General features: G+C 47.1%; 1 pseudogene; it reads right to left on the bottom strand.

Annotated features, from left to right (window-relative positions):
- Positions 1-34,950: 34,950 nt before the first annotated feature.
- Positions 34,951-42,480, bottom strand: LOC124962768 (meiosis-specific coiled-coil domain-containing protein MEIOC-like; annotated as a pseudogene).
- Positions 42,481-72,089: the final 29,609 nt, after the last annotated feature.

Genomic DNA, 72,089 nt, shown 5'->3' with positions numbered 1-72,089 from the left:
GGATAGAGGGCCATGGTAGAGAACCATATGTGTAGTATGGGTAGTAAAACTGCAGCTGGAAGTCCATCTGTGGAGTTGGGATGAAGAAATGTGGCTCGAGGATATTGTGTGGAGGACCATGTGTGGAATAAGGTGGGAGGAACCTGACTGTAGAACCATGTGTCAAGTGGGGCTTGAGGACAGTGACTGAAAGACTGTGTGTGGAATGGGGCTGGAGGACTGTGGTTGGAGGACTATGTGTGGAGTAAGGTTGGAGGACGTTGACTGGAGAACCATGTGTGGTGTGAGGTTGGAGGACAGTAGCTGGAGGTCCAAGTATGGAGTGGGCCTGGAGGACCATGACTGGAAGATCTTGTGTGGAGTGAGGCTGGAGGATCATGCCTGGAGGACCAGGTGTGGTGTAGGGCAGTAGGACTGTAACTGAAGGACCATGTGAAGGGTAGGGCAGAAGGGCCATGGTTGGAGGATAGTGTGTGCAGTGGGGCTTGAGGACTGTGGCTTGAAGACTCTGTGTGGAGTGGGGCTAGAGGATCGTGACTGGAGAACCTTGTGTGGAGTGTGGCTGAAGGATTGTGGCTGGAAGACTGTATGAATTGGGTCTGGATAACCATGGCTGGAGGTCCATGTGTGGAGTGGGTCAGAAAGGCCATGGTTGAACTGATGGTGTTGAGTGGGGCAGTAGGAGCATGGCTAGAGGATAGTGGCTAGTGGACCATGTGTGGAGTGGAGCTGGAGGACAGGGGCTAAAGGGCACTGTATGAAATGGGACTGAAAGGCCATGATTGAAGGACAGTGTGTGGAGTGGGCCTAGAGGACTGAGTGAATGACCATGAGAGGAGTAAGGCATAAGGACCTTGGCTAGAGTACCATGTGTGGTGTGGAGCTGGAGGACTGTTGTTAGAGGACTGCAGCTATTGTATTGTGAGTGGATTGGGACTGGATTATGTGGCTGGAGGACCAAGAGTGTTGTGGGCCAGAAGGACCATGGTAGAGAAGAGGTTGTGGAATGGGGCATGAGGACACTCCCTCTCCACGTACATTCTTCCTGCCTCAATGCACACCTGGTCATTCAACCCAAGTCCAACCATGGAGAAGAGGGTGTGGAATGGCTAGAGGACTGTGACTGGAGAACTGTGGGAAGTGGGACTGGAGGACTGTTGGTGGAGTGAAGCTGGAGGACCATGTGTGAATTGGGGTTTAGAAAACTTTGCTGGATAACCATGTGTGCAGTGGAGCTGGAGGACTGTGGCTGGAGGACCATGTGTGAAGTGGGACTGGAGGATCATAGCTGGAGGACAGTGTGTAGAGTGGGGCTGGAGGACCATGTGTGGTTTGGGGTTGGTGGGTCATGACTGGAGGACTGTGTGTGGAGTGGGGTTGGAGGATCATGCATAGAACTTCATGTGTTGAGTGGTGCTGGAGGATCCTGTTTGGAAGACCTCGTTTGGAGTGGGACTGGAGGACCATGCCTGGAGGACCATGACTGTAGTTAGTGTGGAGGACCATAAATGAAAGTTAGTGTGTGCAGTGGGGCTGGAGGATTCTGAATGGATTGGGGTTGGAGGATCATGACTGGAAGACCATGTGTTGACTGGGGCTGGAGGATTGTAGTTGGAATACTGTGTGAGGTGTGGAGCTGGGGGATCCTGGTTGGAGTTAAGCTGGAGGACTGATGCTGGAATAATGTGGTTGGGGAATGCTTTTGAAGTGAGGTTGGATGACTTTTGCTGGAGGACTGTGACTGGAAGAGCATGTGTGGAGTGGGACTGGATTCCTGTGCCTGCAGGATCATGTGTGGAGTGGGGCTGGGAGATTGTGGTTTGAGAACCATCGCTGGAGGACTGTGTGTGTATTTGGGCTGGAGGGCCGTGTTTGGAGGACTGTGTTGAGAGTGGGACTAGAGAATTCTGGCTGGAGGACTATGAGTGGAGTGTTGTTCTTGGGCTTTGATTGGAAGAAAGTGTGTGCAGTGAGGATGAGGACCATGGCTAGAAAATCATGTGAGTGTGCCTAGAGGACCAAGTTTGAAGTACCATGTTTGGAGTGGGACTGGAAGACCATTTCTGGAGGACCATATGTGAAGGACCATGTGTGGAGTTTGTGTGGAGAACTGTTGATGGAGGACAGGGTTTGGAGTGGTCCTGGAGGACTGTGTATGGATTGAGGCTGAAGGACTGTCAGGAGCAATGTGTGTAGAGTGTGTCTAGAGCACTGAGTTTTGCAAACTGTGTGTGGATAGGTCTGGAATATGATTCCTGGGGGATCATGTGTGAAATGGGGCTGGAAAACTCTTGCTAAAGGACTGTGGAGTGGAGATGGTGGAATGTGGGTGGGGGGTCATCTGTGAATTTGGATTGGTGGACTGTGTCTGGAAAACTGATTGTGGAGAGGAGCTGGGGGATTGTGGTGAAGGACCATGAGTGGAGTTAGGATGGAAGAGAGTAGATGGAGGGCATTGTGTTGAGTGGGTATGGAGGAATATGTGTGGAGTATGGTTGTTGGGCCATGGCTGTAGGACTGTGTGTGGATAGAAAATTATCTGTTGAGTTGTACTGGAAGACTCAGTCTGTAGGACTGTGTTTGAAGTGGGGCAGGAAGAACATGCCTGGAGGACCATGTGTGGAGTTTGTGTGGAGGACCATAAATGGTGGACAGTGTGTGAAATGGGCCTGTGGGCCTGTGCATAAATTGGGGTTGGAGGACCATGACTAGAGGACCATGGCTGGAATATCATGTATGGAGTGGAACTGGATGACCATGGCTGACAGACTGTGTGGAATGGGGCTGGAGGACATAGACTGTAGTACCTTGCCTGGAGTGTGGCTGGAAGTTCCTTTCTGGAGGAATGTGGGGTGTGTTACTAGAGGACTGAGCATGGAGCTCTATCATGGAGTGAGATTGGAGGACCGTGGCTGGAGGACTGTGTGTTCAATGGAGATGGTTGACTATACCTGGAGGACCATGTATGAAGTGTAGCTGGAGGACTATGTCTGGCATGGGGATGAAGCTGGGCTGGAGGACTCTGTCTAGAGAAAAACATGTGGAGTGTGGCTGGTGAACTGAGCCTGGAGGATAGTGTGTGGAGTAGGGTTGGAGGTCTATTGCCTGGACAACCTTGTGTGGAGTGGTCCTGGAAAACTGTCTAAAGGAGCATATGTGTAATGGGGTTGGAGGGCCATGTATGGAGTAGGGCTGGTTGACCATGGGTTCAGTACTGAGTGTGAATTTGAACTTATTGTGCCTGGAGGACTGTGTGTGGAGTATGGCTGGAGGATCTTGGTGGAGGACCATGTGTAGAGTTGGGTTGGAGGAACATGACCGGAGGGCATTGTGATTATTGGGGCTGGATGCCCATGTATGGATTGGGTCTGGAGGATTGTGTGTTGAGTGAGGCTGGAGGATCATGTGTGGATTTGGAGCTGGAGGACAGTAGCTGGAGGACCATGGCTGAAGTGTCATGTGTTGAGTGGGGGTGGATTACTTTGGAGGACAGTGTGTAAAGTAGGACTGGAAGTACATGGATGGAAGACCATGTAGAGTGCAACGGGAGGACCTTGGCTTGAGGAACTTGTATGGAGTGGGGCTGGAGGACTGATGCTGGAGTAACATTGCTGGGGAACATCTTTGGAGTGAGGCTGGATGACCATTGCTGGAGCACTGATGGGAGTGGTGTTGGAGGACTGACTGGAGGAGCATGTGTGGAGTGGAGCTGGAGGACCAAACCTGAAGGAATGTTTGTGGAGAAGAGCTAGATGATGATGCCTGGTAGACAGTGATTGGAGTTGGGCTGCAGGACTGGGACTTGAGGACTATGTGTGAGGTGGTGCTGGAGAACCATGACTAGAGGACAGTGTGTGGAGTGTTGGTGGAGGACTGTTACTGGACACTGTGTGTGGAATGGGGCTGGAAAAACATATGTGGAGTGGGGATGGAAAACTTGCTGCAGATCTGGTGTAATGTTGGGCTGGAGGACTGTGGCTGGAGGACTGTGTGTGGAGTGGATCTGGAGAAATGTGCTTAGAAAACTGTGTGTGGAATGGGGTTGGAGAAACATGGCTGGAGGTCTGTGGGTAGTGTGGGTCTTGAGGACCATACCTGAAGTATGGGGTGAGGAGGGGGACTGGAGGTCCATGGCTTCAGGATAGTGTTTGGAGTGGGGCTAGAGGACTTTGACTATATGACCATATGTGGAGTGGGGCTGGAGAGCCAATACTGGACTGATGTTGCTGGGAAAAGTTTTTGCAGTGAGGCTGGATGACCGTTGCTGGAGGACTGATGGAAATGGGGTTGAAGGACAGTGACTGAAGAGCCTGTGCCAAGCATGACCAGAGAATCATGCCTGGAGGATTGTGTTGAGTGGGGCTGGAGAGTCATGGCATGTAGACCCCGTAGGTTTGAAGTTTGAAGTTGAAGTCTTGTCTGTTAAACCTTGTGTGGAGAGGGGCCAGAGGATCATGCCTGGAGAATCATGTGTGAATTGGGGCTGGAGGATTGTGACTGGAGATCGTGTGTGGAGTTGGGCTGGAGGACCATCGCTGGAGGAATGTCTGTGGATTTGGGCTAGAGGAATGTGATTGGGGGATCAGGTTTAGAGTGGGACTAGGACAAGAGGACCATGGCCGGAGAACAATAAGTGGAGTGTGGTTGCTGGATTGTGGCTGGAGGCCTCTGTGTGCAGTGGGTTTGGTGGATCATGTCTGTAGAACTGTGTGTGGGGTGGAGGACCTTGGCTGGAGGACTGTGTGTGGAGTGGGTCTTGAGGACCATGACTGGTGTACGGTGTGAGGAGTGGGGCTAGAGAACCATGGCTTGAGGACAGTGTTTGGAATGGGGCTGGAGAATCAATTCTGGAGTAATGTGGATGGGGACATCTTTGGAGTGAGATTGGATGACCATTGCTGGAGGACTTATGGGCATGGTGTTGGAGGACAGTAGCTGGAGGACTGTGTGGAGCAGGACCTGAGGACCATGCCTCAAGTTGGGTGTGTGAAGTGGGGCTGGAGGATTGTGACTGGTGGAGGACTGTGTCTGTAGTGTGACTGAATGACAATGGCTGGAGTTTGTGTGTGGAGTTGGGCTGGAGGATTATTGCTGGAAGACTGTGTGAATTTAGGATGAAGGAACATGGCTAGAGGACCATGTTTAGAGTGGGACTAGAGGACCATGCCTGGAGAACCATAAGTGGAGTGTGGTTTGTGACCCATGGCTGAAGGAAAGTGTATGGAGTGGGGTTGGAGGACAATGTTTGGAAAATCATGTTTTGAGTGTGGCTGGAGCACCCAGTTTGGAGGTCTGTGTTTGTAGTGGGGAAGATCATGCCTGGAGGACCATCTGTGGAGCTTGTGTGGAGGACTTAAAAGGAGGACAATATGTGAAGTGGGGCTGGAGGACCTTGTATGAACTGGGGCTGGAGGATTGTGGGTATGGATTGGGGCTGGAGGACTGTGGCTGGAGGACCATGGCTAGAGTATCATGTGTGAAGTGGGACTGGATGACATTGACTGGGAGACTGTGTGTGGAGTGGGCCTGGAGGGCCTAGACTACAGTATCTTGTTTGGAGTGGGGCTGGAGGTCTGTTTCTGGAGAAATGTGTGTGGTGTGTGGCTGGTGAACTGATACTGTAGGACTGTCATGGAGTGGGACTGGAGGATTATGACTAGATGACCATGTGTAGAATAGGATTGGAGGACTGTGACTGAAGGAGCTTTTTTGGAGTGGATCTGGAGGTCCATGTGTGGAGTGGAACTGGAAAACCGAGTGCGGAGTGATGCTGGAGGACTGTGTGTGGAATGGGGCTAGAGAACCATGTGGAGTGAGGCATGATGACCGTGCATTGAGTGGGACTGAAGGACTGTGTGTGGAGTGGAACTGGATGATAGATTTTGGAGTGAAGCAGGAAGACCATGTGTGGGGTAGGATTGGAGGATTGTGTGTGGAAAGAGAAGATGGATCATGTTTGAAATGGAGCTTGAAAACTGTGTGGAGTAGGATTGTAGGAAGGGGTGTTGAATGGGACTGGAGGACTGTGGCTGGAGGACTGTGTGTTGAGTGTAGCTGGAGGACTATGTCTGGCATGGGTAAGAGGACCATGCCTGGAGAACTGTGTTTGGAGTTGGACTGGAGGACTCTGTCCAGAGGAATGTGTGTGTAGCAGGGCTGGAGGACTAAGCCTGTGGAACCATGTGTGGAGTGTGGCTGGATGACAAAGCCTGGAGTTCATGTGTGGAGTTGGGTTTGAGGACCATCAGTGGAGGACTGAGTGTTGATAGGCCTGTAGGAACGTGGTTGGAGGAACATGTTTAGAGTGGGACTAGAAAACCATGGCTGGAGGACCATGTTTAGAGTGGGAGTAGAAGACTATGGCTGGAGGACCATAAATGGAGTGTGGTTGGTGGACTGTGGCTGGAGGAAATTGTGTGGAGTTGGTCTTTCTGGAGGACCATGGCTAGAAAATCATGTGTTGAGTGGGGTGGAGGACTCAGGTTGGAGGACAGTGTTTGGAGTGAGGCAAGAGGTATGTTTCTGGAGGAAGGTGTGTGGTGTGTGGCTGGAGGACTGAGCATGGAGTACTGTCATGGAGTGGTTCTGGAGTCCATGGTTGGTGGACCATGTGTTTAATGGAGCTCAAGGACTGTGGTAGGAGGATCATATGTGTAGAGGAGCTGGAGGACCATGTATGACATGGGTAGGAGGACCATGATTGGGGAACTGTGTTTGAAGTTAGGGTGGAGCACTGTGTCCAGAGGAACATGTGTAGAGTGTGGTTGGAGATCTCAACCTGGAGGACTATGTGTGGAGTAGGACTGAAGGACTACGCCTGGAGGACCTTGTGTGGAGTAGCCCTGGAAAACTCTTTCTAAAGGAGTGTGCATGTAATCAGGCTGGAAGGTCATGTTTGGAGTAGGGCTGTTGGACCATTGGTAGAGTACCAAGTGTGTATTTGGGCTGTTGGGCTGTGCCTGCCTGAAGGACCATGTGTGGAGTGGGACTGGAGGATCATGGTGGAGGACGTAGGCAGATTTAGGCTAGAGAAGTGTGGCTGAAGGGCATTGTGATGAGTAGGGCTGGACCATGTGTGGATTGGGTGGTGGACCATGACTGGAGGACTGTGTGTGGGATGAGGCTGGAGGATGGTGTATGGATTGGGACTGGAAGACAGTGGTAGAAGGACCATGACTAGAGTATCATATGTGGAGAAGGACTGGATAACCTTGACTGGAGGACCATGTGTGGAGTGGGCATGAAGGACTGAGACTGCAGTACCTTGGTTGGAGTGGGGCTGGAAGTCAGTTTTGGGAGGAGTGTGTATTGTGTGGGCTGGAGGACTGAGTCTGGAAGACTGTTGAGTGGGGATAGAGGACAGTTGCTGGAGGAAGGTGTGTGGAGTGGGACTGCAGGACTCAGCCTGGAGGGCTGTGTGTGGACTGGAGCAGGAGTTCCAAGCCTGGAGGATTTTGTTTGCAGTTGAGCTGGATGACTGAGACTTGAGGACTATGTGTGTAGTGATGCTCGAGAACCATGACTGGAGGACTGTGTGTGGAGTGGTGATGGAGGAACATGAGTGGAGTGGGGCTGGAAGACCATTGCTGGAGAATCATATCTGGAATTAAGCTGGAGGACTATTGGCTGGAATACCATATGTTGAGTGGGAATGGAGAAGGGTGGCTGAAGGAATGTGTGTTGAATGGGGCTCGGAGACCATGGTTGGAGGACTGTATATGGAGTGGTTCTGGAGGACCATGACTGTAGTATGGTGTAAAGAGTAGGACTGCAGGATCCTGGCTGGAGTTCCATGTGAGGAGTGAGGTTGGAGGTTTGGGACTGGAAGACCATGCATGGAGTGGGGCTGGAGTACAATGTGTGAAGATAGGTGGGAGGACTGTGTGTGTATTGGGATTGGAGGATTGTGTATGGAGTGAGCAGAAGGACCATGTGTGGATTGGGTTGGAAGACCATGTGCGGAGTGGAACTGGAGGACCGTGTGCACAGTGGAGCTGGAGAACCAAGTGTGGAGTTGGTCTGGAGGACCATGAGTGGAGGGGTGTTGGAGGACTGTGTGGAGTGAGGCATGATGACCATGCATGGAATGGGTCTGAAGGACTGTCTACTGCACACTGTTTTGGAATATGACTGAAGGACTATGTGTGGAGTAGGACTGAAGGACAGTGTGAGAAGTGAGGCAGGAGGACAGTGTGTTGTGTCAGAGGACTGTGCGTGAAGTGAAAAGATGGACTGTGTTTGGAATGGAGCTGGAAAACTGTGTTTGGAGAGAGGCTGGAGCACCATGTGTGGTATGGGCAGGTGAATAATTTATGGAGTGGGGCTAGAAGATTTTGTGTAGAGAGGGCCTGGAAATCAAAGAGTGGAGTTGACAGGAGTATAGTGTGTGGTGTGGGGATGGAGTACCATATGTAGAGGGGAGAAGGACCATGTTTGAAGTTGACCTGGAGGACAATGATTGGAGTGAGGCAGGCAAACCATGTGTGGAATGGTTCTGGAAGACTGAATGAGAGTCAGTAATACAGTGTGTGGAATGAGGCTGGAGGATGGTGTGGATTGGGCAGGATGACCATGTTGGAGTGGAGCAAGAGGACTGTGGCTGGAGAATTGTCTGCGGGTTATGACTGCAAAGAGTGACTGGAGGAGAGGGTGACGAGTGAGGTAGAGAACTGTTGCTGGAGAATTGTATTTGAAGTGGGGTTGGAGGACTGTGACTGAAGTTCTGTGTGTGGAGTTAGGCTAGAGGACCATGTGTGTTTGAGGACTGTGACTGGAGGACCATGTGTGGAATGGTGTTTGAGGACTACAGCTGGACAGTGTGTGGAGTGGGCCTGGAGGACTATAGTGGAGGACTGTGGGTTGAGTAGGGCTGGAAGATGGTAGCTACAGGACTGTTTGTGGAGTGGGACAAGACAACCTGTGTATAGTGGGGCTAGAGGACTTTGGCTGGTGGACCATGGTGGGAGGACTCTGTGTGGAGTTGGACTGGAGTACTATAGCTGGAATATTATGTCTCGAGGGGGGTTGGAGGACTGTGGTTAATAAGCTGTGTTTAGAGGGGGATTAGGGAACTATGGCTGGAGGACTATGTGTGGAGTGGTACTGAAGGTCCATGACTGGAAAAGCATGTCTAGAGTTTGGGTATACTGGGGTTGCATAAATGTGTCTGGAGGACAATGTGTATAATGGGGTTGGAGGACCGAACCTGGAGTATCTTGTGCAGAGTGGGGCTGCAGGACTGTAGTTGGATGACTGCATTTGGATTCAGGTTAGAAAACTGTGTCTGGAGGAACATGTATGGAGTGTGCCTGGAGGACTGAATCTTGAAATCTGTGTGTGGATAGAGCTGGAGGACCATGTCTGGAGGACCATGTGTATAGTGTGGCTGGTTGGCTGTGTGTGAAGGACCTTGAATAAATTGGCCCTGGAGGATCATGGTGGAGGAACATGAGTGGATTTGGGTTTGAGGACCATGATTAGAAAGCATTGTGTTGAGTGGGGCTGAAGAATCATGTGTGGAGTGGGCCTGGTGGACACTGGCTAGAGGACTGAGTGTGGAGTGATGCTGGTGAACCATGCCTACAAATCATTTGTGAAGTCAGTCTGGAGGATTCAGTTTGGAGGATGATGTTTGGAGTGGATTTGGAGACCGAGACTGAGGGTCATGTGTGGAGTTGGTGTGGAGGACAGTAAATGGAGGGCATTGTGTTAAGTGAGGCTGGAGAACCATGTGTGGAGTGAGGCTAGAGGATTGAGACTGCGGTACTGTTTGGAGTGGGGCTGGGAGTCCGTGTCTGGAGGAAAGTGTGTGGTGTGGAGTTGGAGGACCGAGACAGGAGGACTTTCATGAAGTGAGGCTGGAGAACCATGGCTAGATGGCCATGTGTGGAGTGGGGCTGGTGGGCCATGGCTGAAGGACTGTGATTGGAGAACCTTGTGTGGAGTGTAGCTAAAGAACCAGGGCTGGAGTCCCATGTATGGAGTGGGACTGATAGACTGTGCCTGAAGTAACATTTGTTGATTGGGCCTGGAGGACCTTGGTTGGATGACAATGTTTGGAGTGATCCTTGATGGAAGCATGTGTGAAGTAGGGCTGGAGGACTGTGACTGAAGGACAGTGTATTGAGTGGTGCTGGAAGACCCCTGTAGTGGGGTTGGAAAATCCTTGCTGTATAACCATGTGTGGAGTGGGGCTGGAGGACTGTGACTTTAGAACTGTGTGTGGAGTGGGGTTGGAGGCCCATGGTTGGAGGACTGAGTGTGGAGTGAGGCTGGAGGACATATGTGAGGAGTGAGTTTGAGGACCATGGCTGGAGAACTGGTGGATCATGTGCGGAGTTTGACTGGAGGACCATAGATGAAGTATCATGTGTCGAGGGGGGAAGGAGGTCCATGATTGGAGGACTGTGTTTAGAGTTGGGCTAGAGGACTGCTGTTGGAGGACCATGTGTGGAGTGGGACTGCAGGTCTGCATGTCTGGACTATCATGAGTGCACTGAGTCAGCATGGATATGGCTTTTGAGGGATGTGTGCAGTGGGATTGTAGGACCTTACTTTGAGAAAAGTGTGTAAAGCACGACTGTAGGAATGTGGTTAAAGGGACATGTGTGGAGTGGGGCTGGAGAACCAAGGCTGAAAGACTGTGTGTGAACTCGATCTAGGTGATCATGATGGGAGGTCCATGAGTGGAGTGGGAATGGAGGATGGTGGCTAGAGGAATGTGTGTGGAGTGGGGTAGGAGGTCTGTGTTTGGATGACCATGTGTAGAGTTGTTGTGGAGGACCATAAATGGACAGTGTGTACAGTGGAGTTGGAGGACTATGTATGTATTGGGACTGGAGGACCATGACTGGAGGACAATCACTGGAGTACTATGTGTGGAATGGTCCTTGATGACCTTTGCTGGAGGAATGTGTGTGGAGTGGGGCTAAAGGACTGAGATTGAATAACTTGTTTTGAGTGGGACTGGACATCCTTTCCTGAATGAATGTGTGTTTTGTGTGACTGGAGGACTGAACCTGGAGGATTTTTGTGGAGTAGGCCAGGAGGACCATGCCTGGAGGACCTTATGTGGAATGGGACTGGAAAACCCTGGCTAAAGGACCATATGTGGAGTGGGGCTCTTGGACCATTGTAGGAGAACCATGTGTGTAATGGGCTTTACTGTATGTGGAGTGGGCCAGAGGACCATGTCTGGAGGAATGTGTGTGGAGTGGGAATGGAAATCCATGTAAGGAGTACCTTGTTTGGAGTGGGCTGGAGGACTGCAGTTGGAGGACTGTTTGGAGTGAGGCTGGAGGACTGTGCTGGATGTTCATGTGTGGAGTGGTAATGGAAGATCATGGCTGCAAGACCATGTGTGGAGGGTGGCTGGAGGAACATGGTTGGAGGATTGTGTGTGGAATGGGGCTGCTGGAGTGTGGCTAGCAGACCCTGTGTGGAGTGTGACTGAAAGACCATGTGTGAAGGAATATGTGTGGAATGAGTCTGAAGGACCAAACCTGTAGGGCTGTGTGAAGTGGGGCAGATAGACCATGTCTGGAGGACCTTGAATGAAGTTGGGCTACAAGTCTGGGACTTGAGGACCATATGTAGTATGTATCATAGGGCTTGATAACTGTGGTTGGAGGACTGTTGCTGCAGAGTGCATTGAGTGATGCTGGAGGACCATGTGTTGAGTGGGGCTAGAAAACTGTTGCTGGAGAACTGTGTGTGAAGTTGGGCTGGAGGTCTGTGTCTAAAGTAATGTGTGTGAAGTTGGGCTGAAGAACTGTTGCTGGATGACCCTGAGTGGAGTGGTACATGAGGATCATGACTGGAGGACAGTGTATAGAATGGGGCTGGAGGACTGTGGCTGAAGGACTGTGGCTGGTGTCTGGTGGATTGTGTGCAGTGTGGGTCTGGAGTACAGTGGTTGAAAGACAATGTGTTGAGTGAGGTGGAAGACTGTGACTTGAGAAGAGGGTGTGGAGTGGGCATGGAGGACCATTGCTCGAGAACTCTGTGTGAAGTAAGGTTGGAGGTCCATGGCTGGAGAATGGTGTGTGGAGTGGGTCTGGAGAACCATGACTGGAGTACTGTGTGAGGAGTGGGCCTGCAGGATCATGGTTGGAGGTCCATGTAAGGGATAGAGTTGGAGGTTTTTGACTGCAATACAAGGAGTGGGGAGGGACTGGATGACCATACCTGGAAGACTGTGTGTGGAGTGATTCTGTATGATAGTGGCTGTAGGACCATAAGTGGAGTTGGGCCGGGGGCTGGAGGCTGGAGGACTGTGTGTGGAGTGGGTTTGGAGGGCCTTGACTGGAGGTTCATGTGTGGAGTGGGACTAGTGGACCATGTCTGAAGGAATATGTGTGGAATGTGACTGGAAGACTGGCTGGTGTACCATGGTTGGAAAATCAAGTGTGGATTGGGGCTGCATCACACTCTCTGGAGGACTGTGTGTGGAATGTGCCTGGAGGACCATTTTTGGAGGACCATGGGTTAAGTGGGGCAGGAGGACTATGGCTGCAGGTCCATGTATTGAATGAGACTGGAGGATCATGATTGGTAGAACCTGTGTGAAGTGGGGCTGGATAATCTTGGATAGAGTACCGTGAGTGGAGTGGGGTTGGAGGACCCTGGCTGGAGAACAGTGTGTAGAGGAAGACTGGAGGACTGTGACTGGAGGATTGTGAGTGAGGTGCAGCAAGAGGTCCATGGCTGGAGCACCATTCAAGGACTGGGGGTGGGTGAAGGACCATGTCTGAACTACTGCGTGTGGAATGGGGCTGGAGGACTGTGGTTGGAAGACCATGTGTGGAGTAAGGCTGGAGGATGCTGACTAGAGGTTCATGTATGGATAGGGGCTAGAAGACAGTAGTTTGAGAAATGAGTGTGGAGTGGAATTGGAAGACGGTTACTGGAAGACCTTGTCTGGTGAGGGCCTAGAGGACCATGGCTGGAGGTCCATATGTGGAGTGGGGCTATAGGACAGTTGATGGGGGACTGTGTGTGAAGTGGGGCTGGAGGACAATTTGTGGAGTGGGGCTGGAGGACTGTGGCTTGTAGATCCTGTATTAAATGGGACTGGAGGGTCTTTGCTGGAGGACTGTGTGTGGATTGGTGTTGGTGAACCACATCTGAAGACACATGTGTAGAAAGTGACTTGAAGACTTTGACTGGAGTACCATGGCTATCATGTGTGGATTGGGACTTTAAGTCCATGGCTGGAGAACCATGCATGAAGTGGGTCTTCATGACCAAGACTGGAGGACAGAGTGTGGAATGGGGCTGGAGGCAAGTGGCTGGAAGACCATGCATGGAGTATTGTGGTTAGAGTTGGGCTGCAGGAATGTAACTTGAGAACTTTGCATGGAGTGGAACTGGAGGACTGTGGATGTAGGAGGACTATATGTGGAATGGGACTGGAGGACCATATCTAGAGGAATGTATGTGATGTGGGTCTGGAAAAGACTTGCTGGAGAACAGTGAGGGCAGTAGGGCTGGAGGACTGTGGGTGAAGAACTATGTGTGAAGTAGGGCTGAGGTCTGTGTGTGGAGTGGAACTGGAGGACCATGCCTTGAAGAACCTGATAGTATTTGGGCTGGAGGACAGGGACTTGAGGACCATGTGTGGAGTGGGCCTGGAAAACCATGACTGGAGGATTGTGTGTGGAGTTTGGGTGGAGGAGAGTTGCTGAGGACCGTGTAGGGAATGTGACTGGAGAATGGTGACAGAGGACTTTATGTGGAGTGGGACTGGTGAACTGTATCTGGAGAAACTTGTTAGGAGTGGGAATGGAGGACTATGAAAGGAGTACCTTGTACAGAGTGGAACTGGAGGATAGTGGCTGGAAGACTGTGTGTGGAGTGGGGCTGAATGACAGTTCTGAAGGACATGTGTGGAGTGGGACTGGAAGATCATGGCTGGAGGCTCATGTGTGGAATGGGACTGGAGAACAGTGACTTGAGTCTGTGTGTGGAGCATGGCTAGTGTATCATGGTTGGGGGACTATGTGTTGTGTCATGTTGGAGGGCCATGTCTGAAGGAAAGTGTGTGGAGTGGAGCTGGAGGACTATGACTGTAGGGGGGTGTGAAGAGAGGGGCTGCAGGACCACTTCTTGAGGTTCATGTGAGAAGTGGGGCTGGAGGTTCATGCCTGGAGAGCCATGTGTGGAGTGTGGCTAAAGGATCATGTCTGAAGTAACACGTGGAATGGGGTAGGAGGAAGAAACCTGGAGTACTGTATGGAGTGGAACTGGAGAAGCTTGTCTGGAGGATCCTGAGTTTGGTTGTTCTGGAGGATTGTGAATTGAGGACCATGTGTAAAGTGGGCCTGGAAAACTGTGACTGGAAACCAGTGTGTGGAGTGTAGCTGGAGGACTGTTGCTGGAGGAACTAGTGAGAAGTGGGGGTGGAGGACCTTGCAAGTAGTACCTTGTATCGAGTGTGGCTGGTGTAAGGCTGGAGAACTGTTTGCGGAATGAGCTTGGATAACTGTGCTGGAGGACTGTGTGTGAAATGGGACTGATGGATCATAGCTGGAGAACTGTTTGTAAAGTAGGGACTGGAGGAGCATTGATGGAGAATCGTGTGAGGAATGGGGCTGAAGGTCCATGATTGGTGTTCCATGTGAGGAGTGGGGCTGGAAGTTTGTGCCTGCATAACCATGTTTGGAGTGGGACTGGGTGACCTTGACTAGAGGACAGTGTATGTAGAGGAACTGGTGGTCCATTTGTGGATTGGGCCTGGAGGACCATGAATTGAGGTACATGTGGAGTGGGCCTGAAAGATCATGGCTGGAGGACATGTGATGTTCAACTGGAGTACCATGTATGAAGGAATGTGTGTGGAGTAGGTCTGGAGGACCTTGACTCTGGAACTGGGTGTGGAGTGTGACTGAACCTCCATGGCTGGAGTACCATGTGAGGAGTGGGACTGGAGGAATATGGCTTGAGGTCCATATGAGGACTGAGGCTGGGATTTTATGTATAGAGGACCAGGGTAGAGTGGGGTTGGAGGAAAGTGGTTGGAGGTCTGTGTGTGGAGTAGGACTAGAGGATTGTGAGGATTGTGACTGGTGGATTGTGTGTGGAGTGGGACAGAAAGTCCGTGTTTGGAGGACCATGTTTTGAGCAGAGCAGGAGGATCATGACTGGAGGTTTGTGACTGGAGGGCCACATGTGTAGTGGGCTAGAGGACCATGGCTAGAGGGCCATATGTGAAATGAAACTGGAGGACCATGCTGGTAGACTCTGTGTGGAATGGGGCTGGAGGATATTGCCTGAGGACCATGTGTGGAGGGGGTTTGAGAAAAACTGTGTCTGAGGAATGCGTGTGGAAAAAGGTGGAGTATTGTGCCTGGTGGAATGGTTGTGGAGTGGAACTGGAGGAACATGCCTTGAATTGCCTGAATGCAGTTGAGCTGGAGGACTGAGTCTTGAGAACCATTTGTAGAGTGTGACTGAAGAACCATTACTATAGGTTGCTGGAGGACTGTGTTTTTGGTTGGGCTGGAGGAACACATGTGGAGTAGAGCTGGATAACTGCTTTGGAGAACCATGTGTGGAGTTGGACTGAAGGATTGTGTGTAGATTGGGACTGGAGGACTGTTGCTAGATGACCATAAGATGAGTGGAGCATGAGGACTGTGACTGGAGGATCATGTGTGGAGTGGGGCTGCAGGACAGTGTAGAACTATGGCTGATGGATTGTTTGTAGAGTGGGGCTGTACTACAATAGCTAGAGGACCATTTGTGAAGTGGGGCAGGAGGACCATACCTTCAGGTCTGTAGGTGGAGTAAGGATGGGGGACTGTTGCTGGAGAACTGTATGTAAAGTGTTGCTGGAGGACCATGTCTAGAAGACCTTGTGTGTACTGAGGCTTTAGGATGAACCTGGAGGACAGCGTGTAGATTGCATATTGATGACAGTGACTGGAGGACTGTGAGTGGAATGGGGCTGGTGGGTGGTGCATGGGGGACTGTGTGCAGGGTGGGCCAGCAAGACCATGGCTGGAGGACCACATGTGGTGTCTGGATGGAGGACAATGTCTGAGGGCATGTGTATGGAATGGGGCTGGATGACCTTGGCTTGAGGAATGGGTGTGCAGTGGGTCAGGATTAACAAAGATGGAAGACTGTGTGTGGGGTAGGTCTGTATGACCATGGCTGGATGTCCATGTGTGGAGTGGAACTGGAGGATAGTAGCAGGTGGACTGTGTGTGGAGTAGGGTAGGAGGATCATGTTTGGAGGATTGTGTGTGGAGTGGGGGCTTGAGGACAGTGTGTAGAATGGGGTTGGAGGACCATATCTGAGGAATATGTGTGGAGTACAGCTGGAGAGTGACCCTTGTGGACTGTGTGTGGTTTGGAGCTGAAGGACCACGCCTAAAATTCCCTGAATGCATCTGGGCTAGAGGAGTAGGACTTGAGGACCATGTGTAGAGTGGGACTGGAGAACTGTGGCTGGAACACTGTGTTGGAATGTGACTGGAGGACTGTTGCTGGAGGACCATGTGTTGTGTAGGGATGGAAGAACATGTGTGGAGTGGGACTGGATAATTGTTGCTGGAGAACCATGTGTGGAGTTAAGCTGGAGGATGGTGTGTGGAGTGAAGCTGGAGGACTGTTGCTAGATGACTGTGAACAGTGACTTGAGGACAGTGGCTGGTGGATCTTTTGTGGAGTGGGGCTGTAATACAATAGCTGGAGGACCCTTTGTGAAGTGGGGCAGGAGGACCATGACTTCAGGTCCATATGTGAAGTAAGGAAGAAGTAAGGAGGACCATTTTTGGAGAACTGTGTAGAGTGTTGCTGGAGGACCCTTCCTGGAGGATCTCATTTGGAGTGGGGCTTTAGGATGTACCTGGAGGACTCTGTGCTGATTGGGTATCAATGACAGTGACTGCAGGACCATGAGTGGAGTGGGGTTGGAGGTTGGTGCATGGAGGACTGTGTGCAGAGTGGACCAGTAAGATCATGGATGGAGGACCATGTGTGGTGTCTGGATGGAGGAAAAAGACTAAAGGACCATGTATGGAATGGGATTGGATGCCTTGGCTGGAGGACAATGTGTGGAGTGGGGCTGGAGAAGTATTGCTGGAGGACCATATGTGGAGTGGGGCTAAAGGACTCTGACAGGAGGACTCTGTGTGGAGTGCGTCTGGAGGACCTTGGCTGTGTATGAAGTGGAGCTGGAGGACTGAGACTACAGTACCTTTTTTGGAGTGTGACTGGAGGTTCATATCTGAAGGAATGTGTGTGGTGTGGGGCTGGAACATTGAACCTGCAGGACCATTCGAGAAGTGGGGCAGAATGAGCATGGCCGGAGAACAGTGTGTATAATGGGCCTAGAGGAATGTCTGGTGGACCATGTGTGGAGTGGCATTGGAGGATCGTGGCTGAAGGACTGTGACTGGTGGATAGTAGGTGGAGTGGGGCTGAAATACAGTAGTTGAAGAATTGTGTGTGGAGTGGGAAAGGAGGACCATGCCTTCAGGTAATTGTGTGGATTTAGGGTGGAGGACTGTTGATGGAGAACCATGTGTAGATTGTTGCTGGAGACCCATTCCTGAAGGACCTTGTTTGGAGTGGGGCTTGAGGATGTGCTTGGACAACTTTGTGCAGATTGTGTCTCAATGACAGTGGTTGGAGAACTGTGAGTGGAGTGGGGCTGGAGGATGGTGCATGGAGGATTATGTGTGCAGTGGGCCTGGAGGACAATGGCTGGAGGACCACATGTAGTGTTCAGCTGGAGGACCATGTCTGAATGAACATGTTTGGAGTGGGGCTGGAGGACAGTGGCTACTGGTCTGTGTGAGTAGTGGGGCTGAAGAACTGATGCTGGAGGTCTCTGTGTGTGCTGGGTGTGGAGGACCATGGCTAGAGAAATGTGTGAGTAGTGGGGCATCAGGGCCATGGCCTGAGGTACATATATGGATTGGAGCTGGAATTTTGTGTCTGGAGGACAAGGTGTGGAGTGGGACAGAAGGAATATGGTGGAAGATTATGCATGGAGTGGATCTGGATGACTGTGCCTTGAGGTTCAAATGTGGAGTGGGTCTGGAGGATGGTGAGTGGAGGATCATTATGGATTGGGCAGGAGCACTATGTTTGGAGGACTGGGTGTTCTTTGAGGCAGGAGGACCATGGCTAGAGAACTATGTGTGGTTTGGGGTTAGAGGACTGTGACTTAAATATCCTGTGTGGCTTGTGGCTGAAGGATTGTGTCTGAATGAAGATGTGTGGAATGGGGCTGGAGGGCTTAGCCTGGAAGACTGTTAGTGGAGTGAAGCAGGAGGACCATTCTTGGAGAACCCTGATTGGAGTTGGGCTGGAGAACTGGGATTTGAAGACCATGTTTGGAGTGGGACTGAAGAACCGTGACTGGAAGACTGTGTGGAGTTTGACTGGAGTACTCTTTCTGGAGACTGTGTGTAGAGTGGGGCTGTAAAACCATTGCTGGAGAACCCTATGTAGAGTTGTGTGAGAGGACTTTGGCTGTAATACCATATATGAAGGGGACTGGAGAACTTTTGCTGCATGACTATGATTGGAGAGGGGCATGAGGACCATGGCTGGAGGACCATGTGTGGAGTGGTGCTGGAGGACTGCATTGAAGGACTGTGGCTGGTGGATAATGTGTAATGTGGGGCTGGAGTGTGGTGGTGGCTGATGGTCCTTGTTTGAAGTGGGTTTGGAAGACCATGGCTGGAGGAGAGGGTATGAAGTGGGGCTAGAGGACCATGGCTGGAGAATTGTGTATGAAGTAAGGTTGGTGGGCAATACCTGGGTCTGGAGGACCATGGCTGGAGTAATGTATGAGTGAGGCTGCAGGTCCATGACTGAAGGTCCATGTGAGGAGTGGGGCTGGAGGTTTTTGACTGGAATACCAGGTGTGGAGAGGGGCTGGAGGACCATGGCTAAAAGAATGTAGTTGGAGTGGGTCTGGATGACCATGACTGTAGGTTCATAAAGACAGTGACTGGAAGACCATGTGTAAAGGATGGTGGCCAGAGTGGGGCAGAAGGACTATGTTTGTAGGACAGTGTGTAGAGTGGTGCAACTGGGCCATGGCTGGAGTGCTGTGACTGAAAATCAGTGTGTGGATAGTGCTGGAGGACTGTAGCTGGAGGACTGTGAGTGGAGTGGGGCTGGAGGAACTTAGCTGGTAGACCGTGTGTGGATTGGAGCTGGAGGGCCTTGACTGGAGGACAGTGTTTGGAGTAGGTCTGGTGGACTGTGTCTGAAAGAACATGTGTGGAATGGAGCTAGAGGACTGTGACTCTAGTACTGTGGCTGGACATTCATGTGTGGATTGGGGTGGCAAGACCATGGCTGAAGAACTGGGTGTGGACAGGAGCTGGAGGATTATGGCTGGAGGAGGGTGGGACTGGGTAACCATGACTGGAGGACTGTGTGTGGAATTTGACTAGAGGAGAGTTGTTGAGGACTGAGTGTTGAATATGACTGGAGGAGAGTAGCTGGAGAATAGTATGTGGAGTGTGGCTGAGGGACACTATCCTGAGAAACTTGTGAGGAGTGGAATTAGAGGACGATACAAGGAGTACCTTTTGTGGAGTGCAACTGAAGGACTGTGGCTGGAGGACACTGGGTAGAGTGGGGTTGGAGAACTGTGGCTTGCAGACCCTGTGTGGAGTGGGTCTGCAGGACCATGTCTGAAGGAATGTGTGAGGAGTGGGGCTGGAGGTTTTTGTATGGATTACCAGGTTTGGAGAAGGGCTAAAGGGCTGTGGCTGAAGACCATGTGTGGAATGTGTCTATATGACCATGGCTGTGAGTCCATGAGTGGAATGGGGTTTGAGGATGTTGGTTAGAGGACCATATGTGGAGTGGGGCACAAGAACCCTGTTTGGAGGACCATGTGTTGAGTGGGGTAAGAGAACCTTGGCTGGAGGACCATTGCTGGAATACTGTTTGTGGAGTGGGACTGGAGGACCATGCCTGGAGGTCTGCTTGTGGAGTGGGGTTGAAGGACTGTGACTGGTAGACCCTGTGTGGATCGGGGCTGGAGGGTCTTGGCTGGATGACCATGTGTGAAGTGGGGCTGGTGGTCTGTGTTTGAAGAAACTTGTGTGGAATGGAACTGGAGGACTATGTGTGTATAGAATCATGGTTGGATGATTATGTGTGTATTGGGGCTGCACAACCATGACTGGAGGATCATGTGTGGAATGGAACTGGAGGACCATGTTTGGAGACCATGTGGTAAGTGGGGCTGAAGGACCATATTTGGGGAATGGGGCTTGAGGAATGAACTTGGTGGACCATGTGTGTGTGAGGCAGGAGGACTGATGCTGGAAGACTCCTCAAGGAGTGGGGCAGGATGACCATGGCTGAAGGATAGTGCATGTAGTGGGGCTGGAGGAACATTGCTGGAGGATCATGTGTTGAATGTGACTGGAGGAGCATGACAGGAGGACCTTGTGTGGAGTGGTGCTGTAGGACTATGGCTAGTGGACCTGGTGTAGAGTGAGGTGGAGGACCATGACTGGAGGACCATGTGTGGAGTAGGGCTGATGGACCATGGTTAGAGGTCTCTATGAATGGTGGGGCTGGGAGTTCATCCTGGAGGACGGGGTTTGGAGTGGTGCTGGTGGACCATGTGTGGAGTGGGGCTGGTGGTCCATGTGTAGAGTGGGACCAGAGGATCATGACTCAAGGAATGTGTGTGGTGTTGGGCTGGAGGACCATGTCTGAAGAAACATGCAAGTAGTGGGGCTGGAGGACCTTGGTTGGAGGACCAAGTGTGGAGTGGGGTGGAAGTCTGTGGCTGGAGAACTGTGTGAAAAGTGGGACTGGAGGACCTTGACTGGAGGACCAAGTGTGGAGTGGGGATGGAGGTCTGTGACTGCATGAAAAGTGGGGCTGGAGGACCATAACTCGAAGACTGTGTGTGGAGTGGGTCTGGAGGACCATGACTGGAGGACCATGTTAAGAGTTGGTCTGCAGGACCAGGGTCTGAGGTCCATATGAGGAGTGGGGCTGAAATTTCATGTCTGGTGGACAAGGTATTGAGTGGGGCTGGATTAATGTGCCTGGAAGACTGTGTATGGAGTGTGTCAGTATGACCATGACTGGAGGACCATGTGAGTGGGACTGGAGGACCATTTCAGAAGGGATTTGTTTGGAATGGGGCTGGAGGACCATGCCTTGAGGAATCTAATTGTAGTTGGGTTAGCAGTCTGGGACTTGAGGACCATGTGTGGAATGGAGCTGGGGAATCATGGAAGCAGAACCATGTGTAAAGTTTGGGTGGAGAAGTGTTGCTGAGGACTGTGTGTGGAATGTGGTTGGTCAACTGTGGATGTAGGATTGTATGTGGAGTGCGGCTGGTGGACTGTATCTGGAGGAACTTGCATGGAGTGGGGATAGAGGACCATGCAAGGGGTACCTTCTGTGGAGTGGGGCTGGTGGACACTGGAGTACCTTGTGTGGAGTGGGACTGTATGACCATAATGGAGGACCATGTGTTCAATGGAGCTGGTGGTCCATGGGTGGAATTGGCCTGGAAGACCATGACTGGAGGACCATGTGTGGAGTGGGGCTGGAGGATTGTGACTGGAGAACTGTGTGTGGAGTGTGGCAGGATGACCATCACTGGAAGACTGTGTGTAGTGGGACTGGAGGAACATGTCTGGAGGATTGTTTTTGGATTGTGCTGGATGACATTGTGTGGATTGGGGCTCAAGGACCATTACAGGAGAACCTGTGGACTGCAGGACTGTGGCTAGAAGAGCCTGGGTGGAGTGGGGCTGGATGACTGTCAGGGGAGGACCATGTGTGGGGTGAGCCTGGAGGAACATGGGGGATTACCATGTGTAGAGTGGGGCTGGAGCAACATGGATGGAGAAATGTGTGGAGTGGAGCTGTAAGATCCTGGTTGGAGGATTATGTTAGGAGTGAGGATGAGAACTGTGGATGGAATAGAGTGCGATGGGTGGGCATGGAGGACATTGTGTAGTGTTGCTGGAGGAATGTGGTGAAAGGATCATGTGTGGAAGGAGTCTGGAGATTCATGGGTGGAGGACTGTGTGTGGAGTGATGCTGCATAACATGAATGGAGGACCATGTGAGGAGTGGGAATAGAGAATGGTGACTGGAGGTCCATGTGTGAGGCAAGGTGTAGGACCATGGCTGGAAAGCCCAGGTGCAGAGAGGGGATAGAGGACTGTGGCTGGAGTACTGTGGCTGGAAAATCATGTGGTATGGGGCTGCAGTATTGGGCTGAAGGACCATGTGTCAAGTGGGGCTATAGGTTCATAGCTGGAGTACCAATATGTGGTGTGGAGCTGGAGGGCTATGACTGGATTTGAGTGTGTGGAGAGGGGTTCTAGGTCTGTGTGTGGAATGGGGTTGAAGGTACATGGCAGAAAGACCTCAAGTGGGGTGGGACTGGAGGACCGTGACTGGAAGACTGTGTGTGGAGTGGGGTTGGAAGACCCTGGCTGGATTTGTGTGTGTGGAGTGGGACTACATTAGAGTAGTAATGTTGGACAGTGGCTGGAGGACCCTGACTTGGAAATAGTTTGTGTAGTAGGGCTGGAAGACCATAGCTGGAGCACTGTGTGTGAACTGGAGCTGGAATGCCTTGGAACGAGGACCTTGTGTGGAGTGGGGCTGCAGAAACATAGCTGGAGGACTGTGTGTGGAGTGTGTGGAGTGGGGCTGGTAGACAGTGGTTGTATTTGGGTGTGTGGAGTGGAGATGAAGGACCTCATGTGCATTGGGTCTGCAGGTCCATGACTGGAGGACCATGTGAGTATTTGGGTATGAGGACTGTGGCTAAAAGTCCATGTGTGGTGAGGGGCAGGAGGTCAGTGACTGGAGGAATGTTTCTGGGGCGGGACTAGGTTCGTGGCTTGAGGACCATGGGTGGAATTAGGCTGAAGGAACATGGTTGAAGACCATGTTTGGGGCGGGGCAGAGGACTTTGGTTGGAGGGCTGTGTAAAGGGGCTGCAGGACCATGGATGGGGAACATTGTGTTGAGTGTGGAGGAATGACCATATGTGGAGTGTGGCTGGAAGAAAATGACTGGAGGACTGTGTGTGAAGTGGGCTGCTCAACAGGGCTGGAGGACTTTGGTTGTTGATTTGTGTGTTGTGTGTGGTTGGTTGACTGTAGCTGCAGAACTGTGACTGGCTAAATGAGTGTGGAGCTCTTTTGGAGGACTGAGGCATCAGGACTGTGTGTGCAGTGGGTATGGAGGACTGTGGTAGAGGGTCATGGATACAGTGTGACTGGATTACTGTGTATGGAGTGGGACTGGTGAACCTGGCCTTGAGGACAGTGTGTGAAGAGGGATTGGAGGACCATGGGTGGAATTCAGTATCTGGAGTAGGGCTGGAGGACCATGTGTGTAATGTGACTGGAGAATTATGCCTGGAGTACGATGTGTGGAGTGGGGCAGGGGGACCATGCCTGGAAGATGATTTGTAGAGTGGTGCAGGAGATTAGTGTCTGGCAAAACATGTGTGTGGTGGGGTTAGAAGTCCATGGTGTGGGACTGTTTGTGGAGTCTGGTTGGAGAAAAATTTCTAGAATATTGTTTTTGGAGTTGGACTGGAGAACCATGGTAGAGGACCATGTTTGGAGTGAAGCAGGTAGACATGACTGGAGGACATTGTGCAAGGTAGGGCTGGAGGACTGTGACTGGACGGTGGTGTTTGGATTGTGGATTGATGACCATGTGTGGTGTGGGACCAGATAACAGTGACTGGAGGACCATGTGCAGAATGGGTCTGGAGGACAGTGGCAGGAAATCCATGTCTGTAATTGGACTGGAGGACCATGTCTGGAGAGTCATTTTTGTAGTAAGGTTGGAGGACCATGGCTGGGGGACTGAGTGTGGATTGGGACTATAGTACCATGGCTGGAGTACCAAATGTGGTGTGGGGCTGGTGGACCATGTCTGGATTTGAGTTTGTGGATTGGGGCTGTAGGATCACGTGTGGAGTGGGGCTGGAGGTAAGTGGCTGTAGAACCATGTTAGTTTGGGCTGAATGATCATGGCTTGGGAACTGTGGTTGGTGGATTGGGTGTGGACTCTAGTGATTGTCCTTGACTGGAGGACCAGGTGGGAGTGGACTGTAGAACCATGGCCTGTGAAATGGGCATGATGTAGGCCTGGAGGACTGGGACAGGAGGAGTCTGTGTATAGTTAGGATGGAGGACTGAGGTAAGAACCTTGTGTGGAGTGTGGCTGGAATAGTGTGGGTGAGGACACTGTGTGTGGAGTGGAGCTGGAATACAATCACTGGACATCTGTATTTGGAGTGAGGCTGGAAGACCATGCCTGGAGTGCAGTATGTGGAATGGGGCTGGAAAACCGAGTGTGGAGTGTACCTGGAAATGAGTGTCTGGAGGACAGAGGCTCGAGGATAATGTGTGGAGTTTGGCTGAATGATTGTGTCTTGAGAACATGTGGAATGGGCCTGTAGAATCATGGATTTAGGAAAGTATGCCAAGTGAGGCTGGTGGACCAAGTATGGGAGAGGTTGGAGGAGAGTGGTCGCAGTACTGTGACTGGAGGATAATGTGTGGAGTGGGGATGGATGCCTGTGCCTGGAGTACTGTGTGAATAGGGGCTAAAGGACAGTGGCTGCAGGACCATATGTGGAATGGTCCTTAAGAAATGAGGCTGGAGGACTCACTATGTGTGGAGTGAGGTTGGAGGACAGTGTTTGGTGTGGGGCTGAAGGAATGTGTGTTTGGTGGGGCTAGAGGTCCATGCCTGGAGGAGTATGGCTGGAGGATGATGTGTGGTGTGAGGCTGGATGACTGGCCAGAGGATCGTGTGTGAAATTGGTCTGGAGGACAGTGGCTGGAGGACCATTTGTGGAGTGGGACTGGAGGAGTGTGGCTGGAGAACTTTGTGTGGAGTGGGGCTGGAAGACTGTGGCTTGATTTGTGTGTGTGTGGAGTGGAGCTGGAGGACCCTGGCTCGGAAATAGCTTGTGTAATAGGGCTGGAAGACCATATTGGGAGTACCATGTGTGGATTGGAACTGGAATGCCTTGGAAAGAGAACTGTGTGTGGAGTGGGGCTGTCAGACAGTGACTGGATTTGGGTGTGTGGTGTGGGACTGAAGGACCTTGTGTGGAGTGGGTGAGCAGGATCATGGCTGGAAGACTATGTGAGTATTTGGGTATAAGGACTGTGGCTAAAGGTCCATGTGTGGCATGGGGCAGGAAGTCAGTGACTGGAGGAACATCTCTGGGGTGGGACTACAGTTTTGTGGCTTGAGGACCATGGGTGGAATTGGGCTGGAAGAACATGGTTGGAGTAGTGTGTGTAGAGTGGGGCTGGAACTGTGGTTGCAGACTGTGTTTGAAGTGGGTCAGGAGGAATTTGGCTGGAGGACTGTGTAAAGTGGGGCTGCATGACCGTGGATGGAGGACATTGGGTGGAGTGTTTATAAATGACCTTCTCTATAGTGTGGCTGGAGAACCGTGGCTGGAGGTTTGATCATGTGCAGAACTGGGCTAGAGGTGCAGGGCCTGAATATCATGTCTGGAGTAAGGCTGGAGGACTCTGGAGTATGTGTGTGGGGTGGAGGATTGTGGTTGGGGATTGAGTGCAGAGTGTGACTGTAGGACCATGGCTAAAAATATTATATGGACTAGGATTGAAAGACTATGACTTGAGAACTTTGTTTGAAGTGGGACTGGAGAACCATGACTGCAGGCCTGAATGAGCTGGAAGGTGTGTGGTGTGAAGCTGGAGGACAGTGTGTGGAGTACGGCTGGAGCAATGTGTGTGTGGTAAGGTTTAAGGATCATTCTGGGAGGACATTCTGTGGTGCTAGACTGCAGAACCATGGCTGGAGGTGCATGGGCCGAGTTTGGTTGGAGGAGTGTTACTGGAGAACTGTGTGTGGAGTGTGGCAGGATGACCATGGCTGAAGGACTGTGTGTGGAGTGGGACTGGAAGAACATGTCTGGAGGACATTTTATGCAGTGTGGCTGGATGACATTGTGTGAAGTGGGGCTGGAGGAAAATGCCAGGGGTCATTATGTGGTGTTGGACTGCAGATCCATGGCTAGAGGGTCGTGGGTGGAGAGGGGCTAGAGGACTGTGGATGGAGGAAGTTGTGTGGAGTGGGATTGTGGGAATGAGAACTTTGGCTGAAATAGAGTGTGATGAGTGACCCTGGAGGACAGTGTGTGTTGTGGCTAGAGGTATGTGGTTGGCAGAGGGTGTGTGGAAAGTGTCTGGGGGTTGTGGGTGGAGGACTGTGCTTTGAGAGTGGATGTATGACCATGGCTGAAGAACCATGTGTGGAGTGGGGCTGGAGGATGGTGGCTGGAGGACCATGTGTATAGTGGTGTGGAAGGTCAGTGGCTGGGGGAATGTGTGTGGGTTGGGGCTAGATGTCCTTGTGTGTAGGACTGTGTGTGGAGTCTGACTGGAGGACCTTTGCTGGAGTACAATTTGTGGAGTGGGACTGGATGACCATGTTGGAGGACACTGTTTTGAGTGTGGATGTAGGACCATGTGTGCAGAGGATGTGGGTGATGGTAGCTTGAGGATCATGTCTGTAGAATGGCTGGAAGACTGTGTCTGGAGGACTGTGTGTTTAGTGGACTGAAGGACCTTAACTGGGGGACTGAATGTGGAGTGGGGTTGTGGGATGCCTAAAATACCTCCTAAGGAGTTAGTTTGGTGTACTGTGCCTGGAGGACAGTGTGTGGAGTTGGGCTGGAGGACAAAGGCTTGAAGACTGTGTGTTCAGTTGGGCTGAATGACTATTGCTTGAGGACCAATGTGTGAAGTGTGACTGGATTACCATGTGTGGAGCGTGGCTGTAGGACCTGGCCTGGAGCATTGTGTGTAAAGTGGGAATGAAGAACTGTGTGTGGAAATAAAGTCTGGAGTGGGGCTGCAAGTCCATGTGTGTACTGGGACTGAAAGATCATGGCTGGAGGACCGTGTGTGGAAGAGGGCAGGGTGACAATGCCTGGAAGACTATGTGTGGAGTGGGCTACTTGACCTTGGCTGGAGGACTTTGGTTGGTGGTTCTTGTGTTGAGTGTGGCTGCTGGACTGTGGCTATAGAACCATGACTGAGGAAATGAGTGTGGAGCTGTCCTGGAGGACTGAGGAAGGAGGATTCTGTGTGGAGTGGGAAAGGATGACCATGGTATAGGATAGTACATGCCGTGTGTCTACATTACCTTGTATGTGGAGCTGGAGGACCTGCTCTTGAGGACTGTGTGTGGAGTGGGGATGGAGGACCATTGGTGGAAGTCAATGTGTGGGGCTGGATAATTGTGGCTAGAGGACCATGTGTGGAGTGGGGTTGGAAGAACATGACTGGAGGATTGCGTGTATAGTGGTCTGAATGACCATGGCTGGAAGACTGTGGCTGATGGATCTTGTGTGGATTGTGACTGTGTTTGGAGGACTGGGTGGGGATTAAAGCTGGAGAACTTTGGATGGAGGACTTGGTGTGGAGTGGAGCTGTAGAACTGTGGCTGGTGAAAAGGGCATGGAATGGGCCTGGATGACTGAGACAGGAGGAATGTGTGTAGAGTAGGGATGAAGGACTATGATACAGGACCATGTGTGGAGTGTGACTGAAAAACCATAGTTGGAGAACAGTGTGTGTAGTGCAGTTAGGAGGACATTGTGAGAGGACCATGGGTGGATTGAGCCTGGATGACCATACTGGAGGACTGTGTGTGGATTGGAGCTGGAAGACCACTGATCGTGACCATTTTTGGAGTGGGACTAGAGGACCATGGATGGAATACTGTGTGTGGTGTGGGCCCAGAGTTCCATGGCTGGAAGACAGAGGCTGGTGTATGATGTGTGAAGTTTGGCCAAATGACCATGTGTGAAATGAGCCTGAAGAACCATGACTGGAGGACCTTGTGCAGAGTGGGAATGGAGGATTGTGTGTAGGGGAGGGTAGAGTACTGTGGCTGCAGTACCGTGAATGGAGGATATAGTTTGGAGTGGGGATGGATGCTTGTTGATGGAGTAGTGTGTCTGAAGTGGGACTGCAGGACCATATCTGCCAGACCATGTGAGGAATTGGGCTAGAGTTCGGTGACTGGAGGATCTTTTATGGAGTGTCACTGGAGATGAGTGACTGGAGGAACGTGTGTGTGGTGGGTTGAAAGACCTTGCCTGGAGGACCGTGTGTGGAGTCTGGCTGAAGAACATTTTCTGGACTAATGTTTGTGGAATGAGGATGGAGGAATGTGGTGGAGGACCATGTTTAGAGTGGGGCAGGTGGACATGTCTGGAGAACTGCATGTAAGGTGGGGCTGGAGTACTGTGTCTGGAGGACCTTGTATAAAGTGGGGTTGGAGGAATGAGACTGGAGAGCACTGTGTGGGGTGGGACTGAATGGCCATGGCTGGAGGACTGTGTGTGAAGTGGAACTGGAGAAATGTGGCTATAGGACTGCAAGTGGAGTGGGGCTGGAGGACCTTGTGTAGATGGGGCTGGAGGACCATGGCAGGATAACCATGTGTGGAGTTGGACTGAAGGACCTATGCCTATAGGACCATGTGTACTTTGGCTGGAGAGCCGTGTGTGGAGGGGGGGTGGAGGTATGTTTCTGGAGGACATTGTGTAGAATGGTGCTGGAGGGCCGAGGGTGGAGTGGGGCTGTAGAACCATAAGAAGAGTGGGGCTGGAGGTTCCTGCCAGGAAGACCATGTGTGCAATGGGGCTGAAGAACTGTGTGTGGAGTGGGGCTGGAGGACTGTTGCTGGAGATCTGTGAGTGGAGTTTGACTGGAGGACCATGACTGGAGGACCAAGTGTGGAGTGGAGCTGGTGCACTGTTGCTGAAGGACTGAGTGTGCAGTGGTGCAGGAGGACTATGGCTGGAGGACAGAGTGTGGATTAGGGCAGAAGGACTGTATCTGGTGGAGAGTGTTTTGACTGGGGCTGGAGAATAGTGTGTAGAATGGGGCTAGAGGACCAATCCTGGTGCAACGTGGCTGGTAGATCTTGTTTAGTGTGAGGCTGGATGACTGTGGATGGAGGAACAAGTAGGTGTGGGTGGGAAGACAGTGACTGGAGAACTGGGCATGGAGTGGGACTGAAGGACAGTGACTGGAGCAGAGGGGTGGAAGGATAATGTGAGGAGTGGGGTTAATTACTGCTGGAGGACCGGGTGTGAACTAGGCCTGGATTTCTGTGCCTGGAGGACTCTGGAATGGAGCTGGAGTACCGTGGCTGGACAACAGTGTGTGGAGGGGGTCTGAAGAACTAAGTGTGTGTTGGGCTGCAGGACTGTGGCAGGTGAATCATGGTAGAAGGATAAAATTTGGAGTAGTCCTTGATGACTGTAGCTAGCAGACCATGGCTGGAGGACTGTATGTATAGTGGGATTGGCGGACTGTGACTGGAGAACCATGTGAGTATTGGGGCTGGATGACCTTGGTTGGAGGACTGTATATGGAGTGTGACTGGAGGACTGTGACTGGAAAGTCATGTGAGGAGTGGGGCTGGAGGTCTGTGACTGGAGGACCATGTGTGGAGTGTGTCTGGAGGTTATGGCTGGAGTAGAGTGTGAAGTGAGGCTGGATGATCATGTGTGGAAATGGTTTTGGAATGGGGTTGTAGGAATGTGGAAGGAGAACTATGTGGAATGTACTGGAAGGATATTACTGGAAGACCATATGTGGAGTGGGGCTGGAAGATCATGACTGGAAAACTGAGTGTTTAGTGGGGCTGGAGGAATGTGTAACTAAGACTGTGAGTGGAGTCAGCTGAAAGGATGTGGCTGGATGACTGTGCGTGGAGTGTGGATGGAGGAACATGGCAGGAGGTCCTTTTGTGGGGTGGGTTTGGAAGATCCTGACTGGAGGAGTGAGCTTGGAGTGGGGCTGGAGATTGTGGTTAGAGAACCAGGTATGAAGTGGGGCAGAAAGACCATGGATGGATGACCATTTGTAAAGTGGTACTGGGGAATTATGCTTGGAGGACTGTGGGGACCCTCTCTGCCATGAACCATGTGGAGGAGAAAAGGGTTAACTGCTGTAGGAGGATGTTGGCGGTTTTTCTATTACCCAAAAATCTTATCTACTCAATGAATGCAAAAGAGATAATACTCTTTATGAGATGGAGCATGATGGGTCTGGTCATACCAGCTCTGGCCTCTTATAACAACATGGAGTTGACCAACTCTTCTTTACTTATAATATACAGGCAAAGGGGGCAAGGACCCAGAGGAGCTTTTTCTTAGATGGACAGGATGGGGTGGAGTTAGAGAAACCATTCTCTTAGGGGGAAAATTCCAGAAGGAGACAGGGAACTGCCCCCATGCAGTGCCACATGCTTCTGAGCAGTTTCTAGAAGCCAGGCCACTGCATCCCATGGCTCAAACTAGTCTGATTCTGCTAAATAAGGAGGGCTTCCCACATATCCCCCCTTTCACTATTTTAAAATGCAAATGATGGGCAGTTATGATGAGGTTCCTGATCTTGGTTCTTGGAGCTTATCTGAGGTCCCAGCTATTTGTTATGAGAGTATGACTTTCTATTATCATGACACAAAAGGAATTAGTAGCAAACATATCATTTCAATATCATTCAATTTAGTAAATTGATCAAATGGAAATGTAGATTCCATGAGATCCAATCAATCCTTTGAATATCCTGGAAGTGGTGATGCCATTTACAAGATCCAGGCTATTATTACTGCTATGTTCAATGTCCATTAGATGATTCTTAATTATCTCTTAGTTCCATTGGGAAGTATATTTAGTTCTAACAACATACATGCTTACAGTCATTATGGCATTTAAGCCTTTGTTTATATTTGAGAGCAAAAGGCTCATAACTGATATTTGAAATAGTAGCTGTTAAAGCATTTAATTCAATCTCAATAATTCTATTAATAATTTTCAGGAGCCATAGCATCTTAACAGAAGGAATTCTGCCCTTAGATATAATGAATGTGGGAACAGATAGAAACCCAGAAGAATACATTAAAATATATATGAACCAAATTATTATCAAAGAAATAACTGTTAGAATATAAATGTGAATTATTCACCTCTCTAGTATAATATCAATCAGTTTGTTGGATTCTAATTTGATCTATCTTGCATGATTACCAGTAGGGCAAAGTAATATCCAAATAATAGGAAATAGTTCAAATTACATGGAGTTTCAAAAATCAGAATGATTGTATATTTATCTTATTTTATATTCTGAAAATAGTTTTAAACAACTCAATTATTTGTCTAGTTCCTTAGATCTTTCATAACATTAAAGATTTAGATTAAACATGATTGCTTGTATATTCTTTTCAAGAAAAATTAAAAGTGAAACATTTAGTGGCAATGTTGCCACATTAAACCTTTCTGGCTTTGAATCTTCTAGAGGAAAATATTTTGATATAACTGTCGTCCATCAATTTTTTTTTATTGTATACAAATGGGATACATGTTGTTTCTCTATTTGTACACGGAGTCAAGGCATACCATTTGTGTAATCCTAAATTTACATAGGGCAATGATGTTTGATTCATTATTTTTTTCCCTTCCCCCCCACCCCTCCCACCCCTCCCACCCCTCTTTTCCCTCTATACAGTCCTTCTTTCCTCCATTCTTACCACCCTCCTTATCCCTAACCCTAAACCTAACCCTAACCCTAATGCTAACCCCTCCCACCCCCCATTATATGTCCTCATCCGCTTATCAGTGAGATCATTCATCCTTTAGTTTTTTGAGATTGGCTTATCTCACTTAGCATGATATTCTCCAATTTCATCCATTGCCTGCAAATGCCATAATTTTACCATTCTTCATTGCGGAGTAATATTCCATTGTATATATATGCCACAGTTTCTTTATCCATTCATCAACTGAAGAGCATCTAGGTTGGTTCCACAATCTGGCTATGGTGAATTGAGCAGCAATGAACATTGATGTGGCTGTATCTCTGTAGTATGCTGATTTTAAGTCCTTTGGGTATAGGCCAAGGAATGGGATAGCTGGATCAAATGGTGGTTCCATTCCAAGCTTTCTGAGGAATCTCCATACTGCTTTCCAGAGTGGCTGCACTAATTTGCAACCCCACCAGCAATGTATGAGTGTACCTTTTTCCCCACATCCTCGCCAACACCTATTGTTGCTTGTGTTCTTGATAATCGCCATTCTAATTGGGGTGAGATGGAATCTTAGGGTAGTTTTGATTTGCATTTCTCTTATAACTAGAAATGTTGAACATTTTTTCATATTTTCATCAATTTTTTAAGGTCAATCCAAAAACATATCCACCACCTTTAGAGATAATATGTAGCATTGGCAAGACATTTGTATATTTTTTCCATTTAGGAAAGGTGTCAGATTCTATTGCAAATCAATTAAGGCAGTAAGATATTGGTGAATATTTCATAGAACTGACTGGCTTTATATGAGAAAGTCCCATTCTATTAACTGCTTGAACATACAATCCTAAGTTTCAAGGGACAGTATAAATGGTTGGCCTAGGTATTCCTTATGTTGTCCCTTTCTTAAAGGTTACAGCTAGACAGAGAGTCTATCATGGGACTAGTAATATAAATAAATTTCAATTACAACCTATAGTCAAATCCAGTCAAATGGATGGGTGTAATGTGAGTATCTGCAAAACTTCCCATCATATGAATATTATCAGTTAATATTGAGATTGATTCTCCTGTCCAAATTATTGAATGCATTAAAGGTGGATCTGGGAAATGGGTCCAAAAGATTTCCCATATAGGTCACTTACTTGAGAGATCAATAGAAGTAGCTATAAATATTGTGGTTAAAGACTTAATATCTCATTATTGTAAAATCTGGTGCAATATATTGCTCCATGTGTCACTCAGCAGTGGTGAAACTCCTAATATCATAATTTTTAGATAATATATTTTGAAATTAAGTGGGTTTACATGTTTCCCTGTTTTTATTTTTAATTTTTTAAATTGTAGAAAAAGATTGCTATAAACGGGAGCATTATTACCCTTAAATTATAGACGATGACCTAGCATTGTACAAATATTTAAACCATAAGAAGTGAAAATAATTATTTCCATTTGGCCTGGAAGATTAATAAAAGTTATCTATTATTAATGTGAATGTTGTTAAGTTGAATAGGACATTACAATAAGCAAGAACTAAGTTTCCACCAAAAATAGAATTTGATTTTGTCCCTAATAGTGGACTGAGTTACAAAACTATAAAATGTAGTCAGTACAGACATAGAAAATTAGTCTTATGATGTTTGTTCTATAGGTAATGACCTTATTATTTTAAATTAACTGAAGCAAGTATATTAGAATTGGTAGTATCTGTCAGCATACCGATTTAATAATTTATTGAAAAATCTTAAAATTTATGTCATCAATCTAGCAATTATATTTTAAGGATCTATGGAAAGAAAATCTCTATGTATAAAGACATAGTTGTATGAAGATCTTTAATAACCTTGATTTTTTTTTCATCAAAGTAATTTATTTCTTCATGAGAGACTAAATTTAGTACAATATTTGTTTTCAGAACATCCAACGTGTCTTAATGTCAAATTTAACCACTTTCTGTGCAGTTACTGGGGTGGGGCTATCTGTTTTGTTTTACTGCCTTGAATGTAATTGATTGGGTAGTTCTAAGGCATATCAGTGATTAAAATGTCTCCCTACAGTTACTCCTGCATTCTCAATCAGTTTCTTCTGCACATCATCTAAAGAAAATTTATGTGGTGTGATTACACTCTTTTTTTTAACATCAGGATTTCTAAAACTAAGAAAAACACCAACATTTTAAACATTAATGTTTCTAGTCAAGGATATTTCAATTAAATTTCATCAGTACATTATATTATAGTTTAACTCATGTAGAAATGTTAAAAGCCAAGATCTTCTGAGTCACATAATACCAACAATTCATATTAATGAATAAATTACTTGGGTTCCATATAAAGATATTAAGTGATGAGAAACAGAAAAAGCCAACCTTCAAGTGCTCTTTTTTAAAAAAATACAGAAGCAAACTAAAGAACACAACTACACAGAATATACACGACCCAATTGCAAACTAAACTAGTTAAAGATTAATCTTAAAAAATGCATTTTAGAACTTTGGGATACCCTCATAAAAGATAGCAAAATAAGGGTATTAAAACAATAGTCATTATTTTAGTTACTGTGCATCAATTCTAAAATATTCAGATAAAGGAAATGTTTTATTTTGATTCAATTTAAATACTTTAAAATTGGAAATATTTAATAATTAATAGTAAAATTAAATAGTAAAATTAAATAGTAAAAATATACACAAACAATTTAAACAGGTTTTATATTCAGTAACTTGCATGGTTTTTACACTGGCATTTTATCACTAATAAAATGAGAATCAGATGCATTTCCCTCCATATACTTAGACACTAAGATTTCAAATTTATAAATATGGTACTTATTTTTAATTTACATGAATATTGGGTTTGTCCCTATTTTCATTTGTGTTCTAAGTATTATCCAGTTTTTTAAGGAAAATACTTTTATATCACAATCAAAACTTGTCTTAGTTACTAGATTGTAGCCTTAATTGGGTTACAGTCACTTAAAACATTCATTATTTGGAATTATACTTACTAAGACAGAACTAAATGAAACTTATCTCCTAGAAGAAATTCATATTTGCATTTACCTGCACTGCACAATGGGATTAAGCAATATTTTAGCTGTTAGGAAATAATTTACTTAAATAAACTTGTTACCTTTGACTACTCAGAACTCCTAGAGTAGTCAACTTTACCTTTGAGTTTTCCTTAAACTGTATCTCATTAATTCCAAGTAGTTTTTTAAATAAAAGTTAGACTTCATTAAGGTACTAACTTTAAATCTGAAAGAAAATTAACGTACTGAAAGTTTGACAAGCTCATTAAAAATTTTTAGCATGTCTCAATACATTTACTTATCAACTTTTTAATTCTTCCTTCTGCTGGCATTTCCTTAATGTTTGTTTGTTTCACCTCTTTGACTCATTGGATTGCTACTATTTATGCTTTCATGGACTTTTTCTTTACAGTTCACTATATCTTGGAAAGCCTCTTCCACATCTACTTGAACATCTGTACTTGCTGTTTTGGGCATGGTCATCTGTAGCACACACCGTAGAGTAGTGCATGCTTTTCGAGTAGCCACACACATTTCTTTAATTGCTGAAGCAAGGGCAAAAACATCTTTTTCATCTTGGCATCTAGGCGCTCCTTGTCTTTGCCAATTTGAAGCATTAACAATTTCATCTTTTCTACGTGACTGTACAATGTAAATGGACTCCAAGTGTCTATCAAGAGCAGTAGAAATATTGGCAAGAAGTGTAGAGCTTCGAAGACATTCCATTTTGCCTAGTAAAGTCACAACTCTGGCTTTTTGTTGAAGTTCATCCACAATTAAGTGATCAACTCTAGATGGATTGGAGGTCAGCCTTGGAATTGGAGTATTGTTAGTACTGGATACTATTTTCCCTGGATAATTCTTGGCAAGAGCTAATTCAGTTTTTTTTCTCTGCTTTTCTAATGTTCTCCATTGTTCATAGAACTCTTCTAGATGAATATGAAGTTCATTGGCTGTTCCACTTCTAGTTTTAATTGGTCTTTGAAATCCAAAAGTTGGCACGAAACCAGAAAAGGAATTATCACCATACATCATATCATTAGAATAAGGGTATAAAGTCATCATAAGAAAACAAATCATAAGAATCCAACAGTGGAACAACTGAATGGCCAAAAGGGTGGGTGGATCTTAGGGGAAATCCATTTGAACCAAGTTGTTGAAAACCCTGATTATGCCTTAAATCTCCCAACACATAATCATTAGAAAAGCATGATGTCTGTGTGCAATTCACACAGCTATTAATATTGCTGTCTCCACTTCCTTGTCAGTGGCTATTAAAATGACCCTGTGACTCCAATAGATCTTGACATGTATTTTGAGATAAACCATCTAAATGCTTTAGACCTTCCTCAGGATCATAATGCCCACTCTGGGGCTTGGCTTGAAAATTATGTTTGTTTACATTTTCAATGGTCCCATACTGCTGAGCTGAATAATATCAGAAAATCCATTTGGCTGCTTTATTTTTATCTGTAACCAATTAAAAGAGATTTTCTTCCATTTGATTGATAGATTGAATTCTTTCTGCACCATTGTAACTGAAATAAAAACTAGAAAATGCTGAAGGGTTTTCTTGGCAATACTTCTGAAATAAACTGCTATTTTGGGTCAAATTTGTGGATGATATTTGGGGGAAATCTGAAGAATGGTTAGAAGCTTTTGAAGCTGCACTTAAATGGCTATTTAATTTCATCAAGTTGGCTTGATATCTATAAGGAATAGGAGTGTTATTTTTTGTTTGAATATTCATCCAAGTTGGTCTGTTTAAATTGATACCTCCTGAAGATGTTGCTGAGTTTGATAATAAATTCACTGATTTAAAATACTCATTACTTGAAATTGGTCTATTTAAATTGTGTATGTCCTCCTCGTTCAGTTTAGGCAAGTCATATGTCTCTAGAAACCTGTTGATGTCTTCGAAATTTTCTATTTTGTTGGAGTATAGATTTTCAAAATAGCTTCTAATTATGTTTTGTATTTCGGTCGTGTCTGTTGTGATATTTCCTTGTTCATTCCGAATTTTAGTGATTTGGGTTTTCTCTCCTCTTCTCTTTGTTAGTGTGGCTAAAGGTTTATCAATTTTGTTTATTTTTTCGAAGAACCAACTATTTATTTTGTCAATTTTTTGTATTGTTTCTTTCGTTTCAATTTCGTTGATTTCAGCTCTGAGTTTAACTATTTCCTGTCTTCTACTACTTTTGGTGTTGGTCTGTTCTTCTTTTTCTAGGGCTTTGAGCTGTAGTGTTAGGTCATTTATTTTTTGAGTTTTAGTTCTTTTATTAAATGCGCTCCATGAAATAAATCTTCCTCTAAGTACCGCTTTCATAGTGTCCCAGAGATTTTGATATGTTGTTTCTTTGTTCTTGTTTACCTCTAAGAATTTTTAAATTTCCTTCCTAATATCTTCTGTTATCCATTCATCATATAGTAGCATATTGTTTAATCTCCAGGTGTTGGAGTAGTTTCTGTTTTTTACTCTTTCATTAATTTGTAACTTCAATCCATTATGATCTGATAGAATACAAGGTAGTGTCTCTATCTTCTTGTATTTGCTGACATTAGCTTTGTGGCATAATATATGGTCTATTTTAGAGAAGGATCCATGTGCTGCTGAGAAGAAAGTGTATTCGCTCTTGGTTGGATGGCATATTCTATAAATGTCTGTTAAGTCTAAATTATTGATTGTGTTATTGAGATCTATGGTTTCTTTGTTCAATTTTTGTTTGGAAGATCTGTCCAGTGGTGAAAGAGGCGTGTTAAAATCACCTAGTATTATTGTGTTATGGTCTGTTTGGTTTCTAAAATTGAGAAGGATTTGTTTAACATACATGGATGAGCCACTGTTTGGGGCGTAGATGTTTATGATTGTTATATCTTGCTGATTTATGCTTCCCTTAAGCAGTATGAAATGTCCTTCTTTATCCCTTCTAACTAACATTGGCTTGAAGTCCACATTATCTGAAATGAGGATGGATACTCCAGCTTTTTTGCTGAGCCCATGTGCATCGTATGTTTTTCCCCATCCTTTCACCTTTAGTCTATGGGTATCTCTTTCTATGAGGTGAGTCTCTTGCAGGCAACATATTGTTGGATCTTTCTTTTTAATCCAATCTGCCAGTCTATGTCTTTTGATTGATGAATTCAGGCCATTAACATTCAGGGTTATTATTGAGATATGATTTGTATTCCCAGTCATTTGGTTCATATTTAAAATTTTTGACACATCTTGGTTCCTCCTTTATTTGACAGTTCCTTTAGGATAATTCCTCCCTTTGCTGATTTGCTTCTTTGTTTTTTATCTCTTCCTCATGAAATATTTTGCTGAGAATGTTCTGTAATGCTGGCTTTCTTTTTGTAAATTCTTTTAGCTTTTGTTTATCGTGGAATGATCTTATTTCATCGTCAAATTTGAAGGTAAGTTTTGCTGGGTATAAGATTCTTGGTTGGCATCCATTTTCTTTCAGAGCTTGAAAAATGTTGTTCCAGGCTCTTCTAGCTTTTAGGGTCTCGATTGAAAAATCTGCTGATATCCGTATTGGCTTCCCCCTGAATGTAATTTGGTTCTTTTCTCTCACAGCCTTTAAAATTCTGTCTTTATTTTGTATGTTAGGTATTTTCATTATAATGTGCCTTGGTGTGGGTCTGTTGTAATTTTGTGTATTTGGAGTCCTATAAGCCTCTTGGACTTGATTTTCCATTTCATTCTTCAGATTTGGGAAATTTTCTGATATTATTTCTTCAAATAGATTGTTCATTCCTTTGGTTTGTTTCTCTAAACCTTCCTCAATCCCAATAATTCTCAAATTTGGCCTTTTCATGATATCCCATAGTTCTTGGAGATTCTGTTCATGATTTCTCACCATCATCAAAAGCCTACCAACAAAGAAAAGTCCAGGACCAGATGGGTTCTCAGCCGAGTTCTACAAAAATTTTAAAGAAGAGCTCATTCCAATACTTCTCAAAGTATTCCAGAAAATAGAAGAAGAGGGAACTCTCCCAAACTCATTCTATGAAGCCAATATTACCCTGATTCCTAAACCAGACAGAGACACATCGAGGAAAGAAAATTTCAGACCAATATCCTTAATGAACATCGACACAAAAATTCTAAACAAAATTTTAGCAAATCGCATACAAAAGCATATTAAAAAGATAGTGCACCATGATCAAGTGGATTTCATCCCAGGGATGCAAGGTTGGTTCAACATCAGGAAATCAATAAATGTCATTCACCATATCAATAGACTTAAAGTCAAGAATCACATGATTATTTCGATAGATGCAGAAAAAGCATTTGATAAAATACAGCACCCCTTCATGCTCAAAACACTAGAAAAAATAGGGATAGTGGGAACATTCCTTAACATTGTAAAGGCCATCTACGCTAAACCCATGGCTAATATCATTCTAAATGGTGAAAAACTGAAAGCATTCCCTCTAAAAACTGGAACAAGGCAGGGATGCCCTCTTTCACCACTTCTATTCAATATCGTCCTTGAAACTCTAGCCAGAGCAATTAGACAGACCAAAGAAATTAAAGGGATACGAATAGGAAAAGAAGAACTCAAACTATCCCTATTTGCTGATGATATGATGGTATACTTAGAGGAACCAGGAAATTCCACCAGAAAACTTTTAGATCTCATAAGTGAATTCAGTAAAGTAGCGTGATATAAGATCAATGCACATAAATCGAAGGCATTTTTGTACATAAGTGATGAATCTTCAGAAAGAGAAATTAGGAAAACTACCCCATTCACAATAGCTTCGAAAAAAATAAAGTATTTGGGAATCAATCTCACAAAAGAGGTGAAAGACCTCTACAATGAGAACTACAGAACACTAAAGAAAGAAATTCAAGAAAACCTTAGAAGATGGAAAGATCTCCCATGTTCTTGGATAGGAAGAATTAATATTGTCAAAATGGCCATACTACCAAAAGTGCTATACAGATTCAATGCAATTCCAATTAAAATCCCAATGATGTACCTTACAGAAATAGAGCAAGCAATTATGAAATTCATCTGGAAGAATAAAAAACCCAGAATAGCTAAAGCAATCCTTGGCAGAAAGAGTGAAGCAGGGGGTATCGCAATACCAGATCTTCAACTCTACTACAAAGCAATAGGAACAAAAACGGCATGGTATTGGTACCAAAATAGAAAGGTGGATCAATGGTACAGAATAGAGGACATGGACACAAACCCAATTAAATACAATTTTCTCATACTAGACAAAGGTTCCAACAATATGCAATGGAGAAAAGATAGCCTCTTCAACAAATGGTGCTGGGAGAATTGGAAATCCATATGCAACAGAATGAAACTAAACCCATATCTCTCACCATGCACGAAACTAAACTCAAAATGGATTAAGGATCTCGGAATCAGACCAGAGACCTTGCATCTTATAGAAGAAAAAGTAGGTCCAGAGCTTCAACATGTCGGCTTAGGACCAGACTTCCTCAACAGGACTCCCATAGCACAAGAAATAAAAGCAAGAATTAATAACTGGGATAGATTCAAACTAAAAAGCTTTCTCTCAGCAAAGGAAACTATCAGCAATGCAAAGAAAGAGCCTACAGAGTGGGAGAAAATCTTTGCCAATCATACTTCAGATAGAGCGCTAATCTCCAGAATCTATAAAGAACTCAAAAAACTCTACACCAAGAATGCAAATAATCCAATCGACAAATGGGCTAAGGAAATGAATAGACACTTCACAGAAGAAGATATACAAGCAATCAACAAACATATGGAAAAATGTTCAACATCTCTAGTAATAAGAGAAATGCAAATCAAAACCACCCTAAGATTCCATCTCACCCCAATTAGAATGGCAATTATCAAGAATACAACCAACAACAGGTGTTGGCGAGGATGTGGGGAGAAAGGTACACTCTTACATTGCTGGTGGGGCTGCAAATTAGTGCAGCCACTCTGGAAAGCAGTGTGGAGATTCCTTAGAAAACTTGGAATGGAAACACCATTTGACCCAGCTATCCCACTCCTTGGCCTATACCCAAAGGACTTAAAATCAGCATATTACAGAGATACAGCCACATCAATGTTCATAGCTGCTCAGTTCACAATAGCCAGATTGTGGAACCAACCTAGATGTCCTTCAATTGATGAATGGATAAAGAAAATGTGGTATATATATACAATGGAATATTACTCAGCCATAAAGAACGATAAAATTATGGCATTTGCAGGCAAATGGATGAAACTGGAGAATATCATGCTAAGTGAGATAAGCCAATCTCAAAAAACCAAAGGACGAATGATCTTGCTGATAAGTGGATGATGACACATAATGGGGGGTGGGAGGGGTTAGTGTTAGGGTTAGATTTAGGGTTAGGGAGAGGGGTAAGAATAGAGGAAGGAAGGACTGTATAGAGGGAAAAGAGGGGTGGGAGGGGTGGGAGGGAAGGGGAAAAATAACAGAATGAATCAAACAACATTACCCTATGTAAATTTATGATTACACAAATGGTATGCCTTTACGCCATGTACAGACAGAGAAACAACATGTATCCCATTTGTTTACAATTTTATAATAAAAAAAATAAAATAAAATACTCAGAATTTGGGGGATCAGTTTTAGCAAACTGTTGCTTTTCTGTGACATTAGCAAAATCATTATTAGCTGGACAAGCTGTGTGAGGTTTTAGTACATATTCTGATTTTAAGACAAAATGGGCAGTGAATGCTGCTTCCTTTGCAAACTGTTTTTCAGTCAACTGTGGTGTGGTTTTTGGTAATGTGAATTTCTGCTGGTCAGGTAATGTTTCATCCATTTTTTTTTCTGATTTGCTGGTTTAACCTGAAATAACTTTGTATAGGCATCTGCTTCTACAGTTGGTGTTTCAGATGTGCCATTGGCTAATTTTTTACCATTCTAAAACTAAACTTTGAACATTTATTAAGCTTAGCCTTTTTAGGAAGAGCATATTCTGGGTATCTACAATAATCTGCATTTTCATTGTATCTACTAAATTTGGAAAGAAACATCTCTGCTCTTTTTTTGTTGTAATGGTGCTTCAAGATCTTTAGCACATATTTTCTCTCTTCCATAAGGGTAAGTATTAATTCCTGATTCTTTCATGATATCAGACAGACTAGTTTGTGGTGTAAAACAGTTTTTGATAAATGGATTTTCTTGGAATGTTGACATAGCTGTATCACTTGTGTGAATATTGTATCAGAATGATCACTTCATGAGGGGTAGATCCATTGTTCTTCAAGGTCTAATTCAGTAAATCCATGATAAAGTTCATCTATTTTTTGTTGTGGTGTGAGAATACTATTATGCAAGTATTGCTTTTCCACTGCTGACACAGATTCACCACTATAAAAATCTTGCTGAGAGGTAGCTGTATCTATTGGTCTTTTGGTTTCTGTCAAGAGGTCATGGCGATCTACAAATCTGCTTGTGTTCATTGGTCAAACTGACTTTAAATTGGAGCAGGTCCCTTCAGCAAAATATGGCTGTGACTTATCTTGTTCTTCCAGAATATTAGACTCAAGTCCATATAAGTCAGTTTCACTGCCATAGTCATTTCTTTCAGTTTGAATCTTGTTCTTCACATTCATCTGAGAATTAGAGCGTTGTTTAATATCATCTCCATAAGTAGACCATGGTGTGTAGAAAAGTGAAGATTCTATAGAACTTGATTATTCTGTGGATGAAGAAAGTGGAGTGTAGGTCTGCCTTGGGTCTATATTGTCTTCATTCTGCGATTTGTAGCAATCAGAAGGAAGTGGTGCCAGTCAATGTCACGCTGTTGAATAATCTGCTGCTGGTGTCGACAGTGGGGTTCCAGCAGCGATTGGCACCTCCACGGAACGCTACTTTAGGCTCCATGGGGGCCCTGCACCCCCTCTTGGACTAGGTACAGCTCCTGAGGGCGGGCGACGAGACCTGGCTCTCTCAGCCTGCACCCCACCGCTGCCGCCGCTGCTGCCCCAGGCACTGCTTGGAGCTGGTGTGTGGCGGGCTGGAGCCGGGAGGGTGGGGCGCGGGAGAGGCGGTTACATTGCCTGCCCCTGGCTCGCGACCGGGCACACGACCAATAACCTTGTTTTAAAAGTAGTACAAATAGTTCAAATATCTCACATAGTGTTTTGGATAAATGAAATATATGACAAAAATCTGGTATTAAATGTAACATTTGACAGAATACTAATGTGCAATCTAAAACCATGTTATAATGAACAATACAATTCTGTATGTTCAAAATATGTATATCTCTGATCTTATGTACGGAAAGCAGTTTAGAAGATGTAGTAAATGTTGACAATAATTTTACGTATACTTCATTTTTCTTAAGTGGGTCTCTTGACAAAATCTAGGGAAGGTTCCTTAATCTTGAAACCATGTTTAACCTCTTAGAATATTGTTTTATAAAACTTCCCTATATAATTCTTTGGATTAATATAAATGAAGTAGCATAATCTAGTATCATATCTGAAATATGAAACATGAAACAGAAAAGTGAAGAGATTCTATGCCTTCTGGGGGAAAGTGTCAAAATACTTCTCTATCCCATATTGTTAGGCTTTAAATAAGCCAGTATCTCCTCAATGACTTATAAAATATAGCTAAGTTTATTTCTTAGTGTGTAGAGAGTAACATAAAAAGTATATGACTTATATTCATTTAATGTTAAAACATTAAATAATATAATTAATTAAGTTGTTATTAGTATATAAGTTTGCAACAGATCATTATTGAAAAATGATCAGTTTGCAGAGCATCAGATTAATAAAATGTTTCTTTAAATCTAATATTTTAAGCTTATCTATGCTAAGCCCATGGCCAATATCATTCTAAGTGGTGAAAAACTGAAAACATTCCCCCTAAAAACTAGAACAAGGCAAGAATGCCCTCTTTCACCACTTCTATTGAACATTGTCCTTGAAACTATAGCCAGAGCAATTAGGCAGATCAAAAAAATTAAAGGGATATGAATTGGAAAAGAAGAACTCAAACTATACCTATTTGTTGATGACATGATTCTATATTTAGAGGAACCGGGAAATTCCACCGGAAAACTTTTAGAACTCATAAGTGAATTCAGTAAAGTAGCAGGATATAAGATAAATCTCATAAATCTAATGATCTAAGTACTGCTTTCATAGTGTCCCAGAGATTTTGATATGATATATCTTTGTTCTCATTTACCTCTAAGAATTTTTTTCTGTCTCTGCTGATGTCTTCTGTTATTCATTCATCATTCAATAGCATATTATTTAATCTCCAGGTGTTGGAGTAGTTTCTGTTTTTATTCTGTCATTTACTTCTAATTTCAATCTGTTATGATCTGATAGAATACAAGATAGTATCTCTATCTTCTTGTATTTGCTAATGGTAGCTTTGTGGCATAATATGTGGTCTATTTTAGAGAATGATCCATATGCTGCTGAGAAGAAAGTATATTCACTCTTTGTTGGATGCTATATTGTATATATGACCATTAAGTCTAAATTATTGATTGTGTTATTGAGATATATGGTTTCTTTGTTCTATTTTTGTTTGGAATATCTGTCCAGTGGTGAGAGAGGTGTATTAAAGTCACCTAGTGTTATTGTGTTGTGGTCTATTTGATTCCTGGAATCGAGAAGGATTTGTTTGATGTACATGGATGAGACACTCTTTGGGGCATAGATATTTATGATTTTTATGTCTTCTGATTTATGCTTTCCCTAAGCAGTATGAAATGTCCTTCATTATCCCTTCTGACTAACTTTGGTTTGAAGTCCACATTATCTGATATGAGAATGGATAATCTGGCTTTTTTGCTGAGTCCATGTGCATGGTATGTTTTTTCCCATCCTTCCACCTTTAGTCTGTGGGTTTCTCTTTATATGAGATGAGTCTCTTGCAGGCAGCATATTGTAGGATCTTTCTTTTTAATCCAATCTGCCACTCTATGTCTTTTGATTGATGAGTTCAGGCCATTAACATTCAGGGTTATTATTGAGATATGATTTGCATTCCTGGTCATTTGGCTCATTTTTGTTTTTTAACATGACTTGGTTTCTCCTTTATTTGGCTATCCTTTAGGGTAGTTCCTCCCTTTGCTGATTTACATCATTGTTTTTCATCTCTTCCTTACGGAATGTTTTGCTGAGAATGTTCTCTAGTGCCAGCTATCTTTTTGTAAATTCTTTTAGCTTTTGTTTATCATGGAAGGATTTTATTTCATCATCAATTCTGAAGGTAAGTTTTGCTGCATATAAGAATCTTGGTTGGCATCCATTTTATTTTAGAACTTAAAAAATGTTGTTCCAGGCCCTTCTAGCTTTTAGAGTCTGGGTTGAAAAATCTACTGATATCTGTATTGGCTTCCCCCTGAATGTAATTTGATTTTTTTCTCTTTCAGCCTTTAAGATTCTGTCTGTATTTTGTATGTTACATATTTTCATTATAATGTGCTTTGGTGTGGGTCTGTTGTAATTTTGTATATTTGGAGTCCTATAAGCCTCTTGTACTTGATTTTCCATTTCATTCTTCAGATTTTGAAAATTTTCTGATATTATTTTATTGAATAGATTGTTCATTCCTTTGGTTTATTTCTCTGTGCCTTCCTCAATCCCCATAATTCTTAAATTTGTCCTTTTCATGATATCCCATAATTCTTGTAGATTATGTTGATGATTTCTTACCATATTCTGTGTTTGGTCAACTTTGTTTTCAAGATTATTTTTTCTTCACTGTCTGAGGTTCTGTCTTCCAGATGTTCTATCTTATTGGTTATACTTTCTATGGAGCTTTTAACTTGGTTTATTGTTTCCTTCATTTCAAGGATTTCTGTCTGTTTTGTTTTTAGTATCTCTAACTCTTTATTGAAATGATCTTTTCTTCCTGCATTTGCTCTTTTAACTGCTGATTGGTACAGTCATTCACAGCCTGCATTTGCTCTTTCATCTCATTGTTTGCTTCTCTGATCATTTTAATTACATACATTCTGAACTCCTTTCTGACATATCTTCTGCCATGCTGTCACTAGATTTTATTGATGTAGCATCTAGTTTTTTGGGGGACATTTTCTTCCCTTATTTTCTCATGTATCTTCCCCTTTAGTAGTGAAACTCTGAGATATTGCTGATTTCCCCTGTTGACTTATAGTGTCCCTGTAGATTTCCAATAATTTACCTCCTAGCCTTCAGTAGCCTAAAGTCTTGGAGGAACTTGATAATGCAGTGATCCCTGAGGAAGCTGCCCCTCTATGAGTGGTGGTCTTCAGATGGGGTATATTCCTTGTTATTGGACAGAGGCGCCTCCACTTTTTGACTGATGGTCAGCCAAAGGGGGACTAGACTGTGGGCTGGGGCATGGTTGATCTGAGCCTGGGTCTCTTGTTCTACCACCCTGGTGGGAAAGCCTCATCTGGCGGGGAAGACTTACCCAGTTGGGAAGTCTCACTGGGCACCTCTTCTCTGAGAAGTTCCCTCCAGTGAGGAACTACCACCTGGACCAGTGAGCCTGGCCCTGTGAGGGAGTCTCATGCTGGGCAACCCTCCTCCAAAAAGCTGCCTGCTGTCTGGGCCTGCTGCCCGAGGCTGGTGGAGCCTAGCTCTGTGTAGAAGCATTTGTCTCGGCAGCCCTCCTCTGCAACTCTCCTGGTTGTCTGGGTTCACCACTCCAGCGGGGTAGTCTAGATAGGCAACTCTTCTCCACAAAGTTCCCTGCATTCTGGGACTACCACCCTGGTGGGGAAGCCTTGCCCAGTGGGAGAGACTTGCCCGGCAGCTCTGAGTTGGTTGTGAGTCTCTCAATACCTTGTCTTCTTGAATCCTGAGTTCTGGAGTGACATGAGATGCAGTTACCCTCTAGTCTGCCATCTTCATCTCCTAAATTTATTCTTAATTTTAAAAGTCAAGAAATCAAACAAATGTAAATAAAAATATTAATAATTTCTTGTTTTAAAAAAAGCATTAGAAATAAGGTGTATAAATCCTAAATATTACAGAATTTAGAAATTTTATTATTTATTTGACCACCTGGAAAAATGTGAATTAATTAAGAATTCTTTTTGCCTGGAGAAATTTGAGTTAATAAATATAAAAAAGACATTATACTTTTAGTTGTTTACCCAATATAAATTAAATCTCATTAATTCATGTGAATTAAAATTACATGGAAGCATTTTTATTTTAATTTAAAATTTGAGCATGCTCCTTGATCTGTAAGTTTTGAAATTACACACAATGTATAGTCACCATGTGCACACAATTATAGATCAGTCAAAAAACAAAAATTTTTATAATTTATTGTGAGCGAAGTTACATAGCAATGAAAAAACATATACTAAATATTGATTTAACTTGTCTAAGAATTTAAGATATAAAAAGAAAAACTTCAGAATAATTTGGGTTGTCAGCTTTTGTCTTGATAATTTTTATTCACCTTTAAAATAATCCCTAAAAGGCAAAAGATTCATACAGCAAAAAATCACAATCAAAACATCTTTTATCAACTTCAAAAAAAAACTTTTCATTTTTATCCTTGGGTCCGAGCAGTCTCCTAGTAGTTTTCAGGCATCTCCATTTATATTTCAAGGTAAACCTTCACTGATATGTGTAAGAAACTAAAAAAACAATCATTGGTTCCAGCAAAAACTAGATGCTGAGGGCATTTCAACAATTTCTTATTTTTAGAACAGGTTTGGATGTCAAAGAAAATTATGAGACAATTTTTTTCTGTTACTTTTGAGGATGAAGCTAGTATGTTCTTTGGTGTAGAGTATTTTTTAGGAGGATGTAAAGAGGCTTAGCTAATTCTCTCTACCCAGCAATCCAAGGCTTGTAGTATACAGTTATCCCTAGGAACCCTCTGTAATGCCTTGATATTTCTCCTGTGTGGTAGCACATAATAGATGTCATGTACCTATCAGAGAACAATTACAAATGTTTTATCTCTGAATTTTGTTAAATCCTTAACTAGAGTCTGTCCAAACAGGCGAGCGATATCTCCAAATTCTTGAGGTGACACACTCCAGGTTAGTTGTTACAAAATCTGAAAAATTTTCCTCTGTCCCTGCCAAACTTGTTTGGGCTTTAGAAATTTTTCTCCATGGTAAGGTAATTCTTTCCATGCTATTTGTGTGTATGCACTTATTTGAGCATAAGTTTGTAAGTCATAAGTCAATTGTCCAAAATCAGCAAATTTCCTGAGCCTATAAGCATGTCTAAGGTAATTTGAACTCCATTCCATTTATTAATTTCTGCCTGATCTGAACAATGCTCTATCCAATTTCATTTCCATGTTAAACACTTACCTTTGGAAAGGCAGCATCTAGCTAGTAAGAGCCAATCCTTAGGAGGCAAAGCCTCATTACACATGGATTGTAAGAGGCTTAGTACAAATGGTATGTTTACTTCATACATAGAGCATGCAGATTTTAACTCCCTTAATGCTGTAAAATAAATAGGCACATGAGTTCTTTTTGTCCCTTTAGAACTTTGAGAATCATTTTGCTCAAAAATAGTGTCTACCCAAATTTTGTTAATTCCTCCTCTGCTGTATTAGTAGCAGTCATAATTCTTGGTCTCTTAACTTCTCCAGGGGTAGGGCAAGGCACTGGGTGAGGACCTTTCAAATGTAAATTACAGAAGTTCTATGTAAGCTCATATGCTTCTAAATATGAATGCCTTTCAGTCGTCTGAATAGAAACTTTGTCCTCATTATCTGGTGTCCTTCTATCCACAAAAACATGCTTGGAGATAGTTTCTGAATTTTTTCTTTTTTATCAAGCAACAATTCCCCAGAAGACAAAAATGTTCTGGAGGATGACCTATTCTGACTCTTATATCTAAAGCTCTTAAGAGGAATTCTAAGACTCACACTCAAATCTTCCAAAAATCACAAATCAACATCGAGGGCCAAATAAAAGCAAGTTTCTATTACAGTCCAAACTAATTTCCCATAGCCTGCCATTGTGCTTCCAATCCCCAAGCTATCACTCCTCTCATGAAGAGGCTTGGTCCTGAGGGCCTCTCCCCAACCAGGGAGCAGTCATGTTTTGTAGGCTTCCATCCTTCCCCCTAGGAAGCAGAAACCATGCTATTTCTGGCAGGAACACACATATTTAAACTAGAAAACTTACTGAGGAATTTTTCCTTCTTAAATTATAGATCTTCTCTGAATTCCTGATTAGGATGTGTTCTTCCTAAGAATCTAAAATTTGAACCTATCTAAGCCAAGTTAGCTCTCAGTCTCATACAGTCACAGAGATCTAGGCAGACCTATCTGATGAGTGTGAAGTATTCAGAGACCAGGTCTCCACTTATATTTTGAGGACTGTAGGAGTTGCATTCTATCAACTGGAATTTTCACTCTAAGTACTGAATGTAGCTGAATAGATCTATTTTTATTTCTCTCTCTGTAGAGAGCAAATTCCCCAGGCTTAACATCACAGAATTAAGTTTTCTTTCCTTTCTTACTACTGAATTTATTCACATGCATGCACTTCCCACAGGAGTGTGGTGAACTTCCTTATCTTTATTCTTTCTTCTAAAATTCTCTAGAACAGTCACTCTCTGGGCCCCAAATATAGGGATCCTCTCTGACACGTGCCACATGGAAGAGAAGAGGATTAACAGTTGCAGGAGAATGTTGGCAGTTTTTCTATTACCCAAAGACCGATCTACTCAATAGACACACAAGAGCCAATACTCTTTTGATGAGAGGGGTTGTGACTTGTCTGGCCATACCAGCTCTGGTCTCTTACAACAACATGGAGTCACCCAACTCTTCCTTATTTATAATATATTGGCAAAGAGGACAAGGACCAGGAGGAGCTTCTTCTGAGATGGACAGGATGGGGTAGAGAGAGGAAAGTCATTCTCTTAGGGGAAAAATTTCAGAAAGTGACAGGGAACTGCCCCCATGCAGTGCCACATTCTTCTGGGCAGTTTCTAGAAGTCAGACCTCTGGGTTCCATGGCTCATCCTAGTCTAATTCTGCTAAATAAGGATGGCTTCCTAAAGAGGACCATGTGTGGAGTGAGTCGAGAGGACTGTAAATGGAGGACAGTGTTTGAGTGTGGCTGGAGGACCAAGGCAGGAGAACCATGAGTGGAATGGGGCTGGAGGACTGTGGTTGGAGGATTGTGTGTTGTTTGGGGTTGGAGACTGTGACTGAAAGACAGTGTGTAGAGTGGGTTTGCATGTTCATAACTGGAGGATCATGTGTGAGTGGTGGGACTGGAAGACTGTGGCTGGCTGATAGTGTAAAAAGTGAGACTGGAAGACATTTTAAGGAGGACCTGGAATGGAGTGGGGCAGGAGGACTTTGTAGCAGGATGACTGTGTGTGGAAAGAGACTGGAAGACTATGCGGGGAGGACTGTGTGGTGTGTGACTGGATTAACATTGTGGAGGACTGAGTGTGGAGTGGGATTGAAGGATGGTTATTAAAGGAGTATGTGTGAATTGGGGCTGGAGGACCATGGCTGGAGGACCATGTGTGGAGTGGAGATGGAGGATTGTAGCTGAAGGATTGTGTCTGTAAAATTGTGTGTGGGGTTGAACTGGATGTCTGTGGCTGGACAACTGTTTGGAGTGGGACTGGAAGTCCTTGAAAGGACAACCAGTTTAAAATGGGACCAGATGACAGTTTCTTTAGGACAGTGGGTGGAGTTGTGTTAGAGAAACATGACTGAAGGACTGTGTGTGGAGTGGGCTGGAGAATTGTGACTGGAGGACTGTGGCTGGTGGATCATGTGTGAACTGCGGCTAATTGACCATGGCTGGAAGACAATGTGGAGAGTGAGGCTGGAGGACCATGACTGGAGAACTGGATATGGAGTGAGATTGGAGGACACTGGTGGGAGGACTGGGTGTAATGGGGCTGGATGACTATACTGGATGACTATGTGTGGAGTGGGGCTGGATGATCACAATGGAGGATCGTGTATGGAGTGGGCCTGTAGGATCATGGCTGGAGGACTGTGGGTACTGTGGGACTGCAGAATTGTGACTGGAGTAGAGTGTTGAGTGGGGCTGGAGGACTGTGGCTGATGGTCTGTAGCTAGTTTATCATGTGTGGAGTGGGGCTGGATGATCATAGTTGGTGAACAGTGTGTGGAATAAGAGCTAAAGGACCATGATTTGAGGAACATTTCTGGAGTAGGCCTGGAAGACTGTGTCTAGAGAACTGTGTGTGAAATGGGACTGTAGGAAGATGCCTGGAGGATCATGTGTGGAGTGGTTCTTGGGGGACATAGATTGAGGATTGTTTAGGGAATGGACTGGGGGATGGTGGCTGGAGGACAATTTTTGGAGTGGTTCTGGAGAAAAGGGGCTGCAGGAATGTGTCTGGATTGGGGCTGGAGGACCATGGCAGGAGGAAAATGTTTGGAGTGGCTCTGGAGGACTGTGGCTGAAGGATTGTGTGTTGTTTGGAGCTGGAGATGGTGGTGGGAAGACCATGTGTAGAATGGGTGTGGAGAAGCTTGACCAGAGGATGGTGTGTGTAGTGAGTCTGCAGAAGCATGACTAGTGGACCATTTGTGAGTGGTGGGGCTTGAGAACAGTGGCTGGAGGATTGTGTGTGGAGTGAGGCAAGAAGACCTTTGAAAAAGGACTGGTGTGGAGTGGGGCAGAAAGCCATAACTGGAGAACTGTTTGAAAAATGATTGGTGTGTTGAGTGTAGCTGGATTAATGTGGTGGAGGACTCTGTGTGGAGTGAGAATGGAAGACTGTGGCTGGAAGGTCTTGTGTGTAGTGGTATTGGAGGACAGTGTGGTGCCTGATTGGTGGACTGAGACTTGAGGACTGTGTGTGAAGTGGGACTGGAGGATCATGGGGTTACTGAGGGTGGAGTGGGTCTGGAGGATCGTTTTGGAGAATTTTGTGTTCAGCGGAGCTGGAAGACTATGGGTATAGGACAGTGTGTGGAGTCAGGCTGGAGGAATTGTATGGATTAGGGCTGGAGGACTGTGACTGGAGGACCATGTACATAGTGGGGCTGGAGGATTGTGTCTGGAGGACAATGTGTGGAGTGGGGCTGGAGTAGTGTGACTAGAGGACAGTGTGTGGAGTTGGGCTGGATGACCATGGAGTGGGGTTGTCGGATATGGCTGGAGGACTACTGGTGGAGTGGGGCTGGAGGACCATACTTAAAAGACCATGAGTAGTTTGGATCTGAAGGAACAAAGATGGAAGACAGTGTGTAGAGTGGCTCTGACTGATTGTGGCTGAAGGACTGAGTTTGGAGTGGGGCAGGAGGACTGTGGTATGAGGACAATGTGTGGAATGGAGCTGGAAGACAGTGGCTGGAGGATCATGTGTTGTGTGGGGCTGGAGGACTATGACTGGAGAACATTGTGAAAAGTGGGGCTGGACAACTGGGGCTGGAGGATCATGTGTGGGGTGAAGCTGGAAGATCTTTGAAAGAGGAGCATGTGTGACTGGGACTGGATGACCATGGCTGGCAGACCATGTGTGGAGTGAGACTGGAGGACTGTGGCTTGAGTAGAGTGTGTAAAGTTAGGCTGGAGGACTGTGTGGAGTGGGAATGAAGGGCCATGACTTGAGGACCATGTGTGGAGTGGTGCTGCAGAACCATACTTAACAGACCATAAGTGGATAGGTTCTGGAGGAACAAGGATGGAGGACAGTGTGTGGAGTGTTTCCTGTTGATCATGGATGAAGGACAGAATTTGAAGTGGAGCTGGAGGACCATGGTAGTAGGACCATGTGTGCAGTGAGGCTGGAGGACTGTGGCTGGAGAATTTTGTGTTGTGTGGGGCTGGAGGATGGTGACTGGAGAAAAGTGTGAGGAGTGAGGCTGGAGGACTGGGGCTGGAAGACCATGTGTGGCATGGGCCTTGAAGACCTTGGAAGAGGAGCATGTGTGATTGGGTCTGAAAAACCATGGCTGGTGGACTATGTTGGAGGACTGTGCTTGAGTAGAGTGTGTGAAGAGGGTCTGGAGGACTATAGCTAGAGGTTTGTGACTAGAGTATCTTGTGTGGAGTGGGGCTAAGTGACCATGTCTGTAGGACACTGTGTGGTATAGGGTTGAAGGACCATGTGTGGAATAGTGCTGGAGGACTGTGTCTGAAAGACTGTGTGTGCATTGTGGCCAGAGGACCATGGCTGCAGAACTGTGTGTGGAGAGGAGAGGGAGGACCATGGTTGGAGTTACACTTGTGAAGTGGGCCTGAAGGAAGATGAGTGGAGTGAAGCTGGAGGCTCATGGCTTAAGGACCTTGTGTGGAGTGGGGCTGGAGGAATGTGGAATTAGAACCATGTGTGGAGTGGGTTGGAGGGATGTGGCTGGAAGGTCCTTGTGTGGGAAAGATTTGGAAGATGGTGGCTGGAGGAGCATGTGTGCAATGTGGCAGGAGGACTGTGGCTTAAGCATTGTGTGTTGTTTGGTGTTGGTTGCTGTGATTCAAAGACTGTTGGTGGAGGGGGTCTGTCGGTCTATGACTAGAGGTGGTGGGGCTGGAAGACCATGGCTGCAGGACCACGCATGGAGTGGGACTAGAATACTTTGGAAGGAGGAAACAGTGTGGTGTTAGGCAGGAGGACCATAGCTGGAGGACTCTGTGTGTGGAAAGGGGCCGAAAGATCCTTGGGGTAGTACAGAGTGTGGAGTGGGACTGAATGAGAGTGTCTGGAGGACTGTGCCTGGAGAACCATGTGTTAAGTGGGCCTAGAAGACCTTGAGAGGAAGACCATTTGTGGAGTGGGGCTAGATGGTCATGGTTTGAGAATCATGCGTGCAGTGGGTTGAGAAATATGGCTGAAGGACTGTGTGGTATGGGCTGGAAGACTATGACTGGAGGACTTTGGCTGGTGGATTGTGTGTGGACAGTGGATTGTTGACCTTGGCTGGAAAATTAGGAGGGGAATGAGGCTGGAGGACCATGGCTATAGGACTGGAAGTGGAGTGGGGATGGAGGACAATGGTTGGAGGATCATGTGTATTATGGGGCCAAAAGACTGTGCTAGAGGACCATTTGCCAAGTGGGGCTGGAGGACTGTGACTGGAGGATAATGTGTGGAGTGGGGCTGGATGACTGCGATGGAGGATTGTGGGTGGAATGGGCCTGTGGGACCATGACTGGAGGACAGTGGGTGGATTGGGGCTGGGAACTGTGACTGGAGTAGAGTGTGTGGAATGGGATTGGCAGACCATGTGTTGAGTGGGGCTGGAGGACTGTGGGTGGAGGTCTGTAGGAAATGTATCATGTGGAGTGGGGCTAGATGGTCATGACTGGAGTTCAGTGTGTGGAATATGACTGAAAGACTGTGGCCAGAGGAATGTGTCTGGAGTAGGTCTGGAGGAATGTGTCTGTAGGACTCTGTGTGAAGTGAGGTTGAAGGACCATGACTGGAGGACTGTGTGTAAAGGAGGTGGAAGACCATGACTGGAGTTCCATGTGTGGCATGTGCCTGGAGGACCATGTGTCTAGTGATGGTGGAGGATAATGCCTGAAGTACCATGTGTGGAGTGGGGCTGGAGGACCATGGCTGGAAGACAGTGGGTGGAGTAGGGATGAGGAACTAAATGTGTGTTAGTGCTGCAGAACTGTGGTGGGAGTATCGTGGCAGGAGTATAACTTTTGGAGTGGACCTGGATGACTGTGGCTAAAGGACTATGTGTGAAAAGGGCCTAGATGACCATGGCTGCAAAACCATGTGTGGAGTGGGGCTGGATGACCTTTACTGGAAGGTCACATGTGGAGTGGGGCTAGAAGACTGTGGCTGGAAGACGGGGTGTGGAGTGGGGTTGGAGGATGGTGGTTTCCAAAGAGGGTGTTAAGTGGGGCTGAAGGACCAAGGCATGAGGACCATGTGCAGAGTAGTGATGGAGGACCTTAGCTGAAGAACTGTGTGTGGAAAGGGGCTTAAAGACCTTGAGGGGAGGGCCATGCTTCGAGTGTGGCTTGATTAACATGGTGAATGATTGAGTGTGTGAGTGGGGCAGAAGTAGGGTGGAGGACCATGTGTAGAGTGGGGATGAAATATTGTAGCTGGAGGACTGTATCTATAACATCATGTGTGGAGTTGAGCTGAAAGACTGCAACTGGATGACCATGTGGGAGCTGTAAGACCTTGAAGGGAGGACCATGTGTGGAATGGGACAAGATGACCATGGCTGAATTATTGTGTGTGGAGAAGGTTGGAGAAAAATGCCTGAAGAACCATGTTTGGAGTGGACTGGAAGATAGGGGTTTGAGGACTTTGGTGGATCATGTGTGAAGTGTGACTAGTTGACCATGGCTATAATACCAGGAGGGTAGTGAGACTGGAGGACCAAGGCTGGAGTACAGGGTGTGGAGTGTGGTTAGAGGACTGTGGACCATGTGTGGAGTAAGACTGGTGGACCATGGAGAACCTTGTGTGGTGTGTGATGGAGGACTAGTCCTTGAGAATTGTATGTGTTGGGGGATTAGAGAACCATGCCTGAAAAACAGGGTCTGGAGTGTTGCTGGAAGACCATGGGTAAAGGACAGTGTGTGATGTGGGTCTGGAAGACTGTGGCTGAAAGCCTGTGTCTGGAGTGGTGTTGGAGATTCACGACTTGAAGAACATGTGTGGAATGGGCCTGGAGAACTGTGGCTGGTGGACTGTGTGTGGAGTGGGACTGGATGACTGTGGCTGGAGGACCATGCCTGGAGGACAGTGTGTGGAGTGGAATCTGAGAACTCTGTGTGGACTGGGACTGAAGGACTGATGCTGAGGACCGTGTGTGGAGTGGGTGTGGATGTACTTGTGTGTAGTGGGGCTGGAGGACCAAACCTGGAGGCTGTGGCTCTTAGATTGGTGTGGAGTGGGACTGTGTTACCATGACTGGAAGACAGGTGAGGAGTGGGACTGGAGGACAGTGACTGTTTGACCATGTTGCGTGGTGATGGAGGAATTTGATTGGAGTACTGTGGAAAAGGATCATGTGTGAAATGGGATTTGAGTACTGCAACTGGAGAACTGGGTGAGGGATGTGGTTGGAAGACCATGACTGGAGAATAGTGTGTTGGGTGTGTCTTGGGGACCATGACTGGAGTACCGGGTGTTGAGTGGGGCCAGAAAAGCATGACTTGAGGATTGAATGTGGAGTATGTCTGGAGGTTTGTGGCTGGAGGACCATGTTTGGAGGAGTTTATGTGGAGTTGTGCTTGAGGAGTATGACCAGAGGATGGTGTGAGGAGTAGGGATTGTTTGCTGTGGCAGGAGGAACATGTGTGGAGTGGGGCAGAAGGACCATAGCTGGAGGACCATGTGTGGAGAGGGCCTTGAGGACCATGACTAGAGGACTGTGTTTTGAGTGGGACTTGAGGACTAAGGATGGAGTAATGGGTGTTGATTGGGGCTGTGAAACTGGTGGGAGGTTCAAATGTGTTCTATGTCTGGAGGTCAATGGTTGGAGAATTGTGTGTGGAGTAGGGCTGAGGGACCTTGTTTGGAGTGGAGCTGGATTAGCAGGGCTTAAGGATCATGTGTGAAGTTCAGTTGGAAGACTGAATTTGGATGACCTCATATGAAGTGGGACTGGAAATCAGTGACTGGAGTACTGTGTGTGAGCTCAGAATGGAGTACTGTGCCTGGAGAATCATGTGTGAAGTGGGACTGGAGGATCATTACTGGAGGACCCTGGGTGGTGTTGTACTGGAGGAGTGTGTCTGGAAGACCAGGTGTGGAGTGGGACTGTCTGGAGCATTGCTGAAGGACCCAACAGCAGAACCATGTGTGGAGTGGGGCTAGAGGACCATGGTTGAAGGACCCTTTGTGGAGTGGGACTGGAGAAATGGGGTTGGAGGACCATGTATGGAGGTAAGTGTTTGGATTGGGTTGCAGGACCACTGCTGGAGGACAGTGTCTGGAATTGTGTTAGAGGACCATGAATGCAGGACCTTGTATAAATAGCAGCTGCAGGACCTATCCTGGAGGACAGTGGCTGGACAATTGTGAGTGTAGTGGGTTGACAGATCCTGACTGAAGGACAGTGTGTAGAGTGGGTCTGGAGGACTGTGGCTGAAGTACCAGGTGTTGAGTGGTGCTGGAGGACAGTGGTGGGAGAACAGTGAGTGAAGTGGGTATGGAAGTCTGTGGCTGGAAGATCATGTGTGGAGTGGGACTAGAGAACCATGGTTGGACTGTGGGTGGAGTGGTGCAGGAGAATGGTGACTAGAGAATTCTGTGTGGAGTGGATTGGGAGGAAAGTGTCTAGAGTAATGTGTGGAGTGGGATTGCAAGAACATGACTGGAGGACAGTGTGTGAATGGTTGCTGGAGGATCATGGTGGTGGACCATGGTGGATGACCCTGTGAGAAGTGGGGCTGGAAGACCAAGGATTAAGGGCTGTGTCTAGAGTGGGGCTGGAAGGTCATGGCTTGAAGACCATGAGTGGAGTGAGCCTGGAGGTTGGTGGCTGGATGCCAGTGTATGGAGTGGGATAGAGGACTGTGTGGAGTGGAAGACTGGAAGACTGTGGTAGAAAGACCATTTCTGGAGGACTGTGTGTGGAGTGGGCATTAAGAACCATGTGTGGAGTGGGCCTGGAGGAGCACGGCTGGAAGACCAAGTGTTGAGTAGAGCTGGAGGACTGGAGTTGGGGTACAGTGTGTATATTGGGGCAAGAGGACCATGGTTGGAGGACCATGTTTGGAGTGGGGATGGAAGACTGGAGGAGTGTGTGGTGTGGGGTTGGGGGATTGTGGCTGGAGAACAGTGTGTGAAGTGGGGCTGAGGGAGCATGTTTGGAATGGGGATGGAGAATTATAGCTGGAGAACCATATGTGTATTGTAGCTAGAAGACAATGCCGGCAATACTGTGTGAAGAATGGTCCTGGAAAATCTTGTCTGGAGGACTGTGTGTGGAGTTGGGATGGAGGACCTTGCCTGGAGAATTGTGTGTGAAGTTGAACTGGAGTACCATGGCTGGAGAACCCTATGTAGAGTGGAGCTAGAGGAATGTGTCTGGAGGACCAAGTATGGAGTGGAGCTTAAGGGCTTGGCTATAGGACTGTGTCTGGTGGATCATGGGGAATGAGGCTGCATAAGCTTGGCTGAAGGACTGGGTGTGGAGTGGGACTGGAGGGCAGTGGAGAATATTGCCGGATGACTGTGATTGTAGGACCGTGTGTGAAGTGAGACTGGTGGACCATGACTAGAAATTTGTGAGGTGTGGGGATGGAGGATCATGCCTTGAGAATTCTTGTGAGGTGGGAATGGAGGACCATGCCTAGAAGACAGGTTTTGGAGTGGGGTTGGAGGATCGTGCTAGGAAGACAATGTCTGGAGTGGCTGGAGGACTATGTAGAGTGGGGTAAGAGGATCATGTATGAAGTTGGGATGGAAGACTGCACATTGAGTATAGTGCGTGGAGTGGATCTTGGCTGGAGGACCATTTAAGAAATGGGGCTGTAGGAACTTGGCTGGGGTACTGTTAGTGGACCATCATGTGTGAAGTGGGCCTGTGGAATTGTGGCTGGAAGACAGTGTGTGGAGTAGGACTGGAGAAATGTTTGGAGTAGGACTGGAAGACCATGACTGGAGGACCATGATGGGAGGACTGTGTGTGTAGTCTGACTTGAGAACCATAGTTTGAGGAATACTTGTGGAGTGGAGTGGGAAGACCGTTTGTGCAGTGGGGTGGGGAATAGTGTGTGGAGTGGATATGGAAGACCATGAGGAGGACCTGGTGGTGAGTGGGACTTGAGGACTGACTGTGGAGGGGAGTTAGAAAACCATGGCTGGAATACAGTGTGTGGAGTTTGACTGGAGGACTCTGACTCGAGGACTGTGAGTAGAGTTCAGCGAGAGTCCCATGGCTGGAGGACTGTGTGTGGAGTGGGGCTGGAGAATCATGGCTGGAGGTATTTTATGGTGTAGGGCTGTGAGTAGATCTGGAGGACCTTGAATGAAAGACCCTGTGTGAAATGGACCTGGAGGACCATGTGTGGAATGGGGCTGGAGGACAGTGACTGGATAACCCTGTGTGAAGCAGGGCTGGAGGACTGTGACTGGAGTTATGTGTGTAGAGTGGGTCTAATGGACTGAGTCTGGGGGACCGTGTGTAGAGTGGGACTGGAGGAACATGGCTAGAGGACCCATTGTGGAGTGGGGTTGGAGGAGTGTGTCTGGGGCAATATGTATCAAGTGAGAATGGAGGACCATGGCTCGAAGACCATGGTTGTAGGACCATGAGTAAAGTGGGTTGGGACAACAGTGGCTGGAGGACTGTGAATGGAGAAAATTTTGTGGGGTGGGACTGGAGGACTGTGGCTGGAGGACTGTGTGAAATGGGTTTGGAGCACTGTGGTTGTAGGACCATGTGTGGAGTAAGACTGGTGGACTGTGACTGGGAGCCCTTGCATGGTGTGAGGATGGAGGACCATGCCTTGAGGACTCTGTGTGGGGTCAGAGTGAAGGACCATGCCTGGAAGACAGGTTTTGGAGTGGGGTTGGAAGACTGTGCCAGATGGAAGGTGCCTTGAGTGTGGCTGGAGTACCCTAATTAGTGAAGCACCATGTGTGGAAGGGGGATAGAAGACTGTGTCTTGAGTAAAGTGTGTTGATTGAATGGAGGGCCATGCTTGGAGGACCATGAGTTATGTGGGGCTGTAGGACCTTGCCTGGAGGTCTGTGACTAGGTGATCGTGTGTGGAGTGGACCTGGAATACTGTGACTGAAGGACAGTGTGTGGAGTGGGGCTGGAGGACTCTAGTTTCGAGAGAGTGTGTGTAGTGGGAATGGAAGACTGTGCTTAGTGGGAATGGAAGACCAAGACTGGAGGACTGTGGTGGGAGGACTTTGTATAGTGTTGAACTGAGAACCATGGTTGGAGGACCGTGTGTGGATTGATGTGGGAAGAACTTTTGTGGGGTAGGATTGGAGGACCCTGTATTGAACGAGGATGAGATACTGTGGCTAGAAGACCCTGTGTGGAGTGGGGCTGGAGGACCATGTCTGGAGTAATGTGAGTGGAGTGGGGTTGAGGGACAGACTAGAGGACTGTGTGTTGATTGGAGCTAAAGGAACATGCCTGGTGGGCTCAGTGTGGAGTGGGGCTAGGGGAATGTGTCTGAAGGAACATGTGTGGGGTGAGGCTGGAGCACCATGGCTGGAAGAACATGACTGGAGGACCATGAGTGGAGTGGAGTGGGAGGACCATTGCTGGAGGACTGTGGGCAGAGGACTGTGTGTGAAGTGAGGCTGAAGGCCTATGACTGGAGAATTATGTATCAAGTTCGGGTAAAGGATCATGTTTGGAGGACCGTGTTAGGAAGGCATCTGGAAGACCATGGCTGAAGGTTCATGTGTGGAGTGGGGTTGGAGGACCATGGCTGGAGAACCTTGTGTGGAGTTGGGTTGGAAAACTGTGTTTCAAGGATTGTGTGTAGTGTGGGTCTGAATGACTTTGGGTGGAGTTGGTGTGTGGTTGGGGTTGGAGGACTGTGGCTGGAGGCCCTTGTGTGGAGTGGGGTTGCAGGGCCACCACTAAAAGGCAGTGTGTGGAGTTGTGCTAGAGGACCTTGGGTGGAGGAATATGTATGCATAGGGGCTGTAGGACCTTGCCTGGAGGACAGTGGCAGGGAGATCTTTAGTGGAGTGGTGTTGGAAGATCATAACTGGAGAACTTTATGTGGAGTCAACCTTGAGGCCTTGAGGACTGTGACTAGAAGACCATGTGTGAAAAGGGGCTGGAGGACTGTCAAGAGGGACTGGAAGATCATGACTGGACGTCCGTGGCAGGAGGACTGTGTTTGGTGTCAGACTAGAGAACCATGACTGGAGGTGCATGTGTTGAGTGGGGTGGGAGAACCATGTGTGGAGTGGGGATAGAGAACAATGACTTGGGAAAAGTGTTTTTGGTGGATAGGGTGGAACATGCTTGGAGGATCCAGTTGCAGTGGGGCTGGAGAACCGTGTTTGGAGTGAGGTTAGAATATTGTGGCTGGAGTAGTGTGAAAAATGGGGATGGAGGACCATGGCTGGAGTACTGTGTGTGTATTGCAACTAGAAGACAACTTCTGGTTGACTGTGTGAAGTGGGGCTGGAGAACAATATGGAGTTGAACTGGATGACCATGACTGGAGGACCATGCCTGGAGTACTGTGTGTGGAGTGGACTCTGAGAACCATGTGTGGAGGGGAACTGGAGGATTGATGCTGGAAGATCATGTGTGGAGGTGGGAGGGGAGATAGCTGTGTGGAGTGGGTCTGGATGAACATGGCTGGAGGACTGTGTGAGTGGGGGGTCATGAAGACAGTGACTGGAGGACCATGTTGGAGTGGGAATGGAGGACCTTGACTAGAGCACTGTGGCTGGTGGATCATATGTGAAGTGGGATTTGAGGACTGTGGCTGGAGTACTGGGTGAGGAGTGTGTTTGAAAGACCATGGCTGGAGAATGGTGTGTTGGATGGGTCTGGTGAACCATGGCTGGTGTTCCAGGTGTTGAATGTGACTGGAGAACCATGTCTGGAATACTGAGTGTACAGTGAGTCTCGAGGTCTGTGACTGGAGGGCCATGTTTGGAGGAGCTTGTGTGGAGAGGGGTTTGAGGACCATGACTGGAGAATGGTGTGTGGAGTAAGGTTAATTTACTGTGACAGGAGAAATGTGGGTTGAGTGAGGCAGAAGGACCATGACTGGAAGATTGTTTGTGGAGAGACCCTTGAGAACCATGAGTGGAGGACCATGTTTCGAGTGGGACTGGAGTACTAATAATGGAGTACTGAGCATTTATTGGGGCTGTGAAACTGTGGTCAGAGGACTATGTGTGTTGTGGGTCTGGAGGTCCATAGCTGGAGGATTGTGTGTGGTATGGGGCTGAAGGACTGTGGCTGCAGGACTGTGTGTGGAGTTGTACTGGAAATCTGAACCTGGATGACTATGTGTGGAGTGGGACTGGAAATCAGTGGCTAGAGTACTCTGTGTAGAGTCAGGATGGATTACTGTGCCTGGAGAATCATGTGTGAAGTGGGACTGGAGGACCATGGCTGGAGGATCCTGTGTGGTTGGGGCTGGAGGAATGTGTCTGAAAGACCAGGTGTGGAGTGGGTTTGGAGGAATGTGCTTGGAGTATCATGTTTGGAGTGGGACTGCAGAACCCAACAGCAGGATCATGTGTGGAATGGGGTTAGAGGATCATGGCTAGAGGACTGTTTGAGTGGGTCTGGAGGAATGTGACTGGAGGACCATGTGTGGAATGGGGATGGAAGACGATGTATGGGAGAAAGTGTGTGGAGTGGAGTTGAAGAACCTTGGCTGAAGGACAATGTGTGTAGTTGTGCTAGAGGACCATGAGTGAAAGGCTGTGTATAAAGTGGGGCTGTAAGACCTTGGTTGAAGGACTGTTGCTGGATGATTATGTGTGGAGTGGGCCTGTAGGACTGTGGTTTGAGGACCGGGTGTGGAGAGGGCCTGGAGGACCATGCATATAGGATTGTCTCTGGAATGGGGTTGCAGGACTGCTGCTGGAGTACAGTGTGTGGAGTTGTGCTAGAAGTCCATGGGTGGAGGACCATGTATAAACTGGGGGTGTAGGATGTTGCCTGGAGGACATTGGTGGATGATTGTGAGTGCAGTCAGACTGGAAGATTGTGACTGGAGGACTTTGTGTGGAGTGGGCCTTCAGGACTGTGGCTGGGGGATAGTGTGTTAAGTGGGTTGGAGGAATGTGTGGAGTGGGACTGGAAGACTATGGCTGGCAGACAGTGGTGGGAGGACCATGTGCATTTTCAGAGCACCATGGCTAAAGGTCCATTTTTTGAGTGCAGCTGAAGGACTGTGTGGAGTGGGACTGGAAGACAATGACTGAAGGACTGTGGCAGGAGGACTGTGTGTGGTGTCAGACTTGAGAACCATGCTTGAAGGACCATGTATTGAGTGGGGCAGGAGGACTATGTGTGGAGTGAGGATAAAGGACCATGACTTGAGAATAGTGTGTGTGGTGGATAGTCTGGAACATGCCTGGAGGACCTGGTGTGAAGTGCAACTGGACACCAGATGTGCAGTTGGTTTGGAAGACTGTGGCTGGAATACAGTGTGTGGAGGGTGGCTAGAGGACCACAGGTGGAGGGCTGTGTGTGCAGTGAGACTGGAGTACTATTAGTAGAGTACCAAGTGTATATAGTGGGATTGGTGGATCATAACTAGAGAAGAGTGTCTGTAGTGGGGCTGTAGGTCTGTGACTGAAGGAGTATATGTTGAGTTGGACTGGAGGAATTTTTGTGGATTGGGACTGGGGGACCATTTATGGAACACTGTGACTGGTGTGTGTGGTGGGGATGGATGACCTTGTGTGAAGGACTGTGTGAAGAGTGAGCCTAGAATACCATGGTTGTAGGACTGTCTGTGGAGTGGGGCTGGAGGACTGTGGTTAGAAGACTGTGTGTTGAATGGATTTGGAATACCATGACTGAAGTGCCAGGTATTGAGTGGTGCTGGAGGATCATAGTGGGAGAACAGGGTGCAGAATGGGACTGGAAGACCATGGTTGGAGGACTGTGAGTAGAGTGGGGTGAGAGGACCAAGACTAGAGGACTGTGGGAAGAGGACGCTGTGTTGAGTGGGACTGGAGAACCATGATTGGAAAATCATTTATTGAGCTAGGCTAAAGAATCATGGTTGGAGGACCATGTTTGGAATGCTGCTGGAAGACTGTGGCTGGCAGTCCATGTGTGTAGTGGGGCTTGAGGACCATGACTGGAGAACATTGTGTGGAGTCAGGCTGCAAACTGTGGCTGGAGGATTGTGCATGGAGTGAGTCTAGATGACCAAGACTGGAGTTCTGTGTGTGGGTGGGGATGGAGGATGGTGGCTGCAGGACCATGTGTGAAGTAGGGCTGGGGGACTGTGTTTGGAGGCGCATGTGTGAAGTGTGACTGGAGGATTGTGTGTGGTGTGGGGCTGGAGAACCGTGGATGGATGAACCTGTTTGGAATGTAGCTGTAGGACCATGATGTGTAGGCCTGGAGGTCTGTGGCTTGAGAACTGTGTGTGGAGTGGTGCTGAAGGAACTTTTTTGGAGTGGGGCTGGAGTACCATGGTTGGAGGAAAATTTTTAGAGTAGAGCTGGAAGATAGGCCTGGAAGACCATGTGTGGATTGGGGCTTGAACTTCATGACTTGAGTACTGTGTATGGAGCTGAGATAAAGAACCATGCCTGGAAAATTGTGTGTGAAGTGAGACTGGAGGACCATGGCTAGAGGACGCTGTTTGAGGTGGAGCTGAAGGATGTGTATGGTGGATGATGTGTGGAGTTAAACTGGAGGAAGGTGTCAGGAGGATTGTGGTTGGTGGATCATTTGGAGTGGGACTTGATGACCTTGGCTTGAGGACTGAATGATGAGTGGGGCTGGAGGACTGTGGCAGGAAGTCTCAGTGTGGAGTAGGCCTGAAAGACTGTGGTTTTAGAAACAAATGTGACTGTGGTTGGAGGACTGTGACTGGAGTACTGGTGTTGAATGGGACTCGAGGACCATGGTAGGAGGACAATAAGTGGGTCTGCATGTCCATGAATAGAGGACCATGTGTGGATTGGGAACAGACAACCATGGTTGGAGGTTCATGTATGGAGTGGGACTGAAGGACCATGCCTGCAGGACCATTTCTGGACTGGGCCCAGAGTGGAGTGGGACTGGAGAACAGTGACTGGGGGACCATGTGTGGAGTGGGTTTTGAGGACCATGACTTGAGTACTGTGTGTGGAGTGGGGCTGGAGGACCATGTGTGGCATTGACTGGAGCAGTGTAGAGTGGGACTGGAAGATAGTGGCTGGAGGAGAGTGGCAGAATTATTGTGTGTGGGGTTGGACTTGAGGACCGTGTGTGGCATGGGGCTAGAGAACTGTTTAGACCATGGTTGGAGGACTGTGTGAGGGGTGGGGCTGGAGCACTGTATGGAGTGGTACTGGAAGACCATGACTCAAGGACAGTGGCTAGATTATAGTGTGTGGATTTGGACTGGAGGACTTTGGATAGAGGACTGTGTGTGGAGTGGGAGTGGAGAGTTGTGTTTGAAGAGAAACTGGAAAACTGATGGGAGTACTGCGTGTATATTTGGATTGAAGGAACCTGTGTGAAGTGGGGCTGGAGGACCATGCCTGGAAGAGTGTGGCTGGTGGATCATGTGTGGAGTGGGGATGAATGTCTGTGGCCTGGGGACTTGGTGAGGAGTGGGACTGGAGGACCCTGGCTGGAGTTTCATGTGTGGACTGTGACTGGAGGATTGTGGATCTAGCATTGTGGCTGCTGTGTCATGTGTGGAATGGAATCAGAAAATTATGGATGGAGGACTGGGTGAAGAATGGGACTGGAGAACTGTGGCTGGATAACTGTGTGTTGAATTTATCTTGAGGAACTTGACTGGAGTACCCTGTGTTGAGTCATGCTGTGGGACTGTTGTGTGAGGACCTTGTGTGGTGTGATTCTGGAGGTCTTTGACTGAAGGACAGTGTGTGGATTGAGACTGAGGGACCTTGTTTGGAATGGGTCTGGAGTAGTGTGGTTGGTGGTCCATTTGTGGAGTTGAACTGGAAAACTGTACGTAGATGGCCGTGTGTGGAATGGGGCCGAAAGTCCATGGCAAGAGTACTGTGTATAAAGTTGAGATGGAGGGTTTTGCTTGGAGAACTGTGTGTGAAGTCAAGTTGGATGACAATGCCTGAAAGACCAGGTGTGAAATGGAGCTGGATTACCATGCCTGGAGGAGAATGTCTAAAGTGGGAATGGAAGACTGTGACCAGAGGGCCCTGAGTGGAGGGGGAATGTAGGACTGTGACTGGAGTATTGTGTGTGGAGTGCAGCTAGAGGACAATGGGTAGAGGATCTTGAATTAAGTGTGACTGGAGGATCATGGCTGGAGCACTGCAGCTGAATGATCATGTGTGGAGTGTGATTGAAAGATCTTTGCTGAACAACCATGTGTGGAATGTGTCCAGATGACTGTGGTTGGAAGACAATGTGTGGTGTTGGTCTGGATGAATGTATGGAGTGGAACTGGAGGACCATGGCTGGAGGACAGTGTAAGGAGTGGAGTTGGAGCACTATGTGGAGTGGGACTGGAAGTTGTGGCTGGAAGTCAGTGGCAGGGTTATCCTGTGTGTATTTAGACTTGAGGTCCTTTGGTGGAGGATAATTTGTAAAGTGGGACTGGAGAACAGTGTTGAGAGTGGGGCTGGAGGCCTGTGGGTGGAGGACCATGAGTGTAGTGGGGTTGTAGGATCATTCTGGAGGTCCATGTGTGGTATGTGGCTGTATGACCATGTTTGGAGGACCATTTGTTTAGTGAGGCTAAAGGACCATGACTGGAGGACAGTGGTTAGTGGATCAAGTGGAGTCAGGTTGTATAAGTGTGACTGGAGGACTGGGTATGTAATGGGACTCAATGTCTGTGACTGGCAGACCAAGTATGGAGTGGTCCAAGCTGAGGACCTGGTGTGGGGTGGGCTGGAGGACTATAATTTTAGGACCATGAGAGGGATAAGACTGATGGACTGTGACAGGTGACCCTGTTTAGAGTGGGGTTGGAGGACCATGACTTGAGGACTGTGTGTGGGATGGGAATGGAGGGTCAGACCTGGAATACCAAGTGTGGAGTGGGGATGGAGTGGGCCTGAGAACCATAGCATGAGGACCAGGAGTGGAGTACTGCTGAATAACTGTGACTGGAGTACCATGTGTTAAGTGGGGCTGTAAGATCTTTACTGGAGGACTAGAGCTGAATGATCATGTGTGGAGTGGGTCTGGGAGATCAGGAAAATGTACCTGGAGGAATGTGACTGGAGGCCAGTGTGTGGAGTGGTTCTGGAGGAATATATGGAGTAGTTCTGGAGGACCATGGATGGGGGTCTGTGTGAGGAGTAGGGCTGGAGCACTGTGTGATGTGGGAGTGGAAGACCATGCATTGAGGGCAGTGGCAGGTTTATTGTGTGTGGATTTGGACTGGAGGACAATTGATGGAGGACTGTGTGTGTGGAGTGGGACTGGATAACTGTTTTTGGAGTGGGACTTGAGGCCTGTGACTGGAATACCATGTGTGAAGTGGGACTGGAGGAACCTGTGTAGACTGAAACTGGAGGAGCATGCCTGGAAGATTGTGACTGGTGGATGATGTGTGGAGTGTGATTGGATGACTGTGGCTGGGGGACTTGGTGAAGAGTGGGAATGGAGGACTGTGTTGGATTTCCATGTGTGGAGTGTAACTGAGGACTATGGTTCCAGCAGTGTGACTGAAGTATCATGTGTGGAGTGGGGCTGGAGGATCATGACTGGAGGACTGGGTGAGGAGTGCAGCTGTAGGACCATGAATGGAGAATAATTTGTTGAGTGGGTCTTGAGGACCTCAGCTGAAGTATTGGGTGTTGACTGGTGCTGTGGGACTGTGGTGTGAGGACTGTGTGTGCTGTAAGTCTGGAGGTCCATGGCTGGAGGAGTGTGTGATGTGGGGTCAAGAAACTTTGTTTGGAGCGGGTCAAGAATAGTATGGCTGGAGGACAGTATGTTGAGTAGAGCTGGAAGATCATATGTGGATGACCATGTGTGGAGTTGGACTGGAAATCCTTGGCAGGAGTACATGTGTGGAGTTAAGATGTAGGACTGTGCTTGGAGAATGATGTTTGAAGTCGGGACTGGCAGACCGTGCCTGGAAAACTGGGTGTGAAATAGGGCTGGAGTACTGTGACTGGAAGATGATATCTAAATTGGGACTGTAGGACCATGGTAGGAGGACCCTGTGTGGAGAGGAGAAGGAGGACTGTGCATGGAGTAAGGTTGGAGGACTGACAGGAGGACAGTGTGTGGAGTGGGGCTGGAGGACCATGTATGGAGGAACGTGTGTGGAGTCGGTTTACCAGACCATGGATGGATGACAGTGTGTGGTACAGGACTGGAGAACCATGTTGAAAGACTGTGTGGAATTGTGCTAGAGGACCATGGATGGAGGATCGTGTATTAAGTGTGACTAGACAATCATCTGAGGAGTGGGTCTATAAGATTGTGAATGGAGGACCATGTGTGGAGTGGGACTGATGGACCATGGCTGGAGGACAGTGTGTGGAGTGGGGTGGTAAAACAGTGTGTGGCGTGGGATTGGAGATTTGTAGCTGGAGGACCCTGTGTAATGTGGGACAGGAGAAACTTGTTTTGAGTGGGGCTGGAAAAGCATGACTGGTGAACTGTGGTGATCATGTGTGGAGTGGGGCTGAATGACCTAGACTGAAGAAGGACCCTGTATGGAGGACTCTTTGTAGACTGAGGTTGGAGGACTATGGCTGGAGCACTGTCACTGTTTCATCATGTGTGGGGTGGTGCTGGAGGACCATTACTGGAGGATTGTATAAGAATGGGGGTGGAGGACCATCACTAGAGAATCATGTATTGAGTGGATGTAGAGGACCATGACTCGATTTCCTGGTGTTTAGTGGGACTAGAGGACCATGGTGGGAGGATCATTAGTGGGTCTGCAGGTCCATGGCTAAAGGACCATGTGTGGAGTGGGACTGGAGGAACTTGTGTGGAGTGGGCCAGGAGGACTGTGCCTAGAGGCCAGTGCATAGTGGGGCTGGAGGACTGCTTGGAGTGTGATTGTAAGACCATAACTGGAGAACCATGAAGGGAGTACCATGTGTGGATTCCGATATAAGGAACGTGGTTGGTGGAAAGTTTGTGGATTAGTGGGGGGAGAAGCATGTGTGCAGTGGGGGATGGAAGACCATGACTTGAGTACAATGTGTGGTGTTGATATGGTTGACCGTGTCTGCAGGACCAGTGCTGAGTGGGATTCAAGGACCATGTGTGAAGTGTGGTTGGAGTACAGTGTGTGGAGTTTGGCAAAAGTTCTGAGGCTGGAGGACTGTGGCTAGAATAATGTGGCTAGAGGATTGTGTGTTGAGAGGGGCAGGAGGACTGTGTGTGGAGGACTGTGAGGGTAGAGTGGTTGGAGGATCATGGCTGGAGGTCTGTGTTTGGTATGGGCCTATATGACTGTGGGGAGTGGGGCTGGAGAACTGTGTGTGGAAAGGGGCTGGAGGAATGTGGCTGGAAAACCATGTGTGTGTTGTGGGGCTTGAGGACCATGTCTGGAGGAACATGTGTGGAGATGACCTGTAGTAACATGTTTGGAGTACCCAGTGTGGAGTAGGGATGGAGAAATGTGTCTGGAAAAACATGTATGGAGTGAGATTAGAGTACTGTGTCTGGAGGAACATGGATGGAAGTCTGTGAGAGAAATGGGATGGGAAGACCAAGGCTGGAGGTCTTTGGGTGGAGGAAAGTATGAGGAGTGGGGGTCAAAGACCATGGCTGGAAAATCATGTATTGAGTGGAGCTTAAGAACCATGGTTGGTGAACCATGGAGGGAGAATTGTGTGTCAAGTGGAACTGGAGAACTGTGGTTGGTGGACTGTGTTTGGAGTGGGCTGGAGGAACATAGATGGAGAACCACTGTGGAGTTGGGTTAGAGGACCTTGATTAGAAGAACATGTGTAGAGCAAGGCTGGAAGACCAAGTGTGGGGTCAGGGTGGAGGTCCAGTCTGCAGACCTGTTGTGGGGTGGGACTGGAGGACTACAATTGTAGGACCATGTGTGGAATAAGTCTGGTGGACCGAGACTGGATGATCTTGTGTATAGTGGGGTTGGAGGACCATATCTTAAAGACTGTGTGTGGGCTGGGAATGGAGGACCATGCCTGGAAGACTGGGTTTGGAGTGGGGCTGAAGGATGTGCCTGCGGGACCATTACTAGAGTGGTGCTATAGAACTATAGCAGGAGTACTGGGAGTGGATTGGGCTTGGAGAAAAATGGCTGGAGGTCCCTGTGTGGAGTGGGGTCAGAAGACCATGACTGGAGTTCCGTGTGTGGAGTGGAGCTGTAAGACCTTGGTTGGAGGACTGCGGTTGGGCAATAGTTTATGGATAGTGACTTGAAAATCTTGGTGGAGGACTGTGTGTATAGTGGGGCTAGAGAACTGTGGCTGGACAACAGTCTGTGGATTGGATTTGGAGATATGTGTGGAGTGGGTGTGTACTACCATGACTGGAAAATAAGGTGAGGTGTGGGGTTGGAGCACCATGTGGTGTTGGACTGGAAGACCATGGCTGGAGGACAGTGGTGGGATTATTGTGTGTGGATTTTGACTAGAGGACTGATGGGGGAGGATCATTTTTGGAGTGGGGTTGGAGAACTCTGCAGTGGGACTAGAGGACTGTGACTGGAGGACCATGTGTGGAATGGGAAGGGAGGAACTGTGTGGACTGGGGATGGAGGACCATGCCTAGAAGAATGTAGTGCTGAATCATGTGTGGAGTGGGGCTGGATGACTGTGGCTGGGGGACATGGTGAGGAGTGTGGCTGGAGGACCATGCCTGGAGAATCTTGTGTGGGGTGGGACTGTAGAACATTGCCTAGAGGACCCTGTGTGGAGTAGGTCTGGAGGAATGTGTAGGAGGAATTTGCACTGAGTTAAACTGGAGAAAATTTTCTGGAGGACATGGCTTGCTGATCATTTGGTGTGGGGCTTGGTAACCTTGACTGGAGGACTGGTTGTGGAGTGAGGCTCAAGGATTGTGGCTGGAGAACTGTTTGTGGAAAGCACATGGAGGACTGTGATTGTAGGAATATGTGTGAAGTAAGACTGATGGACTGTGACTGGAAGACCCTGTATGGAGTGGGGATGGAGCACCATGCCTGGAAGACCTGGTTTGGAGTGGAGTTGGAGGACAGTGCCTGGAGGACAATATCTGTATTGTGGTTGGAGGACTGAGGCAGGAGGAATGGGAGTGGAGTTGGCTGCAGGACCATGACTGATGGACTGTGTGTGGTGTTGGACTGGAGGATGGTGGCTGGAGGACTGTGTGTGGAGTGGGGCTGCAGAACCATTTTGGGATGAATGTGTTTGGAGTGAAGTGTAGGACCATGGCTTGAGAACAGTGTGTGCTGCAGTGCTAAAGGAACATGGTGGAAGACCATGTATGAAGTGGAGCTTTAAGACCTTAGCTGGAGGACTGAAACTGGACAATCATGTTTGGAGTGGGGCTGAGAGGTTGTGGCTGGAGGATTGTGCAGAGTGGACCTGGAGGACTGTGAAAGGAGGACAGCGTGTGGAGAGGGGCTGGAGGATTGTAGCTGTAGTTCCACGCATAGGTGGGACTGGAGAATGGTGGTTGGAGGATGGTTTGGAGTGGGGCTGGAAGACCGAGGCTGTAGTTCCATGTTTGGGTGGGGCTGGAGGATGGTGGCTGGAGAATTATATTTTATGGGAGTTGGAAGACCCAGGTTGGAGGATTAGGTATTGAGTAGGTAGGGTAGGATGACTGGGGCTGGAGGACCATGTTTGGAGTGGAGTTGCATTATCATGGATGAAAGACAGCATGGGGGATTTTTTTTGGAGGATCATAGTGGTGTAAAGTGTGACTAGATGATTGTGGCTTAGAAAATTATATGTGGAGAGGGATAGAGGTCTATTTTGTACTGGGATTGGAGCACCATGGCTGGTGAACCATGTGTGGAGTGGGGATGAAGAACCATGGATCGAGAATGGTGTAGAGTGGATCTGTGGGAATGTTCCTGGAGGACGGTGCATGCTGGAACTTGTTTGCAGTGGGGCTAGAGGATTGTGGTTGGAGGGCCATATGTGGACTGGTGCTGGAGGATCATGTGTGAAGTGTGACTGGAAGACCATGGAAGTAGGACCATGTGTGGTGTGGGCTCAAGAATTGTGGCTAGAAGAATGTGTGTTGAATAGGGCTGGAGGACTATGGTTGGAAGAGCTTGTGTTTAATGGTTCTGGAGGACCATTACTAGAGGCCTGTGTGTGGTGTGGGAATGTGGGGTCATTTCTGGAGGACTAGGTGTGAGTAGGGTAGGAAGACCATGGCCAGAAAACTGTGTGGAAAGTAGGGCTGGAGGACCATGTCATCAATACCATGTGTGGAGTTGGGCAGGAGTACCATGGTTGGAGGACCATATGTGGGGTGGGGCTGGAAGACTGTGGATGGAGGACTGTGTTTGGAATGGGGCTGGAGGACTGTGGCTAGAGGACAGGGCATTGATTTGATCTGGAAACTGTGTGTAGTGGGACTGGAAGACTAGGGATTGAGGAGAATGTTTGGAATGGGGTTCAAGGACCTTGGCTGGAGGACTGTGTGTGGAATGGGACTGGAGTATTGCAACTGGAGGACACTGTGTGACGTGGTAATGTAGGACTGTGTCAGGAGGACATTATTAGGAGTCGGAATGGACAACCATGCCTGGAGGTCCAGGTGTGGAGTCAATCTGCAGGACCATGACTGGAGGGAAGTTTGTGGAGTGGGGCACAAGACTGCAGCTCAAGAACTGTGTATAAAGTGTGATTTGAAAATTATGGCTTAGAGGATCGTGTGTGGAGTGGGATGGAAGACTGTCGTGAACTGGGTTTGGAGGACAGTTTATCATGTGAGACTGGTAGACTGTGGTTGGAGGAAGTTGAGAAGTGGGTCAGGGGGAATGTGCCTGGAGGATTGTGGAT

Source organism: Sciurus carolinensis, chromosome 13 (assembly GCF_902686445.1).
Source record: "Sciurus carolinensis chromosome 13, mSciCar1.2, whole genome shotgun sequence".
In the NCBI taxonomy this organism is placed as follows: Eukaryota; Metazoa; Chordata; class Mammalia; order Rodentia; family Sciuridae; genus Sciurus; species Sciurus carolinensis.
This window is presented reverse-complemented; position numbering and strand designations above follow the sequence as displayed.